Source organism: Panthera tigris, chromosome C2 (assembly GCF_018350195.1).
Source record: "Panthera tigris isolate Pti1 chromosome C2, P.tigris_Pti1_mat1.1, whole genome shotgun sequence".
NCBI classification, from domain to species: Eukaryota; Metazoa; Chordata; class Mammalia; order Carnivora; family Felidae; genus Panthera; species Panthera tigris.
The window spans coordinates 2,178,498-2,242,439 of NC_056668.1; the positions used below are offsets into that span (position 1 = coordinate 2,178,498).

At 58.9% G+C, this 63,942-nt stretch overlaps 2 protein-coding genes and 1 pseudogene across 2 annotated transcripts; all 3 read left to right on the forward strand.

The window, feature by feature from the left end:
• Nucleotides 1-2,145: 2,145 nt before the first annotated feature.
• LOC122230910 lies at nucleotides 2,146-2,247 on the forward strand (annotated as a pseudogene).
• Nucleotides 2,248-14,852: 12,605 nt separating this feature from the next.
• On the forward strand, nucleotides 14,853-28,257 carry DNMT3L (DNA methyltransferase 3 like). The gene is made up of 12 exons (XM_042956593.1): nucleotides 14,853-14,931; nucleotides 15,376-15,474; nucleotides 15,652-15,696; nucleotides 16,225-16,304; nucleotides 16,556-16,668; nucleotides 17,301-17,472; nucleotides 19,538-19,625; nucleotides 20,720-20,808; nucleotides 23,275-23,350; nucleotides 23,704-23,843; nucleotides 26,089-26,180; nucleotides 28,051-28,257. Exons 1-12 carry the CDS (start codon nucleotides 14,853-14,855, stop codon nucleotides 28,214-28,216), a joined length of 1,239 nt encoding a protein of 412 aa, XP_042812527.1. The 3' UTR covers nucleotides 28,217-28,257.
• A 4,945-nt stretch (nucleotides 28,258-33,202) lies between these two features.
• Nucleotides 33,203-41,691, forward strand: ICOSLG (inducible T cell costimulator ligand). The gene is made up of 7 exons (XM_042998863.1): nucleotides 33,203-33,343; nucleotides 35,344-35,384; nucleotides 36,250-36,612; nucleotides 37,262-37,558; nucleotides 39,652-39,817; nucleotides 40,670-40,706; nucleotides 41,609-41,691. Exons 1-7 carry the CDS (start codon nucleotides 33,330-33,332, stop codon nucleotides 41,657-41,659), a joined length of 969 nt encoding a protein of 322 aa, XP_042854797.1. The 5' UTR covers nucleotides 33,203-33,329; the 3' UTR covers nucleotides 41,660-41,691.
• Nucleotides 41,692-63,942: the final 22,251 nt, after the last annotated feature.

Sequence of the window (63,942 nt, forward strand, 5' to 3'; positions counted from 1 at the left end):
CGCTGCAGGTGACCTGGAGCCACCGGGGCTGGTGGGGGCGGCCTGTGAGACCCACGGAGGGGCCGGGCAAGGGGCCCCGCCCTGCCTTCGGCTGGTCACTCCTCTCGTGGGGCTGAGCCTCGCTCCGTGCCTCGGCGAGCCACCGGGCACGGCGACATGCCTGCCCCTTGATGGGCCATCTAAGCCTCTGTCCTCGCCTGCGAGGCGCCTCTTCCTCCAGCACGGTCGTTTTATGTTTCAGACACGGCTAGCCCACCCTGCACCACGCCCTGTTGTGGGCACGTTGCAATCACACTCAATCTCAGAACTGCCCTGTTAGGTCAGCGTTACTACCCCCATTCTACACATGAGGGGGGTGAGGATCAGAGAGGCTAAGGAACTTGACCAAAGTCACACGGCAAGTAAATAGCCGTGGATGGATAGTGTCTGGGCCCATGCTCTCAGCACACAGGACACTCCTCACGTGCCCAGGCCATGTTGGGTATGTCAGCTGCAGAGAGGGGGGAACGCTTCCTGTGTGAAGTGCCCACAGATTGGGGATGAGCGAGGTCCCTGCGGCAGGGTAGGGTGGGGCCTAGAGGGACCTGCTCCTTGGCCGCTTGGCCTCGGCTCCCTCAAAGAAGCCCAGACACAGTGATCTTCTCTCCTGCCGCAGAGGGACGCTTCAGTCCAAGTGGTTCCCTGGAAAGGGCTAGGCTCCCAGCGGTAAGGAGGTACGAGGTCCCTCAGGAGCCTTAGAACACCAGCCCAGGCCTCGGCTCGGGGACCAGGGCAGGAGGGGCCCTGGGACCTGTCCCCTGGGGACTTCCCAGCTGGTGGGGTATCAGGGCAGGTTCAGTCTCCTGGTGACACTCTGTCTCTCGGCCACCAGCTAGCTGTGTGACCCTTTCTGGGTCTCAGTTTGCCCATGAAAGATGCTCCACATCATTACTCATTAGGGGGTGCAAATTAAAGCCAAATGAGATACCACCGCACCCCCAGTAGGAGAGCCATTATCAAAAAAAAGACAGAAAAGAAAGTGTTGGCGAAACCCTGGAGAAATCAGAATGCTCCTATACTGATGGCAGAATGCAAAATGGTGCCTCCACTGAGAAGAAGGTTGGCTGATTCAAGAAGTTTCTTAATAAGTTAATTTTTTTTAAGATTTGATTTTATATTATTTTTAATTAATTAATTTGTTTTATTTTTAGAGAAAGAGAGAGAGAGAGGCAGAGAGAGAGGGAGACACAGAATCTGAAGCAGGTCCAGGCTCTGAGCTGTCAGCACAGAGCCCGACGCGGGGCTCGAACCCACAAAATGAGAGATCATGACCTGAGCCAAAGTCGGATGCTTAACCAACTGAGCCACCCAGGAGCCCCTTAAGATTTTATTTGTAAGTAATCACATCCAGTGTGAGGCTGGAACCCACAACCCCGAGATCAAGAGTTGCATGCTCGGTTGACTGAGCCAGCTGGGGGCCCCAATATGCTAAGTTCTTAAATAAGAATTACCATATGACCCAACCGGCCCCCTCCCAGATATACCCCCCAAGAACGGAAAGGAGTTGTTCAAACAAAAATGGGTACACAAATGCTCACAGCAGCATTACTCACCACAGCTAAAGGGTGGAAATAACCCAGATATTCATCTACAGAAGAATGGATCAATCAAATGTGGTCTGTCCACAACAGAATTATTCAGCCATGAAAAAAGATGAAGTGTTGACATGCATTACAATGTGGATACACCTCAAAAACATTATGCTAAGTGAAATAAGGCAGACATCAAAGGCCACTTATTGTATGATTTCATTTATATGAAATACCCAGAGGAGGCAAATCCACAGAGGGGATTGGGGCTGGGGGGACGGGTAAGGAGATTGCTGATGGGTATGGAGTTACCATTTGGAGTGACGGAAAGTTCTGCAAATAGACAGTGACGGTTACACAACATTACAAGATACTAATCACCGTTGCATTATCAACTTCCATAAAAATTATTAATTTTATGCGTATCTTACTACAAATAAAAATGCTAAAAATCAATCGGACATATTTGTGTGGGTCTATTCCTGGGTTCTCTACTCTGTTGCATTGATCTGTGTGTCTATCCCTCCACCAGTACCACACGGTCTTGACTACTGTAACTATATAATAAATCCAGTAGATTGCTTCTTGGCCTTTTGGCTAAGATCAAGTGTAGTATGATAAATCCAGTAGACCATCTCCTCCCATTTTATCCTTTGTTTTCAAAATTGTTTCAGTTTCTCTAGTTCCTTTGATTTACCATATACATTTTAGAATAATTCTATTTATAAAAGATCTTTCCAGGATTTTGATAGGAATTGCATTAAATCTATACATCAATTTGAAAAAACAGGAAAAAAGGGGGTGCCGGGGTGGCTCAGTAGGTTAAGTGTCTGACTTCAGCTCAGTTCATGATCTCACAGTTTGTGGGTTCGAGCCCTGTGTCAGGCTCTGTGCTGACAGCTCGGAGCCTGGAGCCTCCCTCCCATTCTGTCTCCCTTTCTGCAGCCCTCCACACTCTGTCTCTCTCTCAAAAATAAATAAACATTAAGAAATTAAAAAAAACTCTATATATCAATTTGAGGGCAATTGACATCTGGGTATTGCAATCCATGAACATGGTATGTCTCTCCATTTATACAGAGCTTCAGTGATTTCTTTCATCAGGGTTTTGTAGTTTTCAGCAAACAAGTCTTAAACATGTTTTGTTAGACTTACACCTAAGCACTCACTTTTAAGTGTAAATAGTTTTGTGATTTTACTTCTGGTGTCCACCTGTTTGCTCATTATTAGCATACAAATGCTTTTTTGCATATTCATCTTGTATCCTACAACCTTGCTGAACTCCCTCTATTGGTTCTAGAAGTTTTAGGGTTTTGTTTTGTTTTGTTATAGAATCTTTGGGATTTTCTACAAACCAAATCATGTCATCTGGAAATAGAACAGTTTGAGCTCTTCCTTCCCAATCTATATGCCTGTTAATTTCCTTGCCTTGCCTTACTGCACTGCCTAGAACTTCCAGCACTATGTTGAATAAAAATGGTGAGAGGGGCGCCTGGGTGGTTCAGTCAGTTAGGCATCTGACTCTTGATTTCGGCTCAGGTCATGATCTCATGGTTCATGAGTTCAACCCCAGCACTGGGTTCTCTGCAGTCAGCACAGAACCCACTTCGGATCCTCTGTCCCCTTCTCTCTCTGCCCTTCCCTCCCTTGCTCATGCTTTTTCTCTCTAAAATAAGTAAACATTAAAACAAAACAAACAGACAAAAAAGTGGTGAGAATGGACATCCTTGCCTTGTTCCTGATCTCAGAGAGAATGTCTCCAGTCTAGCACATTAAGTATAATGTTAGCTGCAGGTTTTTTGGTAAGTTTTCTTTATCAATTTTAGAAAGCCCCTTTCTATTCCTATATTTATGAGAGTTTTTATCATGAATGTGTGTCAAAATTGTCAGATGCTTTTTCTGCATTGATCAATATGATCATGCGATTTTTTCTCTTTTTTTTAGGACTTTTAAAAAAGATTAATTTATTTTTGAGAGAGAGGGAAAGAAACAGAGCATAAGCAGAGGAGGGGCAGAGAGAGAGAGAGAAAGAGAGAGAGAGAGAGAGAGAGAGAGAGAGAGAGAGAATCCAAAGCAGGCTCCAGGCTCTGAGCTGTCAGCACAGAGCCCAACGAGAGGCTCAAACTCACAAGTTGTGAGTTCATGACCTGAGCCAAAGTTGGATGTTCAACTGACTGAGCCACCCAGGCACCCCTTCTCCCTTTTTTTCTTTGTCAGTCTTGCTAGATGTGTATTGATTTTTCAAAAAAATTTCTCAGAGAATCAGCTCTATTTCATGGATTTTTTCTATTATTTTCTGTTTTCACTTTTATTGATTTTTGCTCTTATTTTGACTATTTCTTTTTTTCTGCTTGCTTTGGTTTTATTTTTCTCTTTTTCTTATTATTTTTAGAGAGAGAGAGAGAGCACACAAGTGTGGGAGAGGGACAGAGGGAGAGAGAGAATCTTAAGCAGGCTCCACACTCAGCACAGAGCCCGATGTGGGGCTCAATCCCACAACCCTGGGATCGCGACTCGAATTGAAATCAAGAGTCAGGCATTCAACCAACTGAGCCACCCAGGCACCCCTGCTCTTTTTCTTCTAAGTCCTTGATGTGGGTGCATAGACTTTTGGTTTGAGACGTTTCCTCTTTCCAAGGTCTGCATGAGTGCCACAACATTCTCTTAGCTCTGTTTACCTGCATCTCACAATACTGGGTATGTTGCTGTGTTCGTTTTCATTCAGTTCAATGTGTTTCTCTTTAGCTCAGGGATTATTTAGAAGCGTGGTGTTTAGTTTTCACGTGACTGGAGACTTTTCTGTCAGCCCTCTGCTATTAATTTCTAGTTTGACTCCAGTGTGATCGGAAAACACATTTTATACGATTCCACTTCTTTTAAGTTTGTTGGGGTTTGTTTTATGACCCAGGATACAGTCTGTCTTGGTACACAACTGTGGACACTTGAAAAGAAAGTGTGTGTGCTGCTGTTGGGTGGAGTGTTCTGTAAATGTTGATTAGATGTTGGCTATTAGCTGATGGTGACGTAGGGTTTCTCTACGCCTTTGTTGAAAGAGGGATGCTGATGTCTCCAGTTACCTTGTGGATTTCTCTCTTCCTTTCAGTTCTATTTGGGTTGCCATATATGTTTTTCAGCTCCATTGTTTGTTGCATACATGTCTAGGCTTTCATGAATTCCTGCTGGATTAACTGTTTCATCACTATAAATGGTGAAAGGGTCCATTTTCATTGTTCTGGTCATTTTCTTTGCTTTGAAATGTACTTTAATATAAGATGGCCATGCTGTTTTCTTCTGATCAATGTTTGCATGATACATCTTTTCCCATCCATCCTGTGACTTCCCATCTACCTACATTGTTATAGTTGAGGTGAAGTTCTTGTACACAGCATATAGTTGGTCATTTAAAAAAACTCTACTCTGCCAAACCAGGCTTTTAACTGGTATACTTAGAAAATCGACATTTAATGTAATTATTGATGCGTTGGGACTTAAATCCTCTGCTTTACGTTTGTTTTCTGTGCCTTCTCTCTGCTTTTTATTTCACTGTTTTCTTTTTCCTGCCTTCCTGTAGGTTATCTGAACTTTTTGGAGTCCCATTGTGATTTGTCTATTGTATCTTCTTGTATAGATTGTTTGTGGTTGCTTCAGGTATGATATTTTCTATACATAAATTATCACAGTCTACCGGTGTCGACATTTTACCAATTTGAGTAAAGTACAGAAACCTCACCTTACTCTATCCTTTTAGCATCCCCATTTATAATGTAATTGTCTTAAATATTTCTTCTGAGTACATTTAGAACCAGTGTGATAATCTTTGCTTCCACTGTCAGACATAAATCTGTAAAACTCAAAAGAAGAAGGAAAATGGATTTACCCACATTTTTACTCTCTTCATTGTTCCTCTTTCCTTATTGATGTCCAGAATTCCTTCTTTGATCATTTCCTTACTGGTTGGGTGGGTTTTGTTTTTTTTTGGTTTTGTTTTGTTTTTTCCTGTTTGGGTATTCTTTTAGGGTCAGTCTGCTGGTGACAAATCCTTTTCGTTTTCCTTTATCGGAGAACGTCTTGGCTCCTCCTTCATTTCTGAAGGAACTTGTCGCCGGATACAGAACTCTGGGTTAGCAGTTCTCCTTTCTCAACGCCTGAAAAATGGTTCTGAAATTTGGTGTCATTTGAACTGTTTTTCCTATTATAGGTATGACGTCAGATCTCACTGCTTTCAAGACTTCCTCATCTTCAGTTTTCACAAGTTTTACTGTGATGTGTCTCGGTGTGAATTTCTTTGGGTTTGTCCTATTTGGGATTTGTTCGGCTTCCTGAATCTCTAGGGCTTTTTGACTTTTGCCAAAATTTGAGACCTTTCCAGACATCGTTTCTTCAAGCACTTTTCAGGCCCGTGCTCTTTCTCTCCTCCTTCTGGGGTGGCAATGATGAATCTTGTGATGGAGTCACCCAGGTCCCTTGGGCTCCATTCACTCTCCTCAGTATTTGTGTCTGTGTTGTTCAGACTGGGTACCTCTGTTCTGTCTTCCAGTTCATCGATTCTTTCCTCCAATCCCTCCATGGAGTTATACATTTTTTAAAAATTTTTAGTTATTTAGTTGTTATATATGTAGCTATTATATTTTCATTTCATTTTCACTGGTCTCTTCTTTGTATCTTCTGTTTCTTGTCGAGACTTTTTCTCGACTGAAACTTGCTATTTTTCCATTTCTCATGTGTTTGTAATTGTTCACTGAAGCATTAAAATTTTTTTTAATGTTTATTTATTTTGAGAGAGACAGAATGCAAGTGGGGGAGGGGTGGTGAGAGAAGGAAACACAGAATCCGGAGCAGGATCCAGGTTCCGAGCTGTCAGCACAGTGCCTGACGCGGGGCTCGAACTCACGATCCTCGAGATCATGACCTGAGCCGAAGTCGGACGCTTAACCGGCTGAGCCACCCAGGTGCCCCAACATTGCTATTTTAAAAGCATGTATTAAATACACACTCGTCCGTCCTGTGCGTGGCTGCCTAGGTGGTGTTTGCTTTGACAGAAGGTTCTGAGCTTTCTTCGCTTCCATTTTCGAGCAAGAGGCATCGGTGGGGGGACACCAGCGTGCTCCCTGCTGCAGACCCCAGGTGAGCCAGGTGCGCGTGCAGCATGAAGTGCATGAGCATTTCTTTAGCACCTGCTCTGGGCCAGGCAGTGGTCCAGGAGAGCAAAACTGACCAAACTCCCTGCCCAGGAAGTTCCTACTCTGGCAGGAGACTATAAGCAAGTGACCCACACTGCATCCGGGGGTGGTGGGTGCAGAGGAGGAAAACAGAGCAGGACAGAAGAGACAAAGGGGCCCGGGGCAGGCGGGGCCAGTGTCTACAGAAGTGAAGCAGCCTGAGCAGACAACTCTGAATAAAGATCCTGAGTAGGGGTGCCTGGGCGGGGCGGGGGGGGGGTCCGAGTGGAGAGTTCTCTCTGTGGCTCCCCACTCACAGCCCCCCACCACCTTCGGCCCTCCCTGGCATTCCACTCCCAGGACCAAGGTCAAGCTTGGGCGTCCATCGAACACGCCGGGAGCAGGAGCCCACCGCTTTGAGGCCCCTCAGCCCCTGGAGGGAACACAGCGTGGGTGTGGGTTTCAAGGGTTTAGCAAGCAGAGCCCCTCTGTCCCCTCAGCACCTTCCCTGTGCCAGGCCAGTGGCGGCGCAGGACCTTCCCGTGTGGCCCCGGCCCTCGGCGGCTTCTCCTCTGCCAGGCCTTCTACCCAGAGCCGAGGGGTGGGCGGTGGGGCATCAGAAGGACCCCGGCTCTGAGCCTCACCCCTGGACGTGGACCTGGTCAGCCGCGGGTGTGTACCCGGAGCCCTCACTCCTGGGGGGGGGGGGGGTGGAAAGCACACCACAAGCGGCTGGCACCACAGAAAAGCCCAGAAGGAGACACGCCGGGTGCTGAACAAAGGGGGAAGCACGCTGGGGCAGCTGGGGTCTCGGCAGGGGCTTCCCACGGACAGCCCCACGTGGCGGGGCCGTGACAGACGACGGGACGGCAGGACCGCTGATGTGGACTCAGATGGGAAGTGATGCCTGAGCCCTGACGGCAGATGGGGCCAGTGGAGCCGGCACAGGGGGTCCCGGAGAAACGTGTCGTCCTGACCCAGTGGGGGTCATGGTCTCTCATGTGAAGATTCCCCTTTGCCAAGACGCGCCTTCCCTGCTGGCCGCCCCGGGCAGCCCTCATGGCCCTTTCTCTGAGCCCCGGCTCAGCCTAACCTCCCCTCGCCCCCCACCCCTGTCCTCGGGCCCCTGCCCGCCTGGCCACCGGCTCCTGCCCTCCCGGCCTCTGCCAGGGCCTGTCCCGGAGCAGGGCCACGCCGTGCTCGCCGAGAGGACAAGGGGATGAGCCTCCCACCCAGCCAGGTATGGGGGATGGGGAGCCAGCCCAGGAAGTGCTTGTGGCCCAGTGCTGGGGAGAGCGGAACCCTTCTGGAAGGAGGGGGGCAGGGTGCTCCACAGCATGAACGGGAAAACACAGAAGGCGCCCCCGAACCAGCGTCCCAGCCTCCCCCCACCCCCGCCCCTCAGAGAGACCCTGGCCACTCACTGGCCCTGCCGGGTGTCTGGTGGCGGGGACCCTGAGCCACGCAGTTGTGGACACACTGACACCAGTGTCCCCCGGGGACATCACTCCCAAAGCACATGGCGGGAGCTGGCCCGTCCCTACCTGCCTCTGTCCTGCCGAGTCTGCGGAGAACAAAGGACAGATGTGACCCGCTTCACGGTTGCAGGGGAGGCCCCTGCTGATTATGAGGAGGAAGGGTTGGAAACCACCAAAGTGTCCCTCGACAGAAGCAGGTTAGCGGCCAGACAGAGCTCTCCACAGACGCTGGACAAGCCGGCAGGGGAGACAGGGCGTGAGCACCTGCCCGTGAGCATTAACTAACTGCTGTGCGTGGTGACCCAGCGTGTGCGGGGCGACTGATGATTGTGGAGAACACAGAAGGAAGGACGCTTCTGCATCTGGAAGGATCCATAGCCCATGTGAGCCCTGGGTCACTGGTGGGTGGGGTTCACTGTGCAATCAGGATACTTCAGTATGGCTGGAGCTTTGTAATATGCATCTATATTCATTTTTCTGTAAAAGGTAGAGGATAAAAGGTAATGGAAAATATTCACAAGACCAATCAAAACATCAAATAATTAGAAATAAAGATAAGAAACGTGCAGCACCCACTTTATTTAAAACGCAGCAAGAGGGGCCCCTGGGTGGCTCAGCTGGTTGAGCGTCTGACCCTTGATTTCAGCTCAGGTCATGGTCCCAGGGTCGTGGGATTGAGCCCCAAGCTAGGCTCCGTGCTGAGTGTGGAGTCTGCTTAAGATTCTCTGTCCCTCTGCCCCTTCCTTGTGCACGCGCACACACACACACACACACACACACGCTGTCAAATAAAAAATTAAATAAAATAAAAAGAAGAAAGAAACAGAAAGGTAGACCATTTTCCTGGATTTAATTTCTTTAAATATTTTTTTAACGTTTCATTTTTTTCTTGAGAGAGAGAGAACATGAGTGGGGAGGGGCAGAGAGAGAGGGAGACATAGAATCAGAAACAGGCTCCAGGCCCTGAGCTGTCAGCCCGGAGCCCGACGCGGGGCTCGAACTCACGGACCGCGAGATCGTGACCTGGCTGAAGTCGGACGCTTAACCGACTGAGCCACCCAGGCGTCCCCTTAATTTTCTTGACTGTGGATCCACAGCCCAGCGAACCCAGGACCAGCACGTGGCACCGGGATTCCGAGGTCCCCTTTGGGATTCCTGAACACTGGACGGTGCAGATACATGGCCTGTGCACAGGTAGCAGGCGCCTCGCACTTGATGCCCGTAAATGTGCCGTAAGGACGCTGCCTCTGCATAATGCAGGTTAGCAGAGTGAGTGGAGGTGTCATCGTGGCGCGTGTCCCCCCCAGTCGCCCGGCAGCCCCATTCCCAAGGCCCCCACCCCCCGCGGCAGCCCCGGATGGGGTGCTGTTGAGAAGGGGCGCAGTTCTGGGGCTGGCTGTCTCCAGGAACCTCATCCGCAGGCGGGGGCTGGGGGGCGGCCAGTGGAATCCCCACTTCAGCCAGGAGAGGGGGATGTCTGGTCACTTTTGCGGGTGGCGTGTGCTTACGCTTACACACAGCTTGGAAGGGCATTTTTCACTCCCGGTCACAGAGTGGCCTTGTCTGGGGTCGTCGGTGTGCAGCAGGAGCACACGGGGCCCGGCCAGCTCTAAGGTGTCCGGGCCGCCTTCTCTCCCTTACGCGCATCCGTCACTGAAGCTCTGAACCCACAGTTGTTCGTCCCGGTGGCCGCCGTGCCCAGCCTGGGGCAAGCGGCCAGCAGCTTCTCCCTGCTTGCGGAAATACGGTCACACGGAGCCTTGGGAACAAGGTCTGGTGGCCAGATTGGCCCAGGACATGCTTGCGCCTGTCCTCTGCTTGGGGATTCGTGACTCCCTGCAATGTATAAAGTCTCTGAGAAGTCCTGCGGGAGACGTGCCAAGCCCTCCATCTGCCCAAACGTACTTAGCAGAGAATGTTCCCCTCACGGTGCATTTAAAAGCACTACACGTGAAATTGTGTTCACAGAGCTCCAGGGAATCAGCTCCAGAGCGTCGGGTGGTGACTGGGCTCAGCCTCCCACCCCCCCCACCCCCCCCCCACCCCCCCCACCCCCCCACCCCCCCCCCACCCCCCCCACCCCCCCCACCCCCCCACCCCCCCCCACCCCCCCCCACCCCCCCCACCCCCCCCACCCCCCCCACCCCCCCCACCCCCGCCGCAGCCCCAACCCCACTGCTTGCCATCTAGGGAGGTGTGAAGTCTGCGAGCTCCCGTACCCAGGGGCCGTTTCTGTGTCGCCTCCTTCTGAATGATCTGCAGGCAGCCAGGAGTTCCCCACTGACATCTGGAGAAAAAGTTGGACACTCACACCCTGTTGCTTCCCAGACGCTGCTTCAGGGGACTCCTGCCGCCACCTGCCCCCGGCCAACAGGAGAATCAGGTGAGTCTCATGCCAGGCCCCCCTCTCTCGGCTTCATTCGCCCCAGGTTCCCCTCCGGTTGCCTGGCGTGGGGCCCCGAGCCCCTCCTGCTACTCCCAAGGCCACGGCAGCAACACAGGACAGCGTGAAGGCTGGTGTGGGGTGGGGGCGTCTCTCACCGTTGCCAGGATCCAAGTGTCAAACCTGGTCGGCGCCCTGGAACCGGGGTGGGATCCACCCCCAGACCCAGCTGGGCCGGGGGCCACCTGGAGTCTGCTGGAGGCCCCCAGGCCCCAAAGCATGTGAACCCACTGAGGATCAAGCGGCGGGTGACCCTGCCAGGCCGGAAAAGGGTGTCAGCGGCCATGTGAGAGTCACCATCCGGCCAAGTGGGGCCTAATCACATAGCTCCTGTGGCTCAGAGGGTGGAGGGGCTCCCAACAAGAGTGTCAGTGGGCACCAAACCTGTGGGTGCCCTGGCCATGGAAAGGCAGGGGTAGCAGGCAGCCTGGTCTGGGTTGGGCGGGGCTAGAGAGGTTCGGGCTCAGCGAGTAATTCCCGTGGAGCTGGAGAAGGCCTGTGTTAGGTCCTGCCCTTTGCTCCCACGTGGAACCTTCCACATGTGGGATCCTAGGCTTCCTGGGGTTTCCCTGGGTGAGAACAGGTGTCCGGAGGTCCACCCAGGCCTGGCACCCGTGGCCAGCAGAATGAGCCTGCGCACCTCAGGGTCTGATCTCAGGGGGTGGCCTTGGGGACTGAGCCGGTCACCAAGAGGCCAGCACCTCTGAGGCCTGTTTCCATTCCAGCAGGGTGTCCTCTCTCTGTTCCCCGCTCTGGACAGCCACCACGGGGCACACGGGGACCCCAAGACTGACAGGAAGGCACCTGCCATGGGGGCATCCCGGGCCACATCCGTGCTTGTCCTCCCACCCTGGGCAGAACCTTCCGTGAGCCTCTGCCTCACCGCTGCCCCTGCCCGCCAGGGTGCTCCTCCTGCTGGCTGGGCCCAGCAGTAAGCACACCGTCCCTCCATGGAGCCCCCAGCCCCTTCTGGGAGCAGGAACAGTGTGGACGGGTCAGGGGCTCAGGCGTGATGCTAGGCCAGGCGGTAACTGCTCCTGGCCCTGTGATGATTTTCACTCTGGCATCTTTGTTAAAAAACGAAACTACGCTAAATAAAAGGAGGGAAAAGCAACAAAGACAATTTCCATTTAAAAAACTTAGAATTATATAAGTTATAATGTCTGTATTGCCCAAAGCAACCTACAGGCTCAAAGTAATCTCTAGCAAAACTCCAACGGCCTCTTTCACGGAAATAGAGAAAATGATCTAAAATGTGAACGGAACCACAAAGGACCCCAAACAGCCAAAGCAATCTTGAAGAACAAAGCTGGAGGCATCACCCGTCTTGATTTTAAACTATATCACAGAGCTGTAGTCGTTAAAACAGCTTGATATCGGCCTAAAAACAAACACACAGATCAGTAGACAGACACAGAAAAGAGAACGCAGAAATAAAGCCACACATACATGGCCAATTAGCTTATGACAAAGGAGCCAAGAATACACACTGGGGAAGGGACGGTCTTCAATCAGCGGTGCTGGGAAAACCCGGCTGCCACATGCAGAAGAATGAAACCGGACCCCTATCTTATACCATCCACAAAAATCAAGTCAAAATGGATTAAAGACTTGAATGTGGGGCGCCTGGGTGGCTCAGTTGGTTAAGCATCCGGCTTGCTCAGGTCATGATCTCACGGTTCGTGGGTTCAAGCCCCGTGTCGGGCTGTGTGCTGACAGCTCGGAGCCTGGAGCCAGCTTCTGATTCTGTGTCTCCCTCTCTCCCTGCCCCTCCCCTGCTCATGCTCGGTCTTCCTCTCTCAAAAATAAATAAACATTTAAAAAAGTTAAAAAATATCTTTTAAAAGACTCAAATTTAAGACCTAAAACCATAAAACCCCACATTTGTGAATTCCGTGTCGATAAGGTGTTAATATTCCAAATATATAAGGAACGCATATAATTCAATAGCAATAAAACAATCTTATTTTAAAAATGGGCAGCAGATCTGAACAGTACATCTTTTTTCACCGAAAACCTACAGATGTCCAACAGGTACATAAAAAGATGCTCAACATCACTCATCAGGGAAACGCAAACCAAAACCACAACGAGCTCACCCTACATCTTTAGAATGGCTAGAATCAAAAAGACAAGAGACGTAGGTGTCGGTGAGGATGTGGAGAAAAGGGAACCCTTGTGCACTCCTGACGGGAATGCAAACTGGTGCAGCCGCTGTGGAGAACAGTGTGGAGGTTCCTCAAAAAGTTAAAGATAGAACCCTACGAGCCAGCAGTCCCACTTCTGGAGATGCGTCCAAAGAAAACGAAAATTCGAAAAGATATCCGCACCGTCCCCACCCCCGTGCTCACCGCAGCTTTGGTTGCAACAGCCAAGACGTGGAAACACCCTAAGTGCCCAGCGATGGATGAATGGATAGAGAAAACATTGTGTAGATGCACCGTGGAATATTACCGTAAAAAAGAAGGAAATCTTGTCATTTGCAGCAATGTGGATGGACCTTGAGGACGTTATGCTCACTGAAATAAGACAGAGAAAGACAGGTACCATACGATCTCTCTTCTCTATGTGGAATCTGAAACACACACACACACACACACACACACACACACACACACCCTGAGCATGTAGATACAGAGAACAGGTTAAAGGTTGTCAAAAGGCACAAACTTACAAAGTAAGCAAGTCATGGGAATGTAACACGCAGCATGACGGCTATAGTTAACGACACTATATTGCAAAAAAAAAAGTCATAATTTTAGAACAGTTTTATATTTACAGAAAATTCGCAGACCTAGTGATACACGGTTCCCATAAACCCCGGAGCTTCCGCATTAACTCCTTGTGTTTGTGTTCGTGCGACAGCTTGGTTACAATTAATGAGCCAATACTGATAGAGTGTTAACTAAACGAATACACCACAGTTTGGTCCCATTTTCTTAGTTTTCCCCCCGATTCCCTTCTCTGTCCCGAGATCCCGCGTGACATTTCCCCATCAGGTCCCCTGAGGCTCCTCTCGGCCGTGATGGTGTTTTGGACTTTCTTTGCTTTTGATGACTATGACAGTTTTCGGAACTTCTAGGCAGGTATTTTTTTAACACATAATTTTCTTTTTTTTTTAAGTTTATTTATTTTGAGAGACACAGAGAGAGAGAGAGAGAGAGAGAGAGAGAGAGAATCCCAAGCAGGCTCTACACCATCAGCAGAACCCCATGTGGGGCTCAGACTCACAAACTGTGAGATCATGACCTGAGCTGAAATCAAGAATGGGACGCTTAACTGACAGAGCCCCCCAGGCGCCCCCGTGGGCAGGTATTTTGTAGGGTGTCCCTCAACTGGAATCTTCCGGTGATTTTCTCATGGGTAGAGGTAGGGGTCATGGGCTGTTGGCAGGAAGGCCACGGAGGTCACGTCGTGTCCAGGGGACATGCAGTCAAGGCAGGCCGTCACTGTTGAAGTCAACCCTGGGCACCCGGCAGAGCCCTGCACAGTTACACCCCAGCCTCCCCGATTCTGCGACTTTTCACGGGGAAGTCGTCACCAGGCCCACACCCAAACTGGGAGAAAGGGAGTTATGCCCCCTCCCCAGGTGTTTCCCCAACTTCTGCCCAGCACCATAACCGTCCCGAGGGGCAGCCAGGTGGTCCCCTGCCTCTGGGCACAGCCCCTGCGCAATCCCCAGAAGGGCCCAGATGAGCCCCTCCGACCACGGCCTCCCATCGGGTGTCCCCGGGCCTGTCCCACCTGCAGTAAATGCCCTCTGCCTCCTTTTGCCTCACCCCTACTCTGGATGCCACTCCGCCCACGGGCTACCTAGCCTCCACAGATCTTCCTCGCCCTGAGCTTTGCCTGTCCTGCATCCTCCGGCTGGAGCCCTGCCTCCACCCCGGCCTGGGAGCACCAAGCCCTCTAAACCCCGCCCCTGAGTCCCTCCCCCCACCCTCCCCCACTGGGCCCCCAACCCCCATCCATCAGGAACAAGCCCCCTGCCCCCCCATGAGCCCGCACCCTTCACCCCCGACAATGAGGGTTTTCTCGCCCCTCCCCCGCGCCTCCCCGCCCCCGCACTTCACGTCACGTGGCAACCTTGCGCGCCCCCGCTCCCCCCGACAGTGCTCCTCTGCGGGTCCTGTACCTGTGGCCCCCAGTCCTTCCACCCCACCTGTCTCCTGCTGCTTTCTGGGGAGCCCCTTTCCCTGCGTTCATGGCCCTGTCCCCGCAAGGGACCGTGAGCGTGGAGACCCTGGACGTCTCAGACCCTGACCCGCCAGAGGCGGGCTCCTGTAAGCCCTCTCTGCTCCTCCCAGCCTCAGGCCGGGTGGCCTCCGGGGAGACCACCAGCTGTGGTCTGGGGGACGCCGTGGGAGGAGAGAGCATGGGGGTGTCCAAGGGACCCACGGGGGGCCTCCATCGCCCCACCCCTCCCAAGGCCCCCTGTCCTCCCCTTTGTGGGGAGAAGCCCACCTAGCCCACACTGTGGCGGGGGCCTGGGCACGGAGGGACGCCGCGGGGAACACACTGAGCCCCCGTCCAGATCGGCGCTCACCATAGGTCCTCCTGGCCCTGTGTCCTGGGTCCCCTGGGTCCAGAGGGAAAGGTGTCACCAAAGGAGGCGGGCGGGGCCTGAGCTGGGGCCAGGGGCTCCCAGGCAGCAGCCGACAGGCCGTTTTCCCCCTCTGTTTGTACGCGTCCCGTTTGCCCATGGGTCTCCACGGTGGTGGCCCCAGTCCCGGAGCCAGAGGCAGAGCACCACACGGACATCATCCTGCTGGGCTCCAGCGAGCCTTCAGAGCTGTCATCCCCCGCTTCCCCAGGGCCCAGCAGAGGTGAGGTGTCTTCCCTTAGGAGGTCAGCCCCAGGCCTGGCGGCGTCTGAGGCCCCAGGCTTCTGGAATAGTCACACCTCATTCACGAGCCCCCTCCACTCCTCTGACATCACGTCTGGGCCAGGTTTACATTAGAAAAAGCAGGAGAGGGAAGGATCCCCTTTTGTTTCCTTTTCAGAGCTCATTGCATATGAAGTCAAGGTCAACGAGAGGAACATAGAAGGTGAGCCCTTGCCCAGCCGAGGGGGAGCAGCTCTGGAAAGACTCAGGCGCGGGGAGCCCACCCTGGTGTCTCCCAGATACTTAGAGTTGTGCAGCCAGTTTTAGGGCCTTTTCAACACCCTTGAGAGAGACCCTGTTCCCATTAACAGTCCCTCCCCGCCCCTGCTGCTGCCTCCCCTTTTCAACCACTTTCTTTCCCTATGGATTTGCCTGTTGTGGATTCCTTGGGTTTCCACACGCAGTTCAGGATCAGTTCGTCAATTTTTGCCAAAAAAAAAAAAAAAAAAAAAATGGGGATTTTGAGAGGGGTCTGGGGGCCCTCTGGGGAGGCCTGGCCTTCCAACTGCGGTGTCTTCTGACCCGTTGCCCAAGGTACCTGCCCACTTCTTTAGATCTTTCAATTCTGTCCACGGCGTTCTGTGGTTTTCATTGTACGGGGCCTGCTCTCCCCTTGTTACATTTATTCCTAAACCTGTTGCTCTGCTTGCTGGTGTCGTGACACGTGTTGCACTGTGGGTGCCCACCTTAGACATCTGCATCTGCTGTGGAAGTTTCCAGGTGCACACGCAGCACCCTTTGTTTGAGGGAGGGATGTGCGCTCCGTGCAAGGTAAGCGGGGTGGTGGGGCGGCTGGGAGGCAGGGAGCCTGGGGAGGCTGGGGTGGCAGGACAGGGGGGGAGGCCGGGAGGCAGGGAGCCTGGGGAGGTGGGGAGGCTGGGAGGCTGGGCAGCAGGGGGGTGGGGAGGGGGGAGGCCGAGGCAGAGGGGAGGCTGGGGCAGCGGAGAGGCAGGCAGGGAGGCTGGGAGGCGGGCAGCCCGGGGAACCGAGGAGGCACCGGCCAGGCTCTGCCCCTTGCCAAGGACAAGTTCCTGGGCCGCCTGTTCCTGTATGACGATGACGGGTACCAGTCCTACTGCTCTGTCTGCTGCTCCGGGGACACGCTGCTCATCTGTGAGAACCCCGACTGTACCCGGTGAGCCTGGGGGCAGCCCCGGGGCAGGTGCCACCACCCACCGCCCAGGCATCTCCGTCCTCGGGCTCCTCGTCCCAGAGTGTGGAGGACGTCCCCCCAAGACGAGTTCCCCCCGAGCTTCCCGTTTCCATCCCAAATATTTTGTTCGGTGTAGAGCCTTCACACGCGGGAGGCGGGGCATCGAGAGATTTGTGTTCCTGAGTTTTCTCTTTATTATCGTCACCGCCAGGATGGGCGGCACCCTCAGCGGGGACGGGGAAGCGAGGGCTGGTGGTCACAGGCAGGGGCCGGGCAGGGGCAGTTCCCCGTGGAGCTCCAGCACCCGTGGTACTTAATCTCCCTCCTCCCAAATCTGTCCCCCCCCCCCCGCCCCCAGCTGGCGTCCTTGACCCCGACTTCCTGCAGGCTCTGGAGGGTGGGGAAGACGGGCGGCCCCCCACCTCACCGACGGCAGATGGCTCCTTCCTGCCCCTCGAGGTCCCTGAGACGGACTGGACCCCCTTTCGGGGTGACGGCTCCCCCTCGCCCCCGCCCGGTGCCAGTCAGCCTGAGGGCGGCTCCCGCCCCTCGTCCCCCTGCCTGGCGGCCAGCGGATGCCCCTTCGGTCGCTGTGATGTTCTGTTTGGCTCCAGGTGCTACTGCTTCGAGTGCGTGGACACCCTGGTGGGCCCCGGGACCTCGGGGAGAGTCCAGGCCGTGAGCAACTGGGTGTGCTTCCTGTGTCTGCCCTTTCCCCGCAGCGGCCTCCTGCGGCGGCGCAAGAAGTGGCGGGGCTGGCTGAAGGCCTTCTGCGACGGCGAGTCGGTGAGGGGCGGCGGCGGGGGGGGGGGGTTGGCGACCGTCAATTTCCTCAGGATGCCCACCTGCGCTGACACCGGCGATGACGGAGCCCAGGCTTCCAAGCAGACGCGCTCTTCTCGTTTTCCTCTCCGGTCCCAGCTCCGCGGGGTCTAGTTTGTGGAAACGACTCTGAACTGGCAGTTTTGCTGCTTCCGAGCGGGGGACGGGGGACCTGGCAGGAGACGGACCCAGCACGGGTTGCCTCCAGGTCCGGCACGTGGGGACAAACACCCAGTCAGAGGGCAGGATGGGCGTGGAGTTGAGGCACAGATGTGGGGCACGGGCTCGGGGCACAGGTGTGGAGCTCAGACTCGGGGCACAGACTCAGGGCACAGGCTCGGGGCACAGGCTCGGGGCATGGAACGGAGCACAGCTGCGGGACCTCCTGTGGGAGGCCAGGAGCCGTGAGCCAGGCGGGACCTATGGGCTCATCAAAGCAGGTTGCAGTATGTCCCCCAAGACCTAACACCTGGTACCCGTGAATGTGGCTGATGCTGGAACCAGGGCCTTTGCAGATGAGGTCTTCCTGGATGGGGTGAGGCAGGAGGACAGGTGTCAGAGGGAAAGCGGAGGGGGATGGAGACATCCGGGGGGAGGCTGGCCACACGATACTGCGAGAGGGGCTGGAGTCCAGCCCAGGACTGTGGCCAGTACAGGGGATGCTCGGGGGAGGCAGGAGGACCCTCCCTGGGAGCCCCCAGGGGGAGCCAGACCCGCCACACCTGGACCTGGGACTTCTGGTGTCCACGTAGAAATGCGGTAGTGGTTTTGTGCCACTGTTTATACTCACTGTTAGGGCAGCTCCGGGAAACTAAGGCTCGAGAGGGACCACCCCGGGTAAGCGGGTGCCGCATGGGGCCCACACATAGGTCTGCAGAACTAGGGATCCCCCTGGGCCTCTCAGCCTCCTGCCCCCGCCTCTGCCTCTCCCTCCCCCTCAGCCTCACTCTCTCCCTCAGCCTCTGGCTGCTGTTTGGTGGGAGCAGGTCGGGGGAGAGGGCCGTCCAGGCCCTGGGTGTGCCCGTGCCGGCTCTCACTGAAGGGGGTGTGTGCTGACCCTGGGGCACCTCCCCACCTCCATGGGCGCCCCTCTCTCCTGGAGCCAGGACTGCCCTCCCACCCCCCCGACCCTTCCCGGGTTCTCGGCCACCAGAGTTCTGGGGACTTGCTGGCCTCCAGGCACAGGCCCTGAGGCTGGACGGCGTGGGCCCCGTGGCTGAAGTGTGTTTATAGTGCTTTTCAGAAAAGGAGACGCAGCCTGGTCGTGCTTTTTTTCCGCTCTATGGGTGGGGTGCGTCCCAGGAGGGGCCATGCTCCCCAGTTGTAGGAAGTTTCCTTTCATGTTCACAAGTGTCCTTAATGCCCCAGTGCTGGGGGGAGAGAGGGAGGAAGGAGCCCCCCGCCGACAGTCACAGCAGAGGGGACCAGGACGCCCCCCCGGCGCCCATCAGAGCCGCGCCTGTGCTGGACCAGCTGCCCTCCTCACGCCCACCTGCCAACTCACCAGCCCCCCAGCCCGTGGGCTCCAGCCACAGACAGGCCCTTCCCCACGTGGCTCGGTGTCTCCCACTCCGGCCCGGCCAGCGCACGCTCCTGGGGGCGGGGAGTCTGGGGTGCTTGTTTTACAAGTGGGCGTCCTGGGAGGGGTGGGGGGGTTTACCCATGGGCTTTCGGGTCCTTTGTCCTCGGCGGGCAGCCGTGAGGGCCACCAGGCGCCTCGGGGCCCACACTGAGGAAGGACAGTCGGGCGATCCCCCTGCTGTCCATATGCAGGATCCCCCAAGAGATCCAGAGGAAGTGCTTCCTCTTGGGATAGAATTTTCTTCCTCTGCGATCAGGAAAAGCCCCTTGCACCTGCCTTCCCTGTGTTAGAAATGGCCCGGCCTGGGGGGGCCAGCCTGCCCTGAAGGCGCGTTCAGGGGTGTCTCCCCTGGTGGGGAATTGCCTCTGCTGGGGCAGAAAGAATTTTCCCTGGGCCTCATGGGCTCTGCAACCGGGCCACGGTGAGAACTGCGTTTTCTTTCGATAGGAGAACACGCTGGAGACCTACAAAACGGTGCCCGTGTGGAAGAGGGAGCCGGTCCGGGTGCTGTCCCTGTTTGGGGACATCAGGAACGGTGAGTGCAGTGAGGTCACGCCGGACCGCGACGGTCTGCCCCCAGGGAGGTCCGCGGGGGACCCGGTGTGTTCAGGCGGCTGGCAGGAAGGGAAGGGCACCAGAGAGAGCAGCGGGAGCTCACTCCTTCAGAATTGCCGACAGGACAGAAAATGCAGGAAGCAAGTATGGATGCGAGATGCCACCAAGCAGAGCTGCGGGGCCCAGGCTTTGTGCAGAGGGCAGCAGTCCAGGCCAGGCCCTGCCCGTGGCCACCCCACGCACCTGACCACCCGCAGGGCTCCCTGCCCCTCCCTCTACCCAAATGTCCCAGCCTGTGCAGGCCGGCCACGTGATGCGTCCCAGCCTTGTCCTGCCCATCCCCACCCCCGGGGCCCTTCGCGGACCCCCACCTGCTGGTGCCTTGGAAATCCTGTGGATGCTTCCGGGCCCAGCAGACCTAAGAATCCATGAAAACACTCCTTAGTCTCTGGCCAGATAGAATCAGGACGTGCCCCACTTCCTGCACTGTGCCACCGCGAGCCTCGCGAACCGTGGTCACAGCGGCCCCGCGTGCACCTGTGCTGCCGACGGGGTGTCCGCGAGACATGGGGGGCAAAGCCTGCCGGCTGAAGGGGCGCAGGAGTCACGACCCCAGGCCACCCCGGCCTGCGTCTCCCCACCCAGACCATGCGTCCCTTACTCCCATTTGTAAGGTCCTTTCTGAACTCGCCTTCCCGCCCCCAGGCCGAGGACTCTCCGAGGCTGTGACGGGGAGCCTGCAGGTCACGCCCACCGGGTCACACAGCCAGGCTGGGTGACCTCAGCGTGGACACCACGGCCTGGCGGATTTCCTAACCCAGAGACGACACAGCAGCCCACGAAGGCCTGGTTTTGCAACCAATTGCCTGACTTTCTTAAATCCATACTCAGCGGAGTTGGCTGCTTAGCGGGTAGCGAACGGGACCTTCATCCTTCCTGCCGGTGCCCTGTCCTTGAAAAGACAGAGTTTGCTCATTAAGACAGAGACATGTTGTCTAATCAACCCTTGGCCTTTGGGTCTGTGTGGGGCCAATGTCGACGCCACCCTTCTGAGCCCTATTTCTCCCCGCGCAGAACTAACGAGTTTGGGCTTCTTGGAACCTGGTTCTGACCCAGGAAGACTGAAACACTTAGAGGACGCCACCGATGTAGTGAGGAAGGACGTAAGTACCGTGGGGTGCCTCCAGATGCCAAGATGAGGGCACACGTGCAAGACCCCCACGGGTGCTGCGGGGGTCGGGGTCCCCGAGCCAGGGTGTGCGTGGGGGGCCCGCAGGCAGTGGGGGAGGCGAGAGAGGTGTTTTCGCGGCCCCCACGCCGCCCACGGCCCAGAGCGATGGGCCAGAACTCTGGTTCTTGTGGTTGTCATCCAGGGGCCCGATCCCAACACAGACGGGATGAAACGCCACCTGCCCCTTCAGATAAAATCGTGAACTGAACAGTCACTGTTTGGGGGCATTCTCCAAACACAGCCTGGAATGTTCTGGTTCCCTTGAAGGCTGTTTCCTGCTGTCCCGGACAGTGACCTTGGAGGAAGTGCCTAAAAAGTGACTCACTGGCATCCAGCTGGGCCAGGAGCCCTTGGCGACGGATGGCAAGGGTCTGGGAAGCCTCCTCCTGGTGGTCCCGGGACAGGAGGACCCGGTCCTTCGGTCTCTGGGCCCAGGAGAGAGGATTAGAGCCCATCGTCCTGAGAGCCACTAACCGTGGGCAGAGGGTCTGGGGCCAGGAGTGCTGGCCGTGGAAGGGGCCACAAGGAGGGGGCCGACGTGGGGGTTCTGTTCTGCCAGGGGCCGGCCAGGTCCTCACCTCTCTGCTCCCCATGGGGCCTGGGAGCCTGTGGTCCAGGGGACTAGCGCCCCGCTCTGGCCATGCCTGGAGAAGCCCCACAGCCTCATCCCACCGAGGGCTCCCCTGCCCGGAGGCCCCGAGGACAGGTCTCTCCGTGGGACAGGGCACACCTGAACCTCATGACCTTAAACTTCATCACCATGGGCCTCATCCAAGATCCCACACGCTGCCCTCACCCCGACCCCTTGAGAGGACTGACCATTTCGAGAATCTGTCCTGCAGGCACGCCCATCCTGCCTCCTCTCCCGCCCCCGGGACCAGAGTCCGCCCTCACGGGGCAAGGCAGGGTATGGAACGTGACGGTGACACAGGCCTCCCCTATAGCAGGGCTGCAGGGGACACCAGGGCACCGCCCTGCATGCCAGCTGTGGCTCCCAGACACCCCGTCTTCCTTAGAGAGGCCCACTGCCAACAGCAATGGGCACCCCCTGTCATCCGCAGCAAAACGGGGCCCCTGTTTTCTCAGCGATAACCCGGCCTCTATTAGCAATAGGAACGTGTCACACCCCCTATGACAGCAATGTGGGACCTCTATTTCTGATCGTGACACTGGAAACCTGTTTATTGTAGCTGTGTGTGACACCCGTGAGTGACACCTGTTACCACAGTAATCACGACTCAGGTGCGTGCAGCATCTCTGAGCGCCCCCACACCACGCCTCCTGACCTCACCTCTTTCCACGAGGCCTGTGACACGGGCTGTGCCCTTGCAGCCCCTCCTAGAGACGGGGGGTGGCCGGCTCCCACCTCCTCCTGGCCATGGGTTTCTGTTCCAGCCCGGAGTGGGGGGCAGACCGCGTGTTCCCTCCAAGACTCCGGTGTCTTCTCCGTGAGCTGCTTCGCGGCAGCACGTACTGGGGGCCAGCGGGTGGGTGACTGCGGGGGTGCTGGTCAGGGACCGCCCGCCCGTGCTCGCCTCCTTGCCCCCCTCCCCGACTGCCCTGCCTGGACAGCACCTTCGCGCCTTTGCTCCGGTCACTAGGCCGTGACGGAGGCCGGTGCCCAGACGCCCCCAGTAGCTCTCGGGGACACGGGAAGGTGCCGGAGGAGGCACAGGCTCGGGGGCTCACCGAGGGATGGGGGCTTTGGTTACGCGGTCTGGGGGACGGCCCGGGGAAGGGGGTCTGCCCTGGGGCAGGACCCGTCGGAAAACCAGCGATCCAGCACCTGGGTCTCTGTTAATGTTCCTTTAGTAGAAAGACGGGGGCTACGATTGTCATTAACGGGAGTCCCTCGGGTCCTGCAGGAGAGGGGCACGTGGGTCACTGTGGTTCCGGAGCATCCTCGTTGGCTCAGGCACGGTTGGAGGGGCGGCTTCCTCCCCCCGCCCGCAGTGACCGGCTGACTGTGGCCGGTCAGGGAAGGCTGTGGCCCCGCTGTCCGCTCCCGGCTGTCACGTCAGGCGCACGTCATACGCTTTCCGGCAAAGCACAGGAAATGCGTGTGAATCCCGGGGTCCGCGTGCCAGCCTTCCCGGGGGCGGGTCTATGAGGCCAGAGCCTGGCACGAAGGGCTCGCCTCACGTTCCAAGTGCCCTGCGGGGGGCTGGCCTCCCCTCGGGTGACGGAGGCCGGGCTCCGTGCGTCCCTGAGGCCAGTGGCGGCTGTGACCTGGGGGGGTGTCACTGCTCCCGCCAGGGCGCTGTGGGGGCTCGGCCTCATCGCGAGCCACTCACCTGGGCGCACAGGTGCCTGCTGCGGTGGGGGCCGCTCGGTGCCCGGGAGCCACCTGCCAGAACAGGCCATCCCCACCTGCCTTCTGTGTGCCCGTGTCCTGCAGGTGGAAGGATGGGGCCCGTTCGACCTCGTGTACGGCTCCACGCCCCCCGTCGGCCACGCCTGTGACCATCCTCCGGGTAAGAGACCGCGGTCTGCGCGCGTTCCCTGGCCGTCTGGTCCCCAAACCCGTTTGCACGCCCCGCCCTCAGTGCTCTGCGTCCCTGTAGCAGGTGCTCCGAGTGGGGTCATTGGCGGGAGGACGCGCACGTGCGCTCCCCACGCCGTTTTCACTGCCCTGTCCCCTCATAATGGGGGGGGGGGCGGTCTGCGCTCAGGCCACGGCGACCGGGGCCCTTGAGGCTCAGCTGCTCTGGTGGGGACAGGCCTGCCCCGGGGAGAGGCGGGCGCCGGGTCCGGGCAGTCACCGCCGCGCCCCTCTGCCGCGACCCCACGGGCAGAGCGCACACGCACCCGGACGCCCCTCCCCCAGTGTGGTACCTGCTCCAGTTCCACCGCGTCCTGCAGTACGCGAGGCCCCGGCCGGCCCGCCAGCAGCCCTTCTTCTGGATGTTCGTGGACAATCTGGTGCTGACCCAAGAGGACCGGACCGTAGCCACTCGCTTCCTGGAGGTACGTGCCGCGCTGCGGTCCGGGGGCCGGTCCGGGGGCCTCCCCGGGACAGGCCGGCTTCCTCGGAGCCCGGCCCCTGAGCCTCCTTTTCACCCGGTTCGCGGGGGTCACCGCGCTCCCGGGGCACAGACCCTTCAAGGTGGCCTTGGTCGGCGTGCCCTGCACGCTGCTCCCGCACTTCAGGACAGGCCAGCGTGGGGCTCTTCCTTTGAGCACACGCACGTCTCGCACACCGCACACACATCGCACGCACTGTCCCTCTGGGGCGCCGACAGCCTCGTGTCTTCTCTCCGCCGACCCGAATCCTGACCACGAGAGCAGCCGTCCTGGGCTGACTGGCTCAGGGCCCCGGCCGCAGGGCCCCCCCATGGGACAGCCCCCGGTGGGGCCTGACGCCCCCCTCTCGGGAAGTCTCCCTCATGCTGAGATGCTCACAGAGTCACGGCGGAAAGTCTCCTCGCTGCCCGCCCCGCCCCCCTCACCAGTCCTGTCGCCGGGGACGGTGCTTGCCCCTGCACGCAGGTGTGCGGACGCCCGCCCCGCCGCGGGCTTGAGTCACTTAGTGACCACCCTGGACGGGCCTGTTCTGGGCGGTTTTACTTTGGACGTAAAAAACGTATTTGATCTGTTCCCTAGTGGGAATGGGGTCGCTGTAGTCTTGAGGTCTAACAGACAAGCCCACGCTGCGGGGCGTGTATGGGGACACTCGTGGGACGGTTCCAGAAGTGACACTGCTGGGCCAAGTTGTGGCGTATTCGCTGCTGCGCCCACCTGCCCGGTCGGGCTGTCCCAGCCCCTAGACCCCTGCAGGGACGCAGGGCCCACAGGGTCAGGCTGTCCCATGCAGTCTCGCTGTGTTTCTGCCCGTGCGTCACCGCACCTTACGTTCTCCTAGAGTACAATCTGTGAATTATAGTTGTTTTTATTAAAAAAAATTTTTTTAATGTTTATTTATTTTGGGGGGGGAGGGGCAGAGAGAGAGGGGGAGACAGAATCCAAAACAGGCTCCAGGCCCCGAGCTGTCAGTACAGAGCCCAACGTGGGGCTCGAACCCATGGACCGTGAGATCGTGACCCGAGCCGAAGTCGGACGCTCAACCGACTGAGCCACCCAGGCGCCCCCTGTGACTTACGGTTTTAAAAGTCATTTTTACAGGGCTGAGCAAAACGTTCCCATGATTCTTCCACTTCCCTCCGCGTCTGTGGTTATTCTCCTCGTTAGGAAGTCTGGAATTTTTAAAATAGCAACATGCCCCCCTAGAAGCTGCCAGGACCAGGTTTGAATCCTGAATCATTTATCAAAAAAAACAAAAAAAAAATCTGAGAGTAAGTGATAGCGGGTCCAGCCACAAGGTGCAGGTTCCAAACCTGGACGCCAGTGATCCGCACACATAGAACCCATCAAAAATCCTGCCTTTGGATGGTTTTGCACACACGTTTGGGAGGTCACAACTGGTCCCAGATCAGGATGGCCAGAAAGGGAGCGTCCCGCATTTCCTGTGACGGCTCCCGTCTCGCTGTGGAACATCGCTCCTGCTGAAGGCAGGGAAGATCTAGACATTCGGTCTCCTTCGGCTCTGGCGAGTGCCGGGCTGTCTGGTGTGTCTCTCCCGGCGAGGTGTCTGGGTCCAGGAGGAGGCTGGGGTGTCCACGGGCGGGGTGGGGGGGCCCGGGAACGGTGCACATGGGACTCTGTAGGCTCCCTGAGTCCATGTGGGTGGGGTCAGCCTACCTTGCGTTGGGCGTCAGGGGCCAGGGGGCTTCTTGTCTCAGTTTCTCCTCTAGCCTCTCCCCCTCCCACTGGCGGAAGGCCCGTCTCCCTCCCGCCCCCTCCCCTTCCAGGGCCCTCTAGGGTCCAGGCAGCCCGCTTGGCTCCTGAAACACCGGCACTTTAGAAAACCCTTCGTTGCCAGCAAAGCCTCTTATCTTCCTGAGGCAGAAAGGCTGTTGGCTCAAAGATAAAGGACCCCTTTATCCTTCAGGGAAGTTCACCTCCGAGCTGGAGCCCGTGGGGAAGCCCTGCCCACGTGACCTCTGGGACTGGAGGTCTGCTGGTAAAGGTTTCCCAGCGATGTCTCAGCCTCTTTCCCGCAGAGGATTTCTAGGAAATCAGATGCGAGACGTCAGCAACGGTGACTGACAGCCACAGTCTGTCTAGAAAGGTGGCCGAGGCCTGTGGGCACCGTGAGGGGCAGAGGTCGTTGCCCGGGTCACGCCGAGCCGCAGCCCAAGTCTCCCTCCCCCAGGCCGACCCCGTGACCATCCAGGACATCTGTGGCAGAACCATCCAGAACGTGAACGCGGTGCACGTGTGGAGCAACATCCCGGCCGTGAGAAGGTGCTCCCGGCGCGCCCCAGGGCCTCGGGGCGCTTGCAGTGGGGGTGGGGACGCCGGCCCAGCATCAGCGAAGTCTGGGAACGCGGAGTTTTCTAGACGGAGCCATGCCCGGGCAGCCTCCGTGCCCCGGTCAGGGGCTGTGTCCGGTGTGCCTCTTTTCCGCCAGATTCTGGGCTTGATCCAGGTCAGGAATGCCCGCTCCCACTTTGGGGACCTTTCCCCAGCCTCTTGCATCAAGGCTGCCTGAGGCTGTCCCCTCAGGACTTTGCAGGGCCTCCCTGGGTCCTGAGAAGAAAGTCAACTCCCGGACACCCGTCACCTGGCCCTGGAAACCACCCAGCGTTCTGGAGCTCTGCCCTGCCCTGCCCTGCACACGTGCACACCCACTCCCACCCACCTGCTCACACTCATTCACACACACAGCCTCACACACACTGTCACACTCACACAAGCTCACTCACAGTGCATTTCTGGCCTGTACGAACCACTCAAACACACCAGGCCTTGGGCCCTTCTCTGTTGCCAGAACATTCCTGGGACCATTCATTCTCGTGAGCATCCAGCCCCCCCCCCCACGCCCCCTGCCCCCTCCCCTGGATAGCTTTCTGCTCCTCGGACACCCGCCCTCGCTCATCCGTCCTCATCCACACAATGTGCCCCAGAGCCCCTGAGGACACGGCCGCCTCCCTCCCCCACAGCCCACACCGTGCGGCACCTGCCCTGTGGTGAGCCAGTGTTGACGGCATCTGAGCTAAGCCACGCCTTCTGCTTCTGACAGAGAGTTTCTGGAAACTTCTATGCCCCCCCCCACCATGTCCAGCATTCCCCACATTGCAGTGTGGCGTGTGCTCGTGGCAGGAAGTGCCAAGGCTTGGCGTGTGCCAGGCCCACACCCAGGCTCCGTGTTCGGTGGAGCGGAGCGAAGCAGCTTTCCCCATGTCTTCCGAAGCGTTGAGCGTCAGGCCGCCCCCTCTCCCTGCCCTCCTCCCTCTTCCCCGCCCCCCCCCCCCCCGGAGTTCTGCCGGTGCAGGCGCCTGGTTCCCAGAATAAAGCTGGAAGCAGCGTCTTCACGTGGGCCTTTGCCTCCAGGCTCATGTCTCAGTAGCGAGGACAGAGCCTCACGCTCGCTGAGAGTGGAAGCATTGAGCTGAGACGGTTGGCAGCTGCCTGTGGATGGCCACGGCCACGGCCACGGTCATCCCTCGGGCAGTAGGCCTGTCCCCGGGGAGGCATTTGGGGAGGGTGCTGGGATGGGCGCCGTGTGTTTCTGCCGCCTCACCTGTGGCCTTCATCCCCAACGTAAACCCAGTGATGTCCCCCGACCCTAGTGTGGGTGCTGGGCACCAAGTCCGTGAAGACTTGAGTCCTACGGGCGACATCAAATCGCAGGCCAGGGTGCACGTGATCTCCCCATGCACCTGCCCCACACACAGGGCCCCCAGCACTGGGGGCCACGGCACCCTCAGGGGACATGCGTGGTACCGTCCTGGGTCTCGGGTATAGGAAGTCCTGGGGAGTGATACACGGCGCAGTCCGGCCAACCTTGGCCGCGCAGTCCCGCCCCTTCTTGTGCACGGGTTTTCTCCATGGTGGCTCTTCACACTGAAAGTGGACTGCCGAGCTGGGCCCGGGGCTCCGGCTGCTCCCCAGAGGCGCCATCTGGTCCCCTGCTGTCCAAGGACTGCTTGTCATTCTACGCTGGCTGGAAAGCTTACGGAAGATGGGTGGGGGCTTCCAAGGATGTCTATTTCCGAGGCCTCTGGATAATCCGGTGGGAGCCCGTGCGCCCACTCACGGCGCCACCACCCCCACCCCTGGGGAGCCTGTGCGGGGCCCGGGTTGGTAATGAGCCTCCTTCTCTCCTTTGCAGCAAGCATTCCGCCCTGGTTTCCCAAGAGGCATTGTCCTCGCTGGCTCAGGACAGGCGGAGAATGAAGCCCCCCGCCCAGGGGCCAGCCAAGCTGGTGAAGAATTGTTTTCTCCCCCTGAGAGAATATTTTAAGTGTTTTTCAACAGGGCTCACTTCCTCTTTATAAATGATTCATTTTACCATGAAAAAAAAAAAAAGTCTTCCTAGAACCGGGCAACTTTCCTTGCATTGTTTCTTTTTTTTCTCTCTTCAAACTATTATTTTATTTGGCTGACTTTGGATTTCCCAAGGTGGCCTCAGACAGAGACACCTCCTGCTCGGTGCGGTGATGCAGGGCCCGGCCCGGCCCCGCCCTTTCTCATGGGGGCGACATTCTCAGCCTCTAACCTTGGACAAGACCCTGACGTTATGAAGCATATTTGTTGCTGAAAACGTTTGTGTGTGCCGGTTGAGACGTTACAAATATATTCATTGTGGTTGTTACTGGTCATATTCTGGTGTTTTTATGTGCAAGGATAGCCTTTCTTTTATCCCGTAGGACGTGGGAGTGTGTGTGAGGAAGATAGGCAGGACAGGTTGTCACGGTGGGTGTGGCCCGTGTCCCCTGTGCACATGTGGCCCCTGTGGGTGCGTGACTGCCGCCGGCTGAGAGTGAACCCCGCTCCCCCCGATTATAGCCGCACCAAACATCCCAAACCCTTGCAAAGCGTAGACTAGGACGGTTGGTAAACAAAGGGAGAAAGAGCTGAGTGGACAGCACAGAGGCCAAGGTCCGATCCCCGTTCGAGGCCTGCAGCCCACGGGTGCTCCTTAAACCAGACGCAATTGCCCGTAGGAAGTGGGATTCCTGCTCGCCACGGGCCCCGGTGAGGACAGACGTGTCACAGGGCATCGACTCAAGCTGGCTTCAAATCACATGTAATGAATCCCAAAGGGACCTTTCCAGATTAGCCAGAAACTCCCCCAAAGTGAGGTAGACTTAATGAAACAGACCCAGCTTATCCTGGGCGTCGCAACTGGGGTGAGGGGAGCCTCGGGGCCCACGCTTTGCAGAAGAAAAGTGGGGTTAAAATTGGGCCTTCTCAAGATAAAAAAAAAAAAAATACCTGGAAGGAGAATAGAAGTTGTAATGGTTAATTTTATGTTTCGACTTGGCTGGGCCACGGGGCCCAGATACTTGTTCAAACGTTATTCCGGATGCTTCTGTGAAGGTGTTTTTTGGATGAAATTGACATTTAAATTGGTGGGCTTGGAGTAAAGGAGACTGCCCTCCATAATGCGGGTGGGTGCTACCGGGTGAAGGTCTGTGTCTCCCCAAGATTCACATGTTGAAATCCTAACCCCCCAGATGGTGGTGTTGGGACATGGGGCCTTCAGGAGGGGACTCCAAAATGGGACCAGCACCCTCATCCACGAGGCCCCAGAGGGCCCCCTCGCCCCTTCTGCCACTCGAGGCTGCACTGAAAGTGTGTGATGAGGAAGAGGGCTCTCACGTGACCCTGCAGGCCTCCTGACCTCAGACTTCCCTTCTCCAGAACCGTGAGCCACACGTTCCGGCCCTTTAGAAGCCATTCGGCGTACGATAGTGTGTTATGGCAGCCCAATCAGACTGACACGCGGGCCTCTACCGGTCCACCGAAGGCCGACTAGAGCCAGCTGACCTCCTCCGAGCAGGGGATTCTTCAGCAGGCCGCCCGCGGGCTCCCCTCCTCCCCGGGTCTCTGGACAGCCAGCGCACCCCCAAACTGTGGAATTACCAAGCCTCCATGATCCCATGAGCCCCTTCCTTGAAGTAAGTTTCCCTCTGTATATATAGGCACATCCCATGGGTTCCGTTTCTCTAGAGAGTCCTGATTAATTCAGAGGCCTTCACGGAGTCCCTAGGAACCTTCTCTCCTGGGTGGACAGAAGGACAATGCTGGGCTTTGATGTCACAGGTCTTGGGTCCAGGGGCTCATTTAGCATGATCTGTAATGGAACAGAGGCCACAGGAGCCCCAGAAAAGGTGGGGAGTGGAGACCACATCATACAAGCACAGATAGGACCTTCCCGGTAGGTCAAGTTCTGGGGCCAGTCTGACAAAAATGCGAGCTCATCACAACTGTCTGGACAGGGTGAGGTGACGGGGGTGGGGGGGATAGGAGGGTGGGGAGGGGCTGACTCCAGGCTGCTTCCACCCCAGGGAACCAGTGCTGTGGGGCCAATGTGTTAGTGTCCACTTTCTTTTTCTTTTCTTTTTAATTTTTTAATGTGTATTTATTTTTGAGAGAGAGAGAGAGAGACAGAGTGTGAGTGGGGGAGTTGCAGGGAGAGAGGGAGACACAGAATCGGAAGCAGGCTCCAGGCTCCGAACTGTCGGCACAGAGCCAGATGCGGGGCTCGAACCCCCAACCCGGAGGTCATGACCTGAGCTGAAGTGGGACGCTCAACCCACCAAGCCCCCCAGGCGCCCCTGGTGTGTGCTATCAGACTGCTCCCAAGTAGGGGCCCAGAGCTGCTCAAACAGCAGAACACTGTCGATCCTCAAATACCCCAAAATTCTCCAAGTATTTAATCCCACCCACAGATCCCAAAAGATGTCCCTGTCCTACTCCCTGCAGCCTGTGAATGTCACCTTATATGGCAAAAAAGATGTAGCTGACATTGTGAAATCGAGATGGGGAGCCTGTCGGGAATTACTGGCGGGGGGGGGGGCTAAATGTGATCACAAAGGTTCTTATGGGGAGAGGCAGAGGGAGACTTGACCTCATACAGAGGAGAAGGTCATGACCCTGGAGACAGAGAAGCAGCTGCAAGCCGCGGGAGCCGGGGGCCACCAAGAGCAGAAGACATGGGAAGTAGCCTCATGTCAAGTCCCCAAAGGAGCTCTGATTCCAGACCTCCAGCCTCCAGAACTTTGAGAGAATACATTTCTGTTGTTTTAAGACGCCAAGTTTTGGTGATTCGTTACGGCTCGCCCAGGAAACTGGCACACGCACCAGAAGGGTGGGCTCTCTGGGACCAGGGACGCCCACATGTCAACAGCAAGGCGCTGTGCCAGACCCCAAGGGAGCTGCTCGGGACAGCTGACAGGAAGCCTGGGTCTCCAGCAGCAAAGTGCAGCCTGCTCCTTCCTCGTCTGTGCCAAGGACTTCCAATTCCCAGCACGAATACAACTGCTGCTTGGTGCCCAGGGAGGCCTGGATGTTCTCTCTCTCCACTCTGTGACCGCCTGAGAAACAGGGTCACTGTCAAGGGGAAGAAAGGGAAACCTTTCCTCCACGGCAGGAAGCCTTCAGAGGAATGCTCTGTTTTTCCACTTGTCTTAAAATCCTCGTGCCAGTATTGGTGTGAATGTTTTATGTGTATCCGCTCGCAATAGCCACGTATTAAGTCAGCTGCTTTTCCGAGGAAGGTGTTGTAACTGTCTCCGCTCCGCAGATGAGCAAAGGCAGGCACAGAGGAGTTAACTAACTTGTCTCAGGTCACACAGCTCCTGAACCCAACATGCACTCATCAGGCTGAGGTCCCTGAGACTGGTCTTGGGTGCGCCACTTCCCCCAGACCCGGGTCCTGCCCGGATGTCCCTTCCGACCCAGCTGCTGTTCTCCCTGCCACTCCTCTACCTGCTCAACAAACAGCGCTTCCTTGGTCCGAGTGCCCATTCTTGGCTGGCCTGGCAGCAGCACTTGACCTTCTGGGGTCTGCGGCGAGGGGTGGGGGCGCTGCTCAGAAAGCAGAACCTGGTGCCTCCCCACCAGCCACAGCACCCCTCAGCTCTGCAGATTAGCCCCTGCAAGCCCCCTCCCTCCCGCCTCCCCGCTGCCGTGGGGCACTGCCCGGGCTGCATCGAGGGCCTGCGTTTCCGGGGCCCACCCGACTGGGCACCTTCCTTGCCCTCGCCAGCGACTCCGGCGGCGATCGCACTGGGGGTGGGGGTGGGGCAACCAGACCCGCGGAGTGGGCTCCCCGGGGAGCTTCCGGAGGTGGAGCGCCACCCAGGCGTTGGCCAATCAGTGCAGCGTAGCCCGTTCCCCGCCCAATCAGAGGGAACCCCGGCGCTTGTGGGCGGGGCTGGACCCGCGAGGGCCGGGAGGTGGAGTTGCTCCCACCCGGCGCTCTCGCTCCTCACCCGCGGGCCCTCCGCTGCCAGTCGCTGCCAACCCAAGGGGCAGCAAGGCCACCCGCGTCGTGTCCCCTTGCGGACCCGCTGGGTCTGAGCCGCTGCCCTTCCCCCAAGCGTGCCCGGCTGCGCGCAGAATATGGCCCTGGCGTTCTGGTTCCGGGAATAGGAAGCGTCCTGAGACCTCTCTAGGATTTGATTCACGCCCACACGCTGCTCTCCCAGCCGTATCTTACCTTTCCTGCGGGCCCCCATCTCCCGCCCCCTTCACGACGCCGCCACACGCCGAGTTCGGACGGCCCGGCCCCTCTCCGGACACGTGAATGGAGCCCTGGCCTGGCCCCCTGGCCCTGGCTCCCCGGCTAAAACGGAGGGCGGCCCCGCTTGGCCTGGGTACGCCCTCCACCCAATTTCCCAGAGGCCTGGAAGGGGTGCAGCCCCAGAGCTTCGGGACTGCCGGCCCCGCCCCTGCCTGGCCGCGGGTCTCACCTGCAGGCTCCGCCCCTCCCTGGCCGCCCTCCCCGGCGGTCGGCCCCAGTCTCCCGGGCCCCGCTTCCTCCCTTGTTTCCCCGGGAATGTTCACTTTCCCGGGACGGCCTGTCTGGTTTTAACAGTCGGTCCTTGGCGCTCACAAAGGACCTGGCCCGCGGTGGGTGTGCGCTACATCTTTGGTGAACGGAGGACGGGCTGCTGGAGGTGGCTGGGCTCAGGGGACCCCTCCTCGTTGGCCCTCACCTCCAAAGGCCGGCCTCTGCCTCCCCATCGGGGCGCGGGCGTTCTGCGCGACACCGGGGGCAGCACTTAGCCTCCCACGGCCCCGCCAGCCCCGCCAGCCTCCCGCAGAGCCCTCGGCCGCCCTCCTCCCCGGGACCACGCACCGCCCTCCCAACTCGGCGCCCAGCGGCCGGGGAGGGCTTAACTTTGTGGAGCCTGTGACTGAGCTTCCGTTTTTCCGAGCCCCGCCTGCGGCCAAGGGCGTGGGAGGGACTGGGCAGGGGGTGGGAACAGGGGCGAGGCCCCGAGCGGGCGCCGGGGAAAGTCAGCTCTTGCGATCCACTTAGCGCGCAGAGCGGCGGAGGCGCGCGGTGAGACCTGGGCTCCCGCGCTCCGACGCCCCCGGCGGCCCGAGGCCTTTCTCGCTCCGACGGCTCCGGCGGCCCGAGGTCCCGCCCCCACCATGCGGCTGACAAGGTGAGCGTGCGGGGGCGGGGAGGACGGGTCCTGCGGGTGCACCGGAAGAAGACAAGCTGGAGCAGGGAGCAGGATCCCCAGGGGGCCGGGTAGGACCCCCCCCCCCCCCCCGCCCACCTGACGGCGCCGGCCGGATCCGCGGGCAGGGCCGGCCGCTGGGAGCGCCGCTGCGCCCGGAGCCCTACCTGCAGGAGGGTGGCCTCCGCCCAGCGGCGGGGCGCGCTGTGGGGGGCCGACGGCGGCGCGTGGGTGTGCCTGGGGGCGGGTGCCCGCCGCGAGAGGGCGAGAGCGAAAGCTAAAGGAGAGCAGCCGCGCGCCGCACTAAGGGGACGAGGGCACGGACTGCCCAGCGGTGGGGCGCGACCTCGCAGTGCCGTGGCCACTCCCTCCAAGGCCAGCTGGTGCCCACTGTTGGGTGACATGTCCTCCCGTCGGCAGAACCAACCCGGAGGAGGTGCGAAGCTGGCACCCCGGCTCAGCTCGCCGCTCGCGGTGCCGGCGGGAGAGCTGGGGGACTCTGCCTTGCTCTCCGCTTTTGGCCAGAGCGCCCCCTTCAGGTCAGGTCGGGGGCGTGCCCGCCTTGATAAGCTGGCTGCCACCGGGTGTCCCCAGTTATAAATGCAGGTAGTTACAACCATTTTCTCAAGCGAAGAAAATACGTCCTCATGGTCACCCACACCCCAGAGTCTGGGGTGTAGGCTGGGGACCAGGTGGGCCAGCAGGGGGCCCAGGGCGCACCCAGGAAGCAGGCCGACCCAGCTCCCTCCCCAGAGCCAGTGCTTGTGACCCAGGTTGCCCCCAGATAACCAGAGGAGGCCCAGCAGGTGTATGCTCCCTGGATCCTCAGTGCAGAAGGGGGTCTGATGGGCACCACGGGAGCCACCAGGGTGTTCGCAGCTCTTGTGTTTTGGAAGGTTGCTCTGGCTCCAGGGAAGGGGGCTGCAGGTGGCGGTTATGGGAGCTGTCCCCGCGAGCAGCAATGGTGGCCCCAACAGAGACAGGAGAGACGACAGGCCTGTCTGCAGGCTGTGGCCTCTGGCGTGAGGGAGCCCCTGGTGGCCTGGGCCCAGCTCGGCCGGACAGCCATGCAGACCTGAGTTTACTCGGCAAGGGACACGCGTCTGTGCACATTCAGATGACGGCTGTGGCGGGCGAGGCAGGGGTTTCTCTGGGTCCAGAACTCAGCGGACACCGAAGCCTGGGAGGCCTTCAGGAGGGGGTGGCTGGGCTGAGCTGCACACGGTGTGGAGTCCCTGGGGTCGAAGGTCTGGGTCGAAGAGCCTCGGAAGTCCCCAGAGGGGTTTGCTGGCCCCGGGCAGCTGAGCCACCTACCTGCTCTGGAAGAGCCACCAGATGCAGCTTCAGCAATCGTGTCCTTTCAGAACGCCGCCCTGCGCTCAGTCGACCCTGCCACGGGGCGTGTTACAGCCTCTCTGTCTCCCCAAACCTAAGTGTAGCTCTGACTAGAAACACCCTGAAAGCGTATTCTCCTTTTTTCTTTCTTTTTTGTTTAAGATTTATTTACTTTTGAGAGAGAGAGAGAGAGAGAGAGAGAGCGCACAAGTGGGGGGGGGGCAAAGAGAGAGAGGGGGGCACAGGATCGGAAGCAGGCTCCAGGCTCTGCACTGACAGCAGTGAGCCCGACGTGGGGCTCGAACTCACAAACTGCAAGATAGTGACCTGAGCCGAAGTCGGACACTTAACTGACCTAGCCACCCAGGTGTCCCTGAGAGTGTATTTTTCTGATTTCATGTAGTCTCTTGGAATCCATCCCTGGCAAAGGCCAGGTGGGCACAGGGTTGAAGGCAGTGGCTTGGGGGGTGGCTCCCTCCACCCTGTGAGCTGGCTGGTGGCTCCGGACTTGCTGTGCGTGGGGGGAGGGCGCGTCCGACGGGCTGGGCTGTGGGTGTGTTCACATTCCTCTGTGGGCATGAGCACCGCTGCCCACGAGGTTGGGGAGGAGCGGAAACTCACCTGCCTTTCCGGTCGTTTCTTTCCAGCGCTGGAATGTTCCTGCTCCTGTTCAGCGCCCTGCAAGCCAGTAAGTTCAGAGGCTCCTGCCGGGGCTGCGGATGCGGGTGCCACCTCACTGCGGCCCTTCTGGCCTTTGCAGGGGGCCCTACAGGAAAGCGGGGCTCGGGGCCAAGGGGAACGTGCAGATTCAAGGCCACGAAGGGGCCGCTTGTGCAGCCCCTGCAGTTCTTGTCTTAGTTCGTGTTTAGCGACAGTCGTTTCCGTCCCTCTGCGTTCCAGATGAGCTGGGGCTTCCCACTTCTCTTGACCCCTTTGCCCCAGTCAGCCCCGGGGAGCCTCCAGAGCCACCACTTCCAGAAGAGCAAGGAACAGGGATCTGGCACCACAGCCGAGGCTGAGACCTTGTGGAGCCTTCCAACCCCGAGGGTGGCAGGACAGGGGACACGGGCATTGCCCTGGCCGCACCGGTGGTGCGGCAGCTCTAGACTCGGCACGTGGGCCTTTCTGATGCCCTGAGAGCAGCGTTTTAATACAATGCTGTTGCTGAGTAACTGCTTTCTTGTAAATGTCCTAATTAAAAAAAAAAAAACTTTTTACTTTGAGTTAATTATAAACACCCAAGAGGTGGCCCAAACCGTGCAGAGCTGTCCTGGGTGCCCGCCCCTCCCCTGACTCCTCCCGATGCCGGCCTCTCCCACCGGGGCGGAAATCCACGCCGGAGAATATAGTGCTTTCCAAAACCGTTTGAATTTTAAACATGCCAGCACATTCCTATGTCTGTTTGATTAATGCATTAACATTTCTACTGAAATGAGTCAGAATAGGGGTCTGATTGACCCTTGCTACCCAAAAGCCTCCCTCCCCCTAGTTAGAGAACTTCGCGGGCTAGGAATCAACCGTAGCAAGTAAATTTCGTGCTTTCTGAACCACAGCAGATGTTCAAGAGAAAGAAGTCAGGGCGCTGGTGGGCAGCGACGTGGAGCTCAGCTGCGTTTTCCCCGAAAGACACAGTTTTGATTTAAATGACCTTTATGTGTACTGGCAAACCAGTGTCGTCGGCACACCGAAGACCGTGGTCACCTACTACCTCTCCGGGAACAGCTCCGCGGGCCACGAGGACAACCGCTACAGGGACAGGGCCCGGCTGTCGCTGGAGAGCATGAAGCGGGGTGACTTCTCTCTCCATCTGCACAACATCACCCCCCAGGACGAACAGAGGTTCAACTGCCTGGTGTTTAGGAAATCCCTGGAGTTAGAAAAGATTCTGGATGTTGTGGTGACGTTACACGTGGCAGGTAAGACCGTGGAAGCTGACGGGACAGACCCCACCCCAGCCTTGCGTCCCAGAGAAAGTATTAACGAGGCCCATTCTCGGGCTCAGTCACCTGTTTCTTCCGTAAAGAACGCCCTAGTCTCTGCCGGCGGGTTTCTGTCCAACCGAGCGGGAAGCTGAACTGGTTGAAAACTCATTCAGCTCGTGGGAAGTTTTCCGTAGCCTGAGGTCACCTGGTGTCACAGAAGAACTCCTAACCTTGCTGTCTGGGCCTTAAATTCTGCATCTCAAGTCCAACTAGGTGTTCTTAATGAAATTAGGGGAGAATGCTGTGACGCACCAAGGGAGATCCGAGTTTAGGAAGAAAATTAAAGTCGACCAAGGACCCCGGACCCTGTCCCCTCCGGAAGGCCTGCGAGCCTCCCGTGTCACCGGAGATCCACACGCGCCCCGCCTGCTCACATGGGGGAGGGGGTGCGGGCCCAGCAGCCCTGCTGGGGGGCGGCGGTGTGTGCGGGCTGCCCGGCCCGCAGCCCCGGTCCTGCCTCTCCCCCGCGGTCAGGGCACGCTGGGCCACCTCCCCTCTACCCTGGCCCTGGGCACCAACCGTGTGCCCCTCTGTTTCTGACCTTCAGAACCTGCCTCCCTCACCACCCATCTCCCCCCTGCAGCCAACTACAGCATGCCCGTGGTCAGGGCCCCAAGCGGCCCCTCCGAGAACGAGGAGCTGACGTTCACGTGCACGTCCGTGAATGGCTACCCGAGGCCTAACGTGTACTGGATCAACAGGACGGACAACAGCCTGCTGAACGAGACCTTGCAGAACAACACGGTCTCCTTGAATGCGCAGGGCTTGTACGACGTGGTCAGTGTCCTGACGATCCGGCAGACCCCCAGCGTGAACGTCGGCTGCTGCATAGAGAACGTGCTCTTGCACCAAAACCTGACGACGATCAGCACTCAGGCAGGTAAGGTCCCCCGGGGTCTGTCCCCTGACACCGACCCAAGACTGTGGGCCTGCGGTGACTCAGGAGGTCCTCTGAGCCAGAAGACCGAGCCCCTGCAAGGTGCCTGGGCAGTGGCTTCCGGAAGCTGGAAGGAAGGGGGAGGAGGTGACAGGCAGCACTCGACGACGAAATTCACCACGGCTGCCGAGGGCGGGAATGGGGCCGGGCGCTCAGTGCTTAAGTGGTTTCACTTAATCTTCGCTCTCAAGCTCAGGTTTGGTGACTCACTTCACAGACGAGGGGCTGAGGCCTGGAAGGCTGTGTAGGACCGGGCAGCGGCGGCATCAGGGTTGAAGGCATGGCTGAGCCTCTGCCGCTTAGAGGGCCAGAGCGCCCATGCTGGGGTTCCAGCCACCGGCAGCTGGCCTGGCTGTGGGCTCGGGCTTCCTCGTGGGAGGGGTGCAGGCAGGCGACTCCATAGAGGCCACGGGCTCTCTCATTCTGCATCCCTGTCACTAGTGTTGAGATGACAGGTCCCCTGGGTGGAGGCGGGAGAGCTCCAGGATGGACGGACTCTGTGGGCCTGCCCGTGCCCTACAGGGCCCCGCACAGGTTGGAGAGAAAGCACAGCTCCTGGTTCGGGCCTTATGAGAGTCCCAGGGGGCCGTGGCAGCGGTCACGCCGAGCACAAGCCCCTGAGTGTGGGCCCGTGAGCCCGCGTGGGTCGCATGCTGTGAGACTGGCCCTGACCCCCAGGAATCCTTGCGGGCCCGACATCCTCCTCCCTGAAGTCAAGGCACGGCCTCGTGACCCAGTGGTCCTGGCCTCTCTGCCCAAATGGACCAAGACGAGGGCTGTACCAAAAAGCCTGCCTCTGATGGCCGCCTCCCAGCAGTGGTCTCCCCGGCAAGGCGGCCCCGGCAGCAGGTGAAAGGGGAACCAGAAGGTTCTCTTAGGGCTGTGGTCTCGGCTCCTGTGCTGTGGGATGGCTGGGAAGCCCGTAAAAGTCCCCAAGCCCCGACCCGTTGGATTTGCTCCCCTGGGCTAGCCGGGCACCAGGACACGTTTAAAGGCTTCCAGATGATTCCAAGGTGCATTCAAGGCCTAGCCACTGAGTGGTGTCTCCCATTTTGGAGTCGTACGGGGCATTTATCACAAGCTTCCCTTCCTCGTGTGCCCGGGAGAGCCACTTTCCAAGGGGCTAAGCAATCACGTTAAGAGAGGAGGGATGAACCCTTCATGCACTGTGGGGGGTGGGGGGGTGGGGACGCAAAATGGTGCAGCCACTTTGGAAAACAGCCTGGCGGTGCCTCTGAAGGTCGTCGTAGCGTCTCCATGTGACCCAGCGATTCCGCTCCTGGGTTGTACACCCGGCAGAATTGCAGATGGACTCACATGTACGTGAATGTTCACAGCAGCATTACTCACAACGAGCAGCGAACGGATTAACACTTCCGTCCAGGCGCTGATACTCACTGCCACGCGGATGGAGCTGGAGAACGCCGTGGCCAGTGAGGAGCCAGAAAGCACACACGCCGTGTGACCGCGTTTCTATGAAACGTCCAGAATAGGTCAATCCTTAGAGACAGAAAGTCCATGAGTGGGGGCGGGGGCAGGGGAAGGGCGGTGGCTGCCGATGGAGACGGCGTCTCCGGGAGCGACGCAGAAGCTCTGCACCCAGACGGTGGCGATGGCCGTGCCCCACTGGAAACGTACAAAATGCTGCTGCTGTGTTCACTGCCTTATGTGACTTTTGCCTTTCTTTTTTTAAATCTGTCTATAAAACTAAATAATAATAATAAAAATAAAAATAAAATGATACATTAAATCACAGTAAACATTTTTTTGAAAGCCAGGAGGACTCTGTGCTTCCCACCATGCCCTGCCCAGGTGGCGGCGGCTAGAAAGGGCTGGGGTTCCAGGTCGCGAAAAGGTGGAGTTCCACCCCCCCCCCCCGGCCCCGGAAGAGCCGCAGATTTTAAACATCACAGAGCAAAGCCAGGGAAGTTCTGAGGCCTCGGTGCCTCCCCCGGTTCTCTCCTGCTCAGGATGGAAGGGGTCCCTCCCCTTTCCTCCCCACCCTTTCAGTCTTGTGTTATTTTCCTCTCCCGTAGAAACGGCCACCGGAACTGAATATGGCATCACCGAGAGCCAAGCCGATGCCCCGAAGAAACAAGGGGCGGTCCTCAGCGCCCTCATCGTGCTGGGTGTGGTCGTGGCCGTGGCCGTGGCTACAGGCTGGGTGTGCCGAAGCAGGTGCCCCCCGCGGGATCCACGCAGGTACCCGTTAAAAGTTCCGCAAGACGTTGCTTTCCTGCGAAGTGCGGCTTTAATAGCGTTCACGCTCACGAGTTCTAGCGGCTCTGAACTCTGGGACGTGGGTCCTGGGCGTGGCCCCTGATGTTGTGGGCTCCATAGTTCTGACACAGCCGAGTCGAGGGCGCCTTGTGAGGCTTTCTCCCAGTGTGGGGTGGGAGTGCCAGCTTCTGAATTTAGACGTCAGGACGGAGCCCTTTTCTATGGAGGCCAAGCCGCCTTTGGTCCTGACGAGGCTGTTGAACTCTGGCCAAACTCAAAGGGGTTTAGAAAGAGTGAGAAAGGCTGGGTGTTGACCCTACAGAACAAAGCAGCAGAACTCACAGAAGAGGCAGGAAAGCCCAGAACATGAACACGGTCACAACCATGTCAACCAGGGTCAGTAGGGAAGGCCCTGAGCGGGGGGCACAGGGAAGAGACGTCTCCCCAGCTCGGCCTGGCGGGCATCCCCCAAGATACTGACAGAGTTGGGGATCTTCCGGGTCTTCCGGGAGGGTCGGGGCACGGGGAGCGCTGGTTCCCTGATGCAAGTCTGCATGTGCTGCTGGAGTTTCTGGTTTGTTGCCAATGCCTTCATCCCAGAAACACTTCCCACGGCCCATGGCCCACTGCCGATCTGGCCAGGCCCTGGAGAGGCGCCTTGAGTCCGGAGCACAGACCTCTTACAAAGCATCTTCCCGGAAAACCAGGTGGCCCGAGGGACCCTCCCGTGAGTCTGTCCCTGCTGTGCGTGGCACCCAGGGCCACTGGGGACTCTAGAGCAACGCCTCTCTACCCCTGCTACCTGCCCTGAGTGTTTCCGGTTTGTTCCAACAGGAGCTGGGCTGCAAGGCCAGAGCAGACGTTCTCTTCGGTGAGTTTGCCAGGAGGGAAGGGGGCCCGTGGACAGCAGGTGCAGGTTCACGTGAGCGGATGGCTGGGCGGTGGCTTTGTCAGTGTTGGCCTCTGGCACGAGCTATCCTCGATGACGGGGAGCTTGATGTGGACATTTTCAGAAACACGATGAGCCCCTAGAGAAGGCGTGTCACGCTTTCCCCTTCGGCATGCAATCCTATCCTTGTATACGCTTGCTGACTGACCTTGGGTTACAGAATTCTCCAGACATTCACGAAAGCAGTGAGCCTCTGATGATGACCCCCAGGCACGTCTGCCAAACTTCATCCCTTCTCCCTGGGCCCCCTCCTCCCTACCCTTCCCACCCCACCCCCACGGGGGTCTCAAGGGAGTCCGGACGCTAAGCCCTTCGTCACAGAACAGTTACTCCGGGTCTCCTGGTAGAAGCAGGCGGCCCGCTGTCCCAGGAGCAAAGGTCGAGTGATTCCCACCCAGTTTGGGAAAAGCGTCCACACACAAGAGCCTCCAGTTTCCCAAGTGGCAGGTGCCTCGGGCTGCAAAGGGCAGTGGGGCTCGTAGGCGGGCTGGCCCGCACTGGACACTTTTGGCAGACGGCCACCCCTCTCTGAGCCCCGTCTGCACCCCTGTGAGCCACGCTTGTCCTGGGGAGGCTGGGCCGGGCTGAGCCTGGTCACACCGGTGCTCCTGAGGCCACGCAAGCCAGTTTCAGACAACTGCAGAACACAACTTGCCAAAACACCAGGGCCCGCCCGTCAGGCAAAGGACACTGTTTGTGGGTTTTCCGAGTTTCCGGTCCTTCGTTTCCACCACCCTATGTCCTGAGAAAGCAGCCGCCCGCCCGCGAGAGGAGGGAAGCAGTCACAGTGCTCCGTGACGCCCTCCCTTCTGTTTCTTTCCAAGACCGTGTCTGATGAGAACTCACCACCCGGAGCGTGGACAGGGTTTCTGTGAGATCCCACCAGGAGGGACGGCGGATGGCAGCTTGGGAGTTGACTCTGGTGGCCAAGAGGGGACCGTCTGCCCCCATCGGTGCCATTAACAAGGGGGCTTCACGGACACGGGGGCTCTCTGGCCTGGAAGGGACACGTAGGACCGTGCCTGATCCCAGGGAGAATGTTCCAGGTGCCGCCCGGATCCTGGAACGAGGACCTCTCACAAGGGCCAACAGCTCCGAACGCACATGCCCCCAAGTGAGCGGGCTCCCCGCCTTTGCTGCCAAATGCAGGAGGAAGGGGCCTCGTGATGGCTCCTCCCCCCGCCCCAGCCCCCCAGAGCCCACGGAACCCTTCTCAATCCCAAAAACGCGTGGGGGTTTTGGGGGATGGGGGCTTTCTGAGACCAGAGGAAGGGTGGCTCTTTTAGGAAGGAGTGAGGCGAGCTGGGTCTCCTCCAGGACCTCCCCTGCCGGCTGGAGGTCACGCAGGGCTGTTGGGAGAGGCACACGTGCGGGGCCCCCTCCCCTCCTGCACCCTGAGCTGCGTGTGCATGTGTGTGTGAGTACGTGTGTCTGTGCGTGTGTGAGTGTGTCCAGAATGCAGGAACCGGTCAACACTGGAAGGTCCCTGGGAGCTCCTTTTCCTCTGGGATCTTCACCGGGGAGAAAACCTGACCTTGTTTGTTTTAGTCAAAAGCTGGATGTCCCTCCTAAAAAGGCACAGTGGAGTTTTTTCGAGAAGACAATGTGCTGCTGGGGCCATCGTGACAGAAGCAGGGGAAAGAGCAGAACGCAGAAACTTGCTCAGGCAGGACTGGGGACCCGTGTTTCCAGTGGACACGGGCTTCACTGCGTGGCCATCGAGGTCCTTCAACTTGGTGCCGTGACGTGCACGGAGGGGGCGCTCTCCCCGCAGAGTGGCAGCCGTTCAAAATGTGGCACTAATTCCATGCCACCCTCCGCACCTGTCACCCCCGGCTTCCCCCGGGACCTGCACGGCTGCCGTGGAGCCCACGAGGCCCAGCGGGGGATGGGAGAGGCGCGGTGGCCCAAGTCCACCCAGGGGTGTGCGGCCCGTGGCCTCGACCCTCGCCGCGTGGTTTCCATGTTGTTGCCCCCACTGAATCTAGCAGCTGACGTTTCTGGAAGGTTCTGCACAGCCGGCTGCCCACTAACCCTGGTGTGCACGCCCCTGGGAAAGGCGGTGTCCCGCCCGCGGTCATTCAGCACTGGTGGCGGGCGTGATGGCAAAAACAAGGACCAGGCTCAGTGGGAATGCTGAGCCCAGTCCGTTACAAGAAGTGTTCACTGTCTGTGTTTGTACCCAAAACTCCTTGCCTGGCTGTCACAGCGTGCCGCGGACTGCACCCAGACTTTACCCGAAAGCATCAGGAGAGGCGTGTTCCCAAAGGGGGACGAGAAGGTCGCCGACTGGCATCCAGAGCAAAAAGCAGAAGGACCACTTGGGTGCAGGCAGGGGCTGCGGAGCCCGCCTATGGCCTCGGGCAGGGGTGCCGGCACAGCCGCCCTCCCCGGGGGCCCCCCGAGTCCAGGCTGAGGGTCCTGCACCTCCTGCAGCCCGCCCGTCCGCAGCAGACCCTGGTCACTGGGCGCCCACCCAGACGGGACGGAACGGGGTCTGTTTCCAGCGCTCCCCTGTCCGAGCGGGCTTCTCCCTGGGGGGGGCAAGGGGGGCCAGCTGCCCAGACCCCCAGCCGCTCTCCCACCACCGCCTGTTTGTGGGTCTGCCTGGAGCCGGGACTCCCAAGGGATGCCAGGAGGACCCCCCCACTCCCTCGGGCCTGGGAGGGTGCACAGTGACCCCTTGCCCTTCGGCCTGGACGTCACTGTCCACTCCTTACGCTGCACTGTGAACAGGCCGAAGGCCAGTGTTTTTACATCTGTTTCTGGAAACCTGATTTATAAGAATAACAAGATGGAAAGTGGTGTCTGTGTCCAGTGGCTTTGGTCAGCGTGACAGTCACCTGCACACTCAGCTCGGCTCGTCCTTACTGTCGGCCTCAGGGGTGCCTGCAGGGCTCAGCCGGTTAAGCATCTGACTTCGGCTCGGGTCATGATCTCGCGGTTCGTGGGTTCGAGCCCCGCGCCCGGTGTCGGGCTCTGTGCAGACAGCTCAGAGCCTGGAGCCCGCTTCGGATTTTGTGTCTCCCTCTCTCTCTGCCCCTCCCCCATTTGCAATCTCTCTCTCTCAAAAATAAACATTAAAACAAAACCTTACTGCCAGCCTAGGGACCCTGCCCCTGTCCCATTGGTTTTCACCCAGGAAAGGTCTGTCCCCCAGGGGACGCTGGACACGGTCTGGTGGCAGTTTTGGTCGTCACACTTGGCGTTGCCACTGGCCTTTAATGTGTAGAGGCACATGGGATGGCCCAGCACAGAGAAGTAGCCACGTTAGAGGTCAGTGGCCCGAGAGTCAGAACCTGTGCCCTCCGTCGTCGCCTTCCTGTGGGAGGCGGGGGGGGGGGCGCTTCCTGTCCCCATCCGCGCTGGGGCCCCTGCCCACGGCTGGCTGTGGCATAGGTGAGGGGTTCCCGGTTAACAGGTCCAGGCTGGGGGATGCCCTAGCTCAGGGTTGGGGGCCTCCCTCCCACTCAGCTCAGCCCGCTGCCTGTCTGACCCTCCGTGTGGGGCCCGGAAGCTGCCCGTCCCGTTGCTCTCGGAGCCTGGCCGGTGGGCGCCTGGCGGTGCTGTGGGCAGAGGCCCCGCCAGACACGCGAGCCTTCGGGAATCCCGCGACGCTGCCCACCTGTGCATAGCAGGTGCGGCGAAACCCATGGGGAGGCGGAGCCAAGGCCAGCAAACAGGGTGGCCCATCACTAGGGCAGGGGACAGAGCAGGGTCAGCTGCCCGTGTGACCTGAGCACGTCACTTCTCCCTGCACCTCGGTTTCCCCTCCTGTGAGGCGAGGAGGCTGGAACTAGGCTCCGCGAACGGGCCCCTGCCGCTTGGATGCTTCCTACGACCGACCGTGGCCACTGCGGCCATTCTGTTCGACCCGGGGGAGGGCAGCCGTGGCTTTGGAATGGCCGTTCAGGCCCGGACTCCTCGAGAGAAGGCCCCAGGAGCTGGTCAGGGGCAGAAGCCAGCAGGCTGACTCCGGGCAGTGCTGAGGAACCCCCAGACGCACATCTGGTTTTCACCCCCCTCCACGCCCAGCTTTCCCAAACAGAAGGCGGCTCTCCTGATTTAATCCGAGATAATTCTGTCCTTAGAGAAGGAGTCCACCCTGACGGCCCCTGGCCCGTCCGGACCCACACCCCAGCCCGCGGGCCGCCGCTGCATTCCTGAGCGTTCTCTGGCCCTGGCACAGCCCGCCCCAGCCCCCTCCTTCCCCGGCATCGGGTCTGCTCACTCCCACTCTCCCAGCGAGGGTCCCCCCTCTCGGTGAATCCAGGGGGGTCCTGCCGGAACCGGGGCGAGGCAGGCAGCTGGGGGCAACTGTGAGGGGGGGCAGGGGCAGCCCAGCTCCCGACACGGGGGGCTGGATTCCGAGCCCCAGGGCCCGGGGGTGCTGTAGGCTGACAATCCAGGGGCCTCCCGTGCTGTCAGCCTGCCTTCCGTGTCCAGAAGCTGAGCTGGGGGGGGGGGGGGGCTTCTCCTGCCACGGTCCCTGCTGGGAGGTGCTGGGGAGGACCCTGGGCCCCCATAACACGCACGAACAGAAGCTCTGACGTGCGGGTGTCCTGTCACATCCTGCCAGCCAGCTCCCTGTATGACCGGCCGGGCTGGACACTGCAGCAAAGGCCCTGCACCCTGATCTGGGCCCTGGGGTGTGCAAGCTGAGACCGGTCCAGGGCCCTCCTTCCCTCCTGTGTGCTCCCTCCCCGTCCTCCTTCCTACTGTGTTCCTGCCCCCTGCCCTCCCTTCCCCACTACCTTCCCTCCCCCCATCCCCCCCACTGTGCTCCCTCCCCCACTGTCCTCCCCCCGTTGAACTCCCCCCATTGTTCTCCCCTACTGTCCTCCCCCACTGTGCTCCCTCCCCCCTCGTCCTCCCTCTGACTTCCCCCCCTCATCCTCCCTCCCACTGTCCTCCCCGCCCCCCCATCCCCTCTCAGGGTCTTGGCCTGAGCTCAGGGCTGCACCCCTCCCCTGGGAGAGTGTGATTCATCTCCCTGCCCGCCCCCCACGACCCCAGGTCTGTCGGGGCACGTGCCACCAGGAAGGCAGAGGACACCTGTCCCATCAGAGTGGCGGCTCCTAGGCTGTGAGGGGGGGTCGCCCAAAGGGCCCCGTGGATCTGCACTCGAGGTGCCCGCACAGCGTAGTTTCTCAGAGAGTGTAGACGCCACAGGTGTGGTCCAAAGTGTGGCCAAGAACGGACCCGTGGTGGGGACAAGGGGACGGCGAAGACTCCTGCCCTCGGATCCGGGCTGAGTCCCTCCCTCACGCTGTCCTTGAGCCCAGAGAGTGACCAGAAGGTAACAAGAGCAAACGCCAGGATTCGGCAAAATACAAACCCGGGAGCTTCGGGGCCCGGATGGCGAGAGCCAGGCGGAGGCTGTGAGGCTGCAGCCCAAGAGGAAGGTGCTGGCGGGCCGGTCCTGTAGGCGCTCGGAGGGAGGACCCTCAACGCCCCCTCCAGCTGCTGGCGGCTCACAGCCATTCCTGGGTGAGCTGTGCCCCGTCTCTGCTGCTCCCCGCGTCTGTCTCCCCCGGAGCACCACACCCCGACCCAGGCTGACCTCAACTTGACTAAAACTGGGGCGGGGGGGACACCATTCAGCCCAATCCAGCGGCCAAGAGGAGGAGAGGAAGGGGGAGACAGCAGACAGGGGCCGGGGAGCAGGCGAGGAGAGGGGAGAGGGGCCCGGGTGGGGTTCCGCAGTCCGGCTGAGGTCCAGATGCGCTTGCGGGGTGCGGGGGCAGCACGACGCTCACCGGCCTGGGTCCCGGCTCCATGTGGCACGGACACCCGTGTTCACTCCTCTCCAGGGAGCATCTACCACGGGGCAGACCCAGCGGTGAGTCCCGGCCCTAACCCTGACCCTGCGCCGGCCAGGGTCCCGCCCTGCCGGCTCACCCGCTACACAGGCACTGGCCCTGGCACCGTGTCACCCTTCCGTGGCCCCACTCTTAGCCAGTCTCTAACGGTGGGGACCGGGGTCGGGCCGCAGTCCACAATGCAGCCGGCAAGGGAGGCTGACTGGGGAGCGGGGCATCCCAGCGCCCCCCAGGCCCCTGCCTTCCTTAGGGCCCATCCCCCTCCCTGCAGGGGCCTCCCCACCCAAGGACGTGCACTCTGGACACGGCTCTGCTGCAAGGGGTGCTGGGAAACAGGGCTGGGTGCGGCCTGGGCTGAGGCCGGAGGAAGCCATGGGGGTCTGGCGGCAGGGGTGGGGCAAGGCTGGTGGGGAGTCCTTAGAAAGAGAAGTGGCCGATCCCAGAGGTGTGATAGGGAAGATACAACACGTGGCAAAGGCCACCAGGGAGGGGTTTCAGGATCAGGAATCCCCAGGCTCTGGAGGACTGAGAGCCAGCAGAGCCCATTTAACCGCAAACATCAGGCTCTGTCCTCGGTGGCCCCACCCCCTGCCCTGCGAGGCCCCCACTGGCAAAGAGCGACGAGATCCACGGAGGCCAGCCTCTACCTGGCCAAAAGGAGGCCGGTGGCCCGACTCTGGCCGGGGTGCAGAAGTCCCTGATGAGATTTCACTCCAGACTCCAAGAGCAAGAGGCTAGAGCCACACTGTAGTCTTTAGGGGGCAGAAAAGTTACTTTTTAAAAAAGTCACTTCCTAGAAAAGCAAGGGTGGGGAATGGATCGCAAACCTGGGATGTAACGGCTTTTCTCTCTTAGCTGTAGGTGAGGCGCAGCGATCACGGCAGAGCCACGGCCCCGTCAGATGTCTCAGGGCCGTGCTGACCATGCAGGGCGCATTCAGGGTCTAGTGCAGTCTGTGTAGGGGCCCCCGGACTCTGCCGCACGGTGTCAGGGGCGTGTCGGGCAGGAGGGCCGTGGAGCCCGCCACCCGGGGAAGGCGTGGGCTCTCCCACGTGGCCCGGCTGCTGCCTGGCAGCCCGGCACCCGGGCTCGCCACGGACTCTGCACGCTGCCCTCGACCCCGGACGGGCCACGGCTGGGGCTGTTTGCACAAAGGGGTTCAGCATCTCAGGCTTCCGGGCAAGTTTCCACTTGCTCCTGTGCCTGTAATCGAGATCCCGGAGCCCTCCACGTGTGTTTTAACCACTGACTGGGTTTCTGTTCGTCCTCCAACGAAACCTCCAAATTTGAAAAAGAAAATCGGTTCCTGTGAGTCTCAGCAGACCTGGTGGGGAAGGAAGAGAACTCCGGTCACCACCTAAAAGTGACCTGTCCCCTCCGGGGCCAGGTGGAAATGAGACAGAGGGTCAGGCTGGCGGGAACCTGCGCAGAGGAGCCGGCACCGTGTCCTTCCGAGGACAGGAAAGCCCACCGGGGCGGGTTGTTTATAAAACAGACTTAATGACGAACACGCTCGGGATTCCTTTTCCCACTGGAATAAAATAAGCATCAAGCAAAGGCTGGGAGTAACATATGCCAATAAAGGGCACAATGCAAGATCGTTCATTACGAGGGCGCGAGTCTGGGAAAGGCTACTGGCTGCAGACGGGGGACCCCCAGTAGAGGGGAGACCCAGAGTCAGAAGGGGACCCACAGTCGGGGTGGAGCCCACAGTCAGAGGGGGGACCCACGGCCAGAGGGGGAGACCCATAGTCGGGGGAGACCCAAGGTCAGAAGGAGACCCGTGGCCGCGGGGTACCCACAGTTGGGGGGGGACCAAGGTCAGAGAGGGACGCACCATGCCCTGAGGAAGGGATTGTGCTGGGTTGTTATGAACAATTGTGACACAAGATCAGAATTTGAGCTGCTCGTGAACAAGGTCTCAGCTGGAAGTCCAGCTGAGGACTTCCTGGCGACGGCTGCCAGCTGGTGTCCTGGCCTGTAAGCCCTTCTCGGGGGGCAGCGGGGCCTGGGCACCGGAGAGCGAGCGCGGGGAGCATTCGCTTCTGGGCTGAGTTCTGGGCTTTGGGAGAGTGGCTCCGAGCTGCCCAGGACACACGCTTTAACCAGCGAGCACGTTCCGCGTGGGCCAGAAGCGCCCTTGACAAACGTTGGCAACGGCCACAGGGAAAACTGCATAAAACCCAACCTGCTTAGAGGAAAAGGCAACAGACTTTTAGTTAAAATTACCTCCCTGAACTTCCTGTCTGCTCTTTGGGCCAGAAAGAGGAAGTGACACTTTCATAGCCCAAGATGCCAATTCGGAAAGGACCCTCTCGAACTTGTAGGATTTCCCAGAGCCGGCCCTGGTGCTCCTTCCAGAACAGGGAGAATTGAGGTGGGGGGGGGGGGGCTCCCCAGTTCCCATGGAGGCACGGGGGCAGTTGGGCAGCCGCAGCTGGGAGCCAGGGCCCAAACCAGCCAGTCCTGACCACTATGCTGTGCACTCAGCCAAGTGACTCAGCCCCTCTGTGGGGACAAAGGAGAGGGCACGCTCTTCTGGCAGCCTCTTGACTGAACTCCTGGGGCTCCCCAGAGAGGCTGATGGTGTCCCATATGGAGGTGAGACTAGTAAGGTCAGGGGAGGGGGTCCCACATCCCTCCTGGACCCCTGCTGTGGGCCTTCAGAAGTGTGCCTGGGGCCACCCATGGTGCCCCACCCAAGGGAGGGCCTGTCCGGGGCCACAGCCGGTGGACGTGCAGCCACGCTCCAGGGTTGGTCCCTGCCAGACCACAGGGTGTCCCTGAGCCCTGAGATGTCAGCGGGTGCAGTTCACGGCATCGTGTGCAGACGCGAGCCCGGCAGCAGGCAGCCCAGGGAGGCAGAGGTGAGGCAGCCGTGTAGGAGGGGAAGGTTCAGACAGGAAACCATGGGCAACCGATGGACACGATTACATAAATATACAAACCAGTTTTCAAAGTTTTTGCATCAAATTCCACAACGCTTGCAATTTTTTTCCGGAAAAAAAAAAAAATCCAGAACAGCTGGATTCCCCCCTCTAGACCCTCAGGCCAACCTCCTGATCTCACTCTGCAAACGAGAGACTGGGCTCCTTCGTTCAGACACGAACATCTAAGAGATGGACCCCAATCCCTGGGGACCTCGGGTTCTGCTGGCGGAGGGGCGGGGGAGGGGGAGAGGACTGGCATCTCCCGGCAGCTCCCTCTGCAGGGGATCCATCTGGCTGCGCTGGGCTCAGGGCCCTGACGCAGGTGTGGCCACTGCAGGTGCCCACACACAGCCGGAGCAGTCACGCTCTGTGGCTTGCGTGTGTGTGTGTGTGTGTGTCGCTTGTGGGCGCTAACGCCCCCAGACGTGGAAACAAGCCTCTTGGCCCTATTGTGCCTTCCTCTGAAGCCACACCACCAGTGGGGAGCATTTGCATGGCAGGTTGTTAGAAGTCACGGCTCATTGATCTTCATAACATTGTTGAGCAGGCAGAGCAAGCAAGGTGGCTCCTTCCCAGTGGCAACAAAAGAAAAAAGAATCCCATCACAGAGCTAATGGCGGAATCTTCCAGTTCCACATTACGGCCTCCTTCTACGGTGCTAAAGAGTCCCCGCCGCACCAGCTGAGCTCCTCGGTGTCCTCCCGGCGGGTCCAAATGTTGGTACACATGCTGGGATCATGTTAGGACTTCTTGGGCCCTGCTAGCAAAATCTAGCAAAATTCCACCCCAGGCCAATGACATCACAAGGTCTGGAGCAGACCCCAGGCACCGGGTGTTTAAAGCTCCCCGGATGAAGAACCACCGTGAACGTTCCGGGAGCCAACCCAGCCTGGCTCTGGGGACCGGGGGAGCTTGTGACACCTACAACTGAAGGAAGTCCCACCTCCCAATTTTTCTGAAAGGTCCGGCCCCAGGGTCTGTGACCCAAGGCAGGAACTGAGTGGGGCCCAAGTCTAGGACGGCACCCGGGGGGAAAGTCGGAGGCAGTGTTCACCCACAAGGGCTCAAACCCACCAGCATGCCTCCCTATAGCTTGGAGCTCCGGGCACGGTGCCTCAGTGCCTCGTTCTGGCCCTGCTGACCCCAGACAGCGGGAAACAGTGGTTGGGTGTTCAGAAATTCTGCAGCCGGTTGAAAGGGGCTGGTAGCGTGCAGACGGCTGCAGCAGGTAAGTCGCGCTCTGGCTGCAGAGATTGGCACGCGCCGCAGGGCTGCTGTGGGGCTCCACCCGGTCTTGGAAGGACACTTAGCCAGCACACACTGTTGCCGGGTCTCTGAGCCTAGGACCCTCCCCAAGTTATTCATCTGGACCTTTGCTTTTCCCGTCCAAATGTCCTACCTTGTGGAGTGCTGTTTGTCGACACAAATTAGCCAAGGGCATTTTGTCTCAATGACTACCCTCTAGATGAGGCTCACAGTTTATGTGCAAAGCCCAGGAGTGAACGGTCAGTGTCTTTTTAAAATGTTGAATGGCTGCTTTCCGCAGGACCACCCCCCACCCCAAAGGACTGCCAGCACATGCGCAGCTCTCCCCGGCAGCAGAGGTCACTTAGGCTCCCCCAGGGAAACCCCCAGAGATTACACTGGGGGCCCAAGAAACAGTCCTCAGCTCCTGGACACACCACGTTTGTGGCTTGATCTACAGTAGTTCCTTTGATAAGGGGAATTTCCATCAGTTCGTTACAAAACGTTTTTAACAGCCTCTATTTTTAACACTTTCAGCTAGGCCCCCTTTGTCTTTGTGAGTCCAGGATCCAAGTGTTTTCTCTTCTCAGAAACTGTCTTGCTATAGCAGTCTTGACACAGCACATGTGGTGGCTTTCAGTCATGCATGTATCCATCCACCCACCCATCCATCCATCCATTCATCCATCCATCCACCCACCCATCTATACATCCACTCACCTACCCACCCACCCACCCATCCATCCATTCATCTATCCATCCATCCATCCATCCACCCATCTATACATCTGCTCACCTACCCACCCACCCACCCACCCATCTATCCATCCACCCACCCATCCATCCATTCATCCATCCATCCACCCACCCGTCTATACATCTGCTCACCTACCCACCCACCCACCCATCTATCCATCCACCCATCCATCCATTCATCCATCCATCCATCCATCCACCCACCCATCTATACATCTGCTCACCTACCCACCCACCCACCCATCTATCCATCCATCCACCCATCTATACATCTGCTCACCTACCCACCCACCCACCCACCCACCCATCTATCCATCCACCCACCCATCTGTCCATTCATCCATCCATCCACCCACCTGTCTATACATCCGCTCACCTACCTACCCACCCATCTATCCATCCACCCACCCATGCACCCATGCACCCATCCATCGATCCATCAATCCATCCATCCATCCATCCATCCATCCATCCATCCATCCATCCATCCACCTACCCATCTATACATCCACTCACCTACCCACCCACATACCTATCCATCCATCCATCCATCCATCCATACCCACACAGCATCCATCCACCATCCACCCATCTACCTACCTATCCATCCATTCACCCATCCACCTATCCATCCATCCATCTACCCACCCATCTATACATCCACCCACCCACCCACCCACCCACCCATCTATCCACCGATCCATCCACCCACCCATCTGCCTACCTATCCATCCATCCACCTATCCATCTATCCATCCATCCATCCATCCATCCATCCATCCATCCATCCATCCACCTATCCATCCATCCCACCCACACAGCTTCTATCCACCATCTAGCCATCTACCTACCTATCCATCCATCATCTACCCATCCACCTATTCATCCATCTATCCATCCACCCACTCATCCACTCATCCATCCATCCATCCATCCATCCATCCACCCACCCATCTACCTACCATTCATCCATCCATCCACTCATCTATCCACTTATCTATCCATCCATCAATCCACCCACTCACCTACATATCCATCCATCCACCCACCATTCATCCACCCACCCACCCACCCACCCAGCATCCACCCACTCAGCATCCATCCATCCACCGACCCACCCACAAAGCATCCACCCATCCATCCATCCATCTACCCACCATTCATTCACTTGATATTCACTCTGCCCCCCCAAGAGGGTTCAAATGTTCACTGAGTGCTGAGTTGGGGCAGGAACTATTCTAGACATTGGGGATGTGGGTGTGCTACACGGAAATCAGGTGAGTGCCTGCCCTCTCCTGACATCACCACCTCCAGCTACACGGAAATCAGGTGAACAAGAGAGTATCGGAGTGATCGGGACTCTGGAAGAGAAAAAAGAGGGTAGCAGGGTTGAAGGACACCTTCTTGTGTTCTTTAGAAGGTTCTGAGGAGGTGATGTGTGTGCAGATGTAATCCCTGTATCCACCATGCATTCATTCCAGGCAGTGAGGAGCAGTGACCTGCTGGAGAGAGGACACATGCTCAGCTACCAACCCTTGCCCAGGGGTGAGCCTGAGCCAACACTCACCGATGGAGAAACCAGTAATGTTCCTCCCACAGTGGTTGGGGAGGCCAGTGGAGGAGGGGAGCTTTGCCTACAGGGGCAGGGCTCGCTCAGTGGTGAGTCAGGACTCGGGGCCCCGCAGACCCACTCCTTAAGACAGAGAATGGCTACGCTTATCTTGAAGCTGGTGGGTTTTTGAAGAGTTAGAACGTATGCTAAGTTGATAAGGATGTTCCCTCATGGAGACAATGAATGCTCCTTGTTCCCTCGCCTTTCCTTAGTTCTAGCTGTGTGTCATTTTGCCTGAATCCACAGCCCGCTGGCTTGGGAGGGCTCTTCCTGCCAGGGGGGCCCCAGTCATCCAGGGACCTGGCTGGGTGTGTCACGAGTGCCCGATAACTGCGTGGGGTTTGCCGCCCACAGCATGACGTGTCTGCACAGGCTCCAGATCCCCTGGGGTGTTTTGGCACTGGTGGGGGTGGGGCCGGGGGCTGGCACGCATGTCTGGAAGGGTGCTGGGTGAGCAGGGTGGGAGCGCCTGCCCTCTCCTGACATCACCACCTCCAGATGCTGGAAAGGCCCCAAATCTCAGCGTCTCAGCACTGTTAAGGGCCTGCCCACTGTGAGGGCTGGGGGGTTAATGGCTGTTGGCAGGGAAGGGCGGGGACGCAGACTCTGAGACAGCGGTCAATTTTCCCTTGGTGGGTGGAGGAAGGAGGGAGAGCTGAGCCTCTCTCTCGTGTTGGATAGGAGCCTGGTGAACCTTCTTCCACAATCAGTCCCGAGACAACTTCTGACATTATCTGACATGGGTGATGCCTCTGTGCTTCAGCCACAAAAGACCTGAAAATGACCCACCAGTGCCCTTGGCTTTCAGGTCCCAGTGGTCTGTCAGATGTCACGTGATGGGGCCCTGCTCTGTGGTCCAGACCCCCATGGGGCCCACCTCTGCGGTCCTGACTTCATGGGGCCCATCTCTGTGGTCCTGACCCCCATGGGACCCACCTCTGTGGTCCTGACCTCCACTGACCCCACCTCTGTGGTCCCAACCCCCACGGAGATATGCTCTGCAGTTAATGGAACAAGCTATACGTTCATCTTCTGACCTGAAAACACAAAAAAGGAGTTCGAATGATATGCCCAGGAGAGTCCCTTAAGCATGTGCCTGTGCACCCAGGAGACGGCCTTCTGTGAGCAGGAGGAGGCACGGAAGTGGACACCGCTGAGGGGACACCCTCCAGGTCAGCGTCCTGATGTTGAGCCTCTGCCCCTGTCTCCAGGACCAGCCTCATGGCTGTGTTACGGCCCCCCCGACCTCACAGAGCTCATGTGACCAGTAGACAAGACGGCCCGGGTCTGTGTGGCACGTCAGGGCCCACCGCTCCGTTCGCCACCTCCGTGGGCTCACGCCGTCCCTGGCCTTCTGAGGGGCCTTGATTCTCCCCACGGTGTCCCCTCACCTGCCCTGCCTCTGCTTCCCTCCCGGGCCCACCCCACTCGCACGTGCCTCAGGCCCCCCGGGGACCCCCACGTCCCGCACAAAGCCTTCCCCGTGGCTCCAGTGGTGACAGCAGGACAGGATGCCATCACCTCTGCAGGAGGCAGAGAGCAACAATGTGGGGCCCAACGGGTCACCCAGGCCTGGTATTCTTCACCTGCTGTGAGGAGCCGGAACCCAGTGACGCGGGTTTTAACACCACCACCCCCTGCGACTCATTCTGCCGTCGTGTGTCCCCGGAGAGAGGACAGCTTCTCCAGGCGAGGAGGAAGGACGCGGAGGGACAGGAGGACACAGATGCGGAAGGCACGCCCACCGCAGCCGGGGCTGAAGAGAGCAACGTGGGTTTGGGGGGATGTGCCGAGCAGGACGGGTCACAGGGCAGTGGGCACGGGCGACGTCAACATGCCAACGTCAACCCGAGGAGTTAAGCGCAGGTTTGTCTAGAGTGGGCTTCTCCCCAGGTTCCACGGACTCCGGGGCCACGTCACTCTCTGTCCTGGGCGCCGTGGGATGCGCGGCAGCCCGGCCGTCCCCACCCCTTGCCGGCAGCACCGGGCCCCGGCGGTGACAGCCCAGAATGCCTCCAGACTCTGAGTTTTGAGAACTCTTGTGTGGGCCAAGCTGTGCCCCTGGATAAGGATGGTATCCTAGCCGCCCGGCCCCGGAGGGTCCGAGTTACCCGGCCGGGCCAGGGCGGTGGTGACACTGGTCACTCTGTGTGTGCAGCAGACCCCCGTCTTCCCGGTGGCCGCGACAGTGTCGGGCACGAGCACACCACCACGCGTGCAGATGAGTGGCAGGGGGTCCCGGGGGACAGCGGCCTGTGTGGATTTGAGCTTCTGCACCACAGCCCCCTTCCCCCCCACCCCTGCCCCGAAGGAGAATTCGCTGTCTAACTTCGGAAAACCCCTCCAGAAAAGCCTGATAAAAGCAGGTGTGTGGTTTACCGTGGGAGGAAATAAAACACAACAGAGCCGCGTCGAGCTTGGGCAGCCGTCGGTGAACAGCCGGGGCCCGGAACCCTTCCTGCGCGGGGTCAGGGGGCGAGGCCGGGCTCAGAGCTGGCCCGGTGCGCTTGCTGGTGGTCTGTCCCTCTGTGGCCAGTGCTGGGCCGGCGGGGTCTCCCGGGAGGCCCCAGCAGTGTGAATGACCGCCCCCGGCCTCAAGTGATCTTGTGTGTAGCGCCTGTGGCCGGGATGCCCTGCAGGTGCCGGGTGGGAGGGGCGGCCCCTGGACAGAGCGGAGGTCACAGACCAGGCGGGCGGTGAGGCCCAGCCCACCGACGCCCGCTAGGATTACCATCACTGCCTTTGTGGCCGGCAGTGGTGGTACTGGATTCTATGGCGTGGGAGCAGGACGCGGCAGGAGCCACGTGAGCGGTCGGGCGAAGAGGGGCCGCTTGAGAAGCGGCTGCGGCCCGCTGGGCACTCCAGCCACCTGGAGAGGGGCCAGGGCTGAGCAGGTGCCAGAGGCCTTGCTCACGGCCCAGGCCCCCAGTGGCGCCTTCTCTGCACGGCCACGGAGGAGGCCCCGGGGGTGCAGGGCCCCGGCTGCCCCGGTGTCGGGGGCCCCACTCGGGACCTCACTGGTGCACAAGGAGAGTGGGCCGCGTCCCCCTAGACGACATCCTGACTGCCGGAACCAGCCGTTTCCTGAGGCCCCACCAGACCTGAACAGGCCTGCTCTCAGGGGCTCATTTCCTCTGGTTTCAAAGCTGATTATGCCTCCTGGGATTACAGCCATTTCCCCCATGAGCACTTTGACTTATTTATTTTCTTGAATCATGAGTAAGTAGTTGGCACAGGTGTTTGGATCGGCAGCCAAGAGGCCGACTTTATATCCAGAAGTTTCTATTTCACAGTCCGGACATCACACAAGCTCCAAGATAATCTTTGCCAAGAGGTAAAATCATGTCTCATACAGACATAAAAAGAATGCGTGTTAGAGATTTCACGTAACTTACTGTTAGCGAGGGACCCGTTAAGCCCTTCCAGAGAGTTCGGAGCAGAAGCGAGAAGGCAAAAATTCGAGGGGAGCAAGGGAATGGCAACAGGAGTTCAGGGGCAGGTGGGTGGCTTTCCCAGGGGTGGGCGGAGGAAGCTGACCGCAGGGCAGAATTGACCTGCAGGCCGAGTTAGCCTGGGCGGTGGGGGGGAGGCTGGCACAGCCTGGGTAGCTGCAGCCGAGCAGACACTGGCACTCTCGGGCTCTCAAGGTCTGGAGGCCAGGAGTCTTAAGTCACGGATGCCTCCCGCCTCCTCCCCAGCTGCTGTTGGCAGCCATCCCCGGCTGTTCCTCCTGTGAATGTCCCGTCTCACGCCTCCTTTCCCTTTCTCTGACAAGCACACCAGCCTTGGGTTTTAGGGCCAGCCTAATTCAGGATGATCTCATCCCAAGGTCCTTACGTTGGTTAACATCTGCAAATACTACTTCCGTTCATCCGCGCTGGGGGCAGGGGGCGGGCGGCAAGCAGATCTCTTTGGGGCCAAGGTTCATCCTCGTCCATAAGTAAGAATTACCCGCTTCAGGCTATCGGTTGTGTATAACGTACAGAGAGCAGAACCGCTCAAAGGCAGCAGAAGCCTAGTACTGGAGACCCCGGGAGGAGTTCTTGTTCCTGCAGGACACCAGCTTTGAATCTCTGTGGCTCGTCCGAATTTCCTTACACTCAGTTGCTAGAAACCGAATTAGGCCCCTAGAATGACAGACGTGCCCTTCACACCCACTGGTCGCTGGTCAGCAGGGGCTGCAGGCACACCTCCCGGGGACCTGGTAAGCTCTGTCTTGGACACGGGGCCTGAGGGTCCCACGGTAGGTGTCCCAAGAACCCGCAGGCCTGAGTCACAGGCTGAGACTCGGGAGTTTGTGTTCAGGGTGGGGAGGGGCACAGATGAAACCTTAAAAAAGACCCACCCCGAGAGTCCCTGCTCTCCCCTTCAGCTTTCCCTTTCTCTCTTACCCTTCGCTTTCTCTTCCCCGAATCTGTCCCCTCAGCACCCAAGCACAGACATCATTCCCATCCCGAAAGCCCAAACTCCCACCAGGAAACACCAATCTTCTGCCCTCCCCTCCCTTCCCCCGCCCCATTCCTTCAGAGCTTGCAGAGGGCCAGCCTGCCTCCCGGCCTTTGCATCTGCTGGTCTCTCCTCATGTGCCCCTCCCTAGGCATCTGGAGGAAATTCCTCACTCCCGTTGGTCTCTGCTCCAGGAGGCCCCACGGACCCTGCTCCCGTCCCATCCCCACAGAGTCATGGCCAAGCTGCACTGCAGTCCTGGGGAACTTTGTCTTCTCCACTCCAGGGCCCCAGAGCCTGGACCAGTGCCTGTCCTGTAGCTGTCACGGACAATGCCCTCGGTGCTCAGCAGACACCATGTCCGCGGATGAGCGAGGAGCCCTTGCTCCTCTGGCCTGGGGGAGGTGGCTTCCTCTTTGCCTCCCTCTCTTCCCACCCAGGTCCACCTCCAGTGCAGCCTTCCCCCACACCCTCCTGGGCTGGCCTTAGGTTGACTGGTGTCTGGGTCCCCTCTGCCTCCTCTCTGGGGACAAAGAGCCTGAAGGGTCATGGGAGGTGGGGTGTTCACAGGGAACACGGCTGGGTGGGAAGTGCTGGGCCAGGGGGGGGAAGTGCTGGGCAGCAGTGGGGGGATTGCTGGGCTGGGGGGGAAGTGCTGGGCAATGGGGGGGAAGTGTTGGGGAGGGCGGAGTGCTGGGCTGGGGGGGAAAGTGCTGGGCTGGGGGGGAAGTGCTGGGCTGGGGGGGGAAGTGCTGGGCAGCAGGGGAAGTGTTGGGAGGGGGGGCGGAGTGCTGGGCGGGGGGGGAAGTGCTGGGCAATGGGGGGAAGTGTTGGGGAGGGCGGAGTGCTGGGCTGGGGGGGGAAGTGCTGGGCTGGGGGGGAAGTGCGGGGTTGCGGGGGGGAAGTGCTGGGCTGGCGGGGGAGTGCTGGGCTAGGGGGAAGTGCTGGGCAGAGGGGGGACTGCTGGGTTGGGGGGGAAGTGCTGGGCAGGGGGGGAAATGCTGGGCAGAGGGGGGAGTGCTGGGCAGAGGGAGGAGTGCTGGGTAGAGGGGGGAGTGCTGGGCAGGGTGAGAAGTGCTGGGCTGGGGGGGAAACGTTGGGGAGGGGGGGAAGTACTGGGCTGGGGGGGAAGTGCGGGGTTGGTGGGGGAAGTGCTGGGCAGGGGGTAGTGCTGTGCTGAGTGGGAAGTGCTGGGCTGGGGGAGGGAGTGCTGGGCAGGGGGGGAAGTGCTATGCTGGGTTGGGGGGGAAGTGCTGGGCTGGGCAGGGAGTGCTAGGCTGGGGGGGAAGCTGGGCAGAGGGGGATAGTGCTGGGCTGGGGGGGAAGTGCTGGGCTGGGGGGAAGTGTGGGGTTGGGGGGGGAAATGCTGGGCTGGCGGGGGTGTGCTGGGCTGGGGGGAAGTGCTGGGCAGGGGGGGAGTGCTGGGCTGGGGGGGAAGTGCTGGGCAGGGGGGGAAGTGCTGGGCTGGGGGGGAGTGCTGGGCTGGGGGAGAAGCGCTGGGCTGGGTGGATCAGGCACCTGGGGAGACAGCAGGGTCACAAGAGAGGAAAGTGGGGGGAAGGGCATGCTACCACCAGGTGTGATGGACTCACCGCGGTCCTGGCACACCTTCCATCCCACATGGGCTGAGCCAACCTCCAACAGGCTGCTCTGCAGCTGGCTCAGGTGGTGTCAGTTCCTAGGCGAGGGGCACCAGGCCTCTGCAGGGGTAACTGGAGGGAATCAGGTGCAGCCTGGAGCTACCAGCTCTGGGGGTGTGGCAGGCAGTGCTCTGGGTCATGGCCTTATCCCTGGAGACCCACCTCGAGCCACCTGCTCCTCCTTCTGTGGAAGCCACCCCAAGAGACTCTTCCAAGGTCAGGGTGAGTCTGGGGGCTCCGAAAGAAACCTGGACAGTGTCCCCAGTGACCATGGACCGAGTAGACTGGAATCTCGGAGGAAATTCTAGGGATTTTCAGGAGACCGATGGATGTTTCTCTTCCCCAAACACTCACAGGGAACTCAGAAAGCCCCAAAGATGAGGGCCACTGGGATTTATTTTCCAGAGAAGCACATTCCAAGTCTGCACTCTGCCTGCAATTAATGGGGTCCAGTCCCTCCGTGTCCATGGGTCCCGGGACAGCAAACAGAACCCACATGGCAGGGTATCTACCCAGCCCTAACCCGAGGCCCCTCCGGGCAGCACGTGCCTTGTTGGTCAATTCAGTGTTCTGGCCACCCCTCTGCAAGCATTTACTGAGTGCCCACTCCAATCTCGGCACCAGGAACTCAAGAGGCAGGATGGTGACACAGACAGTATCTGTCCTGGGTGACTTCTACCTGGCCCCCTCTCCTTCAAGGAAGCCCCTCATTCTGCGGGGTTCCGTGAGAGGAAGCAGGGTGCATGTAATCAACAGGAAAGAGCCCCCTGCTTCATCAGGGTCAACCCCACTGGGCGTCAACAGGAGGAAGGGCGTTGCATCATGGAGCATCTATTTGCACAAACTGATATTCAGGGGCTGAGGTCACCTGGGGGAGGTGTCATGACCAGCTCCCAGGGAGAGAGTGGAGAGGTGGGGAGGAAGAGGGGTGTGTAAGAAAAAAGAAAAGCAAAGCATGTAGAAAGACCGGGAAAAACATAAGGCAGTATCAGAAAGGCAATCATAACGTACCCCTGGTCTTTGCTGTAAGCGATATTTACTTAGTCAAAATAATACAAAACATCATCACCGTGGACTAAAAATCCTGACATCGAATGAGGAGCTAACATCAAATTACTCATAGCAAAAGGCCACTAAATAAGGTCTGAAAATGGTATCGCCCAGGTGGCAGGCTATGTGGGTTGTGGTTATGGGTGATGCCCCGGTGCACTCATAGCAGTGTCTACAGGGCGCACACACCTCCCCGGGGCCCCTGGGAACCCCCCCAACCCATCAGAGGGGTGCCACAGTGGACCACTGGCAGAGTCCCTGACTGTCCATCCTTTTAGAACACACAGGAGCCATCCTCCACCACGTAGGGCGCTTAGCAGTATCCCCAGCCTTGACCTGCTAGGTGCCGACGGCAGATACGTCTTCAGGCACAGACGCGTGTTCCCTGCCAAGTGCCCCCGGTTGAAAACCGTTACGGATCTGATATTCACTAGCCTGTGACCACCAAAGCGGAAAGAGTTGAAGTAGGAACAAACAGCGGGCTTGAAATTCTGAACGGATGACGTCAGCCGGCAACGTTGTAAGCAACGGAGGTGTAGTAATTACACGTTTATACCTAGTGCGCAGGAGGAAGCCCACCCAGCAGGCGCTCAGATCCCACAGAAAGCCGAAAACGCTCTCTGCCGATCAGGCTTTACCTAACCAGAGTTCAGCATCTGCACGGAATGCAGCGGTGCTTGGTACATTTGTAGACCAGACCTCTTCTTATTAATGGAAACGCTGCTTCTAAAATTTTCTCTCAGGAGTTGGCTCTTCCCTTGCATCTACTTCTGGAAAACTCACTCTTTTGATCCCGTAAGGGAAGTTTTGTGTTGTCCAAATTTTTTATAAACTGACACCGAGACTCGAAAGGTGGTTACCAGGGGCTGGGGCTGGGGAAGCAGGCAGACGTTGGTCAAAGGGAACAAACTTCCAGTTACAAAATGAGTAAATTCTGGGGATCTAATTACAGCACGGTGGCCATAGTTAATAATACTGTGCTATACGCACGAAGTTGCCTAGAGACTCGCTCTTAAATGTCCTCACCACAAAAGAAAGGGTAATCACGTGAGCTGGCGGAGGTGTTAGCCAGCATGACAGTGGTCCTCGTTTTGCAGTAAGCGTGTCACATCAACACGCCGTATGCCTTTTAAAGAAAAAAAAGTTTTTTTTTAACGTTTATTCATTTTTGAGAGACAGAGCAAGAGAGCGTGAGCAGGGGAGGGGCGAGAGAGAGGGAGACACGGAATCCCAAGCGGGCTCCAGGCTCCGAGCGGTCAGCACAGAGCCTGACGCGGGGCTCGAACCCACGAACTGCGAGATGGTGACCTGAGTCGAAGTCGGACGCTTAACCGACTGAGCCCCCCAGGCGCCCCATGCACTGTTCACCTTAAACGTATGAAATGTTACCTGTCAATTCTACCTCAAGAAAAGTGGGGAAAGATGAAAAGTCACACGATGAAGAAAAGGACAGTGAGGGTCTCGGACTGAAGTAGGGCAGTTACGCTGCTTCTCCGGTGAACTGTGCAGGAGCGCTCGGCCAAGTTTTATTTCTATTTGGCCAGCAGGACAATCGGTCCCACATAAAGTCTGTAAATGGACTCTTGTTGGCAAAGACGTTTCACAGAAGAGAGGAAAAGACGGCTGGATGGTCACCGTCGGCCTCCATGAGAAAGACAGAAGCCTCCCACAAGGGTCCTCGGGTTCCCCGCAGCCGGCGTCCCGGCTGGAGAGGACCTGGCCGCCCTGGAACCTGCCGCGGTGCCGTGTGCGGGTGCCAGGCTCTCCCCTCCAAGGGCTCTAACGGGCACCGCGCAAAACCTGGTCTGAGCACAGCTTTTCTCAGTCGTCAATGGGGGGTTTTCATACCTGTTTTCTGGGCCGTCACGGGTTAATCCGGTTTTCTCGGGAGGAGCCCAGTGTCCAAGAACGATGGGCTCCAGCCGGCCAGCTTCCAGGACGGCGGGTGGTCACTCCAGGAAAGCCAGTTTCACCACAAAGAACGGCATTCCTGGGGAGTTTCACATTCTGGAATCCAGCGAGTGGGGCTCTGGCTTGCTTCGCTCCATCTGTTAACCAGCCCCTGCTCTTGGTGCTGAGTAACTGCTCCCAGCTGGGAGCGGGGCGCTGGCCTCGGGGGGCGCACGCTTGACATTGAGAGAGTGAGGTCACTGCAGATCTGGGTGCTCCTCGTCAAGGGTCCCCAGCAGCCCACGGTCTGGACCAGGCCGCAGAGCACCCTGCATCCCGGTGGTTTCGTTTCTGGGGGTCTCTCTGAACCCCCGCCATGTGGGGCAGCTGGGAAGGAAGGTGGGGTCGGGCCTCTCCTTCCTCTGTCCCTGCCTTCCCGGCTGCCGGGGCCGCATCTTGTCCTGGAGTGACCATCCACCGTCCTGGAAGCTGGCCGGCTGGAGCCCATCGTTCTTGGACACTGGGCCGCCAGCCCCCGGGGCTTGGCCGGCTGCGCTTGTGTGGAAACATCTCCAGTGATGCAACCGGGAGGCCGTCTTACTCTCCTAAGTGGCGAAATAAGTATCAGAGTCAAGGTCCCGGCTCGAGGCCACCCCGTTTGTGAAGATGCGTGTGCAGCAGTCGGTTAGAAAGCTGCTTGACTAATTACTTCTCGTTCTCCCTTGGCTTCTCCCTAGTATGGTCTTCGGACGTGAGCCGTATAACCACGACCCAGATGTCTGCCCTCTCCTGCCGCTCAGGAGCCTTGTAGGGAAATTTGACTACGGCAGGCTGTTCGTCCCCTACTGCTGCCATAATAAATCATCACATTTAGTGGCTTACAGCAAATGCCCCCGTCGCCCTACCGTCCTGGAGATCGAGTCCAAAATCAGTCTCGGTCTCAGTGCGCTCAAATGAAGGCATCGGCAGGGCATGATCCTTCCGCAGGGTCCAGGGCAGGACCCATTTCCTGCCTCTTCTGGTTTCTCGAGGCCACCCTCGTGGCCACTCCCGCTGGCATCTCCCTCTCTGTCCCCTGCTTCCGCCGTCACACCTCCTCTCTCTGACTCTGAGCCTCCTGCGTCCTTTATAAGATGCCTCTGGTGACGCCGGGCGCCAGGTAACCCAGGATCACCTCCCTGCTCAAGCGCCCCAATTTAATCCTATCTGCAAAGCGCCTTTCTCCCGTAAGGTGACTCACTCACAGGCTCCTGGGATTAGTCTGCGGGCGTCTCTGAGGGGCCATCATTCCACCCACTACACCGAGGCTGTGTGAGTGTTCACCAAAGCCTTCCAGTTAAATAGGAAAATATCTGAAGATTAAAAAGAAAATACAAAGAGGGGCCCCCCCGGGTGGCTCAGTCGGTTAAGCATCCGGCTCTTGATTGCAGCTCAGGACACGATCCCAGGGTTGTGGGTTCAAGCCCTGCATCAGGCTCTGTGCGGACAGTGCGGAGCCTGCTTGGGATTCTCTCTCTCCCTCTTTCTCGGCCCCTCCCCTGCTTGCTCTCTGCTCCTCCCCTCTTTAGAATGAATAAACAAACTTTAAAAAAACACAAAGAGTAGCAGAGATGACCCTCAGAACCAACAGCAAAAAGGGTCAGAAGTAGTCCTTTTAGGGGCCAGCCCCAGACGTAGGCATCATGGGGACACAAGCCCTCCTCTTTACAGACTTTTCAGACTTGAAGTTTTTTGGGTGGCGGCGGGGTGTGTGTGTGTGTGTGTGTG

Bases quoted from the DNA above. Each gene is read 5' to 3' on its own strand.
- DNMT3L (XM_042956593.1), top strand. From the start codon at position 14,853: ATGGCCCTGTCCCCGCAAGGGACCGTGAGCGTGGAGACCCTGGACGTC. The intron at 19,626-20,719 runs GTGAGTGCAGTG...CTCCCCGCGCAG, and splicing joins GTTTGGGGACATCAGGAACG to AACTAACGAGTTTGGGCTTC. The intron at 20,809-23,274 runs GTAAGTACCGTG...CGTGTCCTGCAG, and splicing joins CCGATGTAGTGAGGAAGGAC to GTGGAAGGATGGGGCCCGTT.
- ICOSLG (XM_042998863.1), top strand. The intron at 35,385-36,249 runs GTAAGTTCAGAG...TCTGAACCACAG, and splicing joins GTTCAGCGCCCTGCAAGCCA to CAGATGTTCAAGAGAAAGAA. The intron at 36,613-37,261 runs GTAAGACCGTGG...TCCCCCCTGCAG, and splicing joins GGTGACGTTACACGTGGCAG to CCAACTACAGCATGCCCGTG.